This window comes from Humulus lupulus, chromosome 7 (assembly GCF_963169125.1).
Source record: "Humulus lupulus chromosome 7, drHumLupu1.1, whole genome shotgun sequence".
Classification (NCBI taxonomy): Eukaryota; Viridiplantae; Streptophyta; class Magnoliopsida; order Rosales; family Cannabaceae; genus Humulus; species Humulus lupulus.
In genome coordinates, this window is record NC_084799.1 from 154,674,635 (window position 1) to 154,746,723 (window position 72,089).

The window sequence follows — 72,089 nt, forward strand, 5'->3', positions numbered from 1 at the left end:
CGGGATGAGATTACCTCAGCCTGTGCAAAGGAAACACTTCTCTTTAGATTCTCCCTTATGTTTAGGTCGCCCTTTTTAAAATTACTTCTTTTGTTCGCTAGGCGACCAGATGGGACCCAAGAAGAACGCTCCTAAGAGGATCGCAGGCAGCTCGTCCTCCCAACAATCCAAAGGAAAGGAGGTGATGATAGACTCCCCAATCCTCGTCTTTGGGTCGGACGTGGAGCAGGAGCTCAAGGTGGCGCCCGATGATTTTTTCGAGGCCGAGAGGATCGTCTCGAAGATCACTGATCAGGGGAAAGTGAATAAAATATTCCTTTCCCACAACATAGAGCTGGGGAGGGGCGCCCTGATCGCCCGACCTCCCGTAGAAGGTGAGCGGAGCTGCGCGCCGCTCGATGAGGAGTATGAGGCTTGGAGTGACAAGCACTTCAAGGCTGGGGCCTTCCTCCTGCTGAACCAATACTTCGTCGACTTCCTTAATTACGTGAAGTTGGCTCCTTTCCAGCTCCCCCCCAAATCCTACCGTTTGTTGGCAGGGTTGAGATACCTATTCTTGAAACAAGAATGGGAGGTCCCCACTCCGGCGGATATCTTGTACTTTTTCTGCCTCAAGGCCAGCCCGGAGCAGCGGGGGCGAGGGGAAGGGTTCTATTACTTGACCCGATTTCAAAATAAGGCTGCGGTCATCGAGCTGCCCAGCCACCCCAACGACTTCAAAGACCAGTTCTTTATGTCCAAGGGGTTTCGCAACTGCGAACTGCACTACTTCAACCGTCCTTGCAAGTACCTTTTACTCTTAGCTCGTAAGTTAAGTTGTTAGCTCCCCCCTTTTATCCATTTCTGACTTAGAATAATTCTGCAGCCATTTTCGCGAGGACAGACAAGTATGTGATCCTCCGGAGTCAGTACGAGACACAGGCGGGCTTGCTCCCCAATGAAAAGGACTATCACCAGCTTGTGACAGACAAGACGATGTTGGTGTGCAAACCGATCTCTCCGGGCCAGACTTTGGCCCTGAGGAGACCCCGAGGGCTTCCCCCAGCCCGCGAGATGAGGCCCATCCCTGAGGAAGAGGCCGCGGGGGAAGGAAAGGATGAGGACAAGGAGGACGAGGTGCCCCTCATAAGGACGAGGAAGCGGGCGCTGGAGGTCGCCCAAAGAACGGACGAGGAGAGGATCCGGTCTTGAGCAGCCGCGGGTCCCTCTAGGCAAGGTAATCCTTATATGTTCAGGGGCTTAGATAGGGCCACCGCCGACCCTCGGTTAGCTAGGTTTAATCCCAACCAGCCTGTCCAATGGCATCGAAACAACCCCAGCCTCCACGTAACCCTACTCCAGTGTGTCAACTGGCTCGTGCTGGATTACGAGAGTAGCCACCCTAGGGGTACTGTAGTCGTAGACAACACCTTAGCCTTTAGGTCAGCCCTCTTTGAGTAGTATGGGACTAATTTCCGGTCGTGGCCCTTTCTTCGGAAAGGTACTGTAGCTCCGGGTCTTAGGCAGTGTGTAGAAGAGTCTAGTCCCGAACCAGATTCGGACTCAGAACCTGTTCCAGCTCGCGAAGTCATTGTCTTAGATTCCCCCGCAGGAGCTCCGGGGCCGATGGTCGTGACCATAGATTCCTCTTCTAGCTCGGGGGGTAGGATCCCTTTCAATATATATACTTGAGTTCTGCTTTTTTCCCCTTTATTTTTGTTCTTGCATAAATGCTTACTTGTATACTCATGTTGTCTTTGTTTTGCCAGAGGAAATGTCTCAGCCCGGGAACAAAGACCTGCGAGCTATGTTCACCGGAGGGAACTCTTCTGCTGGAGCCTCTAGGCCCAAAATGAAGAAGCTCCAAGTGGCGAAGAAAGCCGCTGGGACCCCAACCAAGTCCCCTGCAAAGGGGAAAGACCAGACCCCAGCTGGCCAGACCAAGTTACCTCCACCTCCTGCCGCAGTGGAGAAGATGCCCCTGCCCCCTCCACGAGCTCCGGCTTCTGTTCGGGATACGGGGGCGGAGCCCGGGACTTTGGAAACCGCATCCCCCGAGGTGCACATTCCGGTGGACTCCTCGGCCCTGGAGAAAATTCTCGACATCTTTCGGGGGATGGTGTATGAGACAGAGACCCACACCGTCGACCACTACTACGGTGCCACCGAAAGGGACCTGCGGGCGATCGAAACAAGGAGCCCAGAGAGCGTGATGGAGTCTTCACTAGGAATGGCTCTAACGGTAAGCTGGCTTTACATTTTATACCCTTCGGTTACCATGCATCGTACGTTCTTTTTTTTATTTCTAAGGCAGTTGCCTCTTTGCTTTGCAGGGTGCCTTGGCTCTTCACCGGAGCATATCCAGGTCCAAGGTTCGCCTCGAGGACATGAGGGGCGAGCATCAGGCTGTTTTGGTCGCCCAATAGACTACTTTGTCCGCCCTAAAGACTGCCGAAAAGCAGGAACAGGAGGCCAAGGAAGCCTTGGCGGCCGCGCGGGCTGAGCTGGATGCGTCCCGCCCCAAGCTGGAAGAGGCCGAGGCCAACAAGGCTGCCCTAGCTGCTGTAACGGCCGAACTCGAGGAGACCAGGACTGCCTGGGCCGCGCTGGAATCTATAAAAACCGAGGTCGAGGAGGCTAAGGCCGCCTTGGAAAAGGAGAAGGCGGCTTCCAGCTCCGCCATGGAGTACATGCTATACCACTACTAGGTCTTCAACCCGGACGGTGACTTTTCCTTCGTAGGAACGGAAGTCTGGGAACCCTTCCTGGAGGGGTTTAAAGCTCGGCTTCAGCAAGAGGCGCCCTCTGAGACCGGGGAGACCTCCACAGTGGCCGAGCAGGAGGGCAAGACGGCGACCTCAACGGAGCAACCCGGTGGGGCCTAGGGCATTTCTTTGTCGAACACTTTTATTATTTTTGTAACTCTTGTATGAGGTTTTTCCACCTCGAGACAATTGGCTTTATCCATTTTTGCTTCTATACACTTTTCTTTTTGTTGGTGCTATGATTGATGCTTTTATGCTTTTCTTAGAGAAAACATTAACCAATCTTGACCCAACTTCTAAGATAAGTCCCGGTTGCACCGGACATTGCATTAAAAACTTAGTTCGCGTTAACCTCTTATTGGTATCTCGTGCTTTTTAAGAAAAACAACGATCAATCAATTTGAATTAACTTCTAAGTTTTATGACCTGGTTATGTCCAGGACGTTAGTTTGAAAACTTAGTTTGTGTTAATTCTTGACTAATATCTCATGCTTTTTAAGAAAAACACCGATTAATCAATTTGAATCAACTTCTAAGTTTTGTGACCTGGTTATGTCCAGGACGTCAGTTTGAAAACTTAGTTCGTGTTAATTCTTGACTAATATCTCGTGCTTTTTAAGAAAAAACCGATTAATCAATTTGAATCAACTTCTAAGTTTTGTGACCTGGTTATGACCATGACGTTAGTTTGAAAACTTAGTTCGTGTTAATTCTTGACTAATATCTTGTGCTTTTTAAGAAAAACACCGATTAATCAATTTGAATCAACTTCTAAGTTTTGTGACCTGGTTATGACCATGACGTTAGTTTGAAAACTTAGTTCGTGTTAATTCTTGACTAATATCTTGTGCTTTTTAAGAAAAACACCGATTAATCAATTTGAATCAACTTCTAAGTTTTGAGCCGACCTGGTTATATCCAGGATAGGACTTAGTTCACGTTAATCCTTTATCAATATCTCGTGTTTTTTAAGAAAAACAACGATCAATCAATTTGGATCAACTTCTAAGCCTTTAAGGCGACCTGGTTATATCCAGGCACCATATGCCCCACAAGTAACTAGGAAAGGGTCTTTCGTGGTTACTTGATATTACACCCACAAATATACACAATAATAAACAAAGATTTAATTCTCATTGCTTAAAAAAAAAAAAGTGCCCTTTAAGCCTTACAAGAGTGCTACTGATAATATTTCTTCAAATGGATGGCGTTCCAAGTTCGTGGGACTGCCCCTCCATTGAGTCGAGCTATTTTATAAGTTCCTTCCTTAATGACCTCGGTGATTTGATATGGCCCTTCCCAGTTCGGTCCCAATACTCCATCTTTGGGTTCCTTACCGGCCAAGAAGACTCTTCTGAGGACCAGGTCGCCAATGCTAAAGGCGCATTTTTTGACCTTTGATTTGAAATAACGAGTGATATTTTTTTGGTAATGAGCGAGCTGAAGCTGTGAATCTTCTCATCTTTCATTAATCAGGTAGAGGGAGGCGCGAAGTAGTTCATGGTTGCGGTCCTGGTCATATGCCTGGACTCGATGCGAAGATACCTTAACCTCGACGGGGAGGACTGCCTCACTCCCAAAAGTCAAAGAGAAAGGAGTATGACCCGTAGGAGTCTAATGCGAGGTCTGGTATGCCCACAAAACCTGGGGGAGCTGTTCTGGCCAGACCCCTTGGCTTCGTCTAGTCTTTTCTTAAGGCTCGCCTTTAGCATTTTATTGACAGCCTCGACCTGGCCATTTTCCTGGGGATAGGCTACGGATGAGAAGCTTTTCACAATTCCGTACCTTTCACAAAATTCGGTGAAGAGGACGCTGTCGAACTGAGTCCCATTGTCGGATACGATTTTCTTCGGCAGCCCGAACTGGCAGATAATGCTCTTGACCACGAAGTCGAGGACTTTCTTGGAAGTGATTGCTGCCAAAGGTTCTGCCTCAGCCCACTTCATGAAGTAGTCGATGGCCACCACGGCATAGCGGACCCTGCCTTTTCCATTAGGGAGGCCACCAACCAAGTTGATTCCCCAGACTGCAAATGGCCATGGGGAGGAGATCATCTTCAGCTCGACTGGGGGAGCTCGGGCAACTGTGGCGAATCGCTGGCACTTGCCGCACTTCTTGACATACGAGATTGAGTCCTTTGACAGAGTGGGCCAGTAATACCCTTGCCTTAAGACTTTTAGGGCCAGGCTTTGCCCCCCAGTGTGATCCCCGCAAAAACCTTCGTGCACTTCCTGCAGGATGGACTTTGCTTCCCCTGGTGGAACACATCGTAGGAGAGGTAGGGAATTCCCATGTCAGTACAACATCCCATCTATCACTGTATACCTTGGGGCCTGGTACAGTACCCGCTGTGCGTTGTTACGTCCTTCAGGTAACTTTCCTTCGGTGAGCTACTCGAGGATGGGAGTCATCCAGGTCGGTCTAGCGTCAATCATCTCGACCTCCGCCCCGACCTCTTCTATACTTGGTTTTTCCAGGAATTCCACCGGTACTAACCCCAGCGTCTCCGTCTCCCCGAAGGTAGCGAGCTTGGCAAGGGCATCTGCGTAAGCATTATGTTATCGAGGTATCTGCTCGATTGTGTCTCATTCAAATGCGGACAGCTCGGCTTTTACCTTGGCCAGGTAAGCAGCCATCCTGGCTCCTCGTGCTTGATATTCACCTAGCACCTGGTTTACCACGAGCTGGGAATCGCTGAAGCATTGAACGGAACTGGCCTTCAGCTCCCTGGCTACCCTCAGTTCGGCCAGCAAATCTTCGTATTCGGCCTCGTTGTTGGAGGCCTTGAATCCGAATCTCAAAGCCGAGTGGAATCTATGCCCTTCAGGGGATATCAAAATGATTCCAGCCCCGAAGCCGTTCTCATTGGATGAGCCATCCACGAAGATCTTCCAAGACGTCTAGGCCAAGGTGACCTGGGGTGAGTCTTCCACAGGATCCTCCCTGAATCCTGTGCACTCTGCCACAAAATCGGCCAGGGCCTGAATTTTTATAGCAGTTCGTGGGGTGTACAAAATCTGGAACTGGCTGAGTTTGATAGCCGACTTTAACAGGCATCCCGATGCTTCAGGTTTTTGCAAAACCTGCCTTAAAGGCTGATCGATCATGACGTGTATTGAGTGGGATTGGAAATACGGCCTGAGCTTTCGAGAGGCCGTGATAAGACAGAACGCCAATTTTTCCATCAAGGGGTATTGGGATTCAGCCCCGAGAAGTCTCTTGCTAATGTTGTAGACCGGTTTCTGAACCCGGTCTTCTTCTCGGACCAATACGGCACTAGCTGCATCCTCTGTGATAGCTAGGTAGAGGAAAAGGGGCTCTCCTGCCTTTGGTTTGGACAATACGGGTGGCTCGGCCAGATGTGCCTTCAGGTCGAGGAAAGCACTCTTGCACTCCTCTGTCCATTCGAATTTCTTATTTCCTCGGAGCAGGTTGTAGAACGGCAGGCACTTGTCGGTGGATTTTGAGATAAACCGATTAAGGGCTGCCACCCTTCCTGTCAGGCCTTGAACGTCCTTACGCGACCTGGGTGAGGGAAGCTCGAGCAATGACCTGATCTTATCGGGGTTCACCTCGATTCCTCTAGTGTTGACAATGAAACCCAGGAATTTTCAAGACGCGACCCCGAAAGTGCACTTCTGAGGTTTAAGCCTCATGCCGTATTCTCTTAGTATCTTGAAGCATTCTTCCAGGTCAGAAACATGGTTATCGGCAGTCTTTGACTTGACCAGCATGTCATCAACGTACACTTCAATGTTCTTCCCGATCTGGTTGGCGAACATCCTATTCACTAATCTCTGGTATGTAGCACCGGCGTTCTTCAGCCCGAATGGCATGACCTTGTAACAATAGACGTTAGTCGGGGTCATGAAGCTGGTGTGCTCTTGGTCCGCCGGATTCATGGCGATCTGATTATAGCCTGAGTACGCATCCATAAAGGACATGAGCTCGTGCCCCACTGTGGCATCCACCAACTGATCAATCCTTGGCAAGGGAAAACAATCTTTGGGGTAGGCTTTATTCAGGTCAGAGAAGTCGATGCAGATCCGCCATTTCCCGCTAGGCTTCAAGACCAGCACAGGGTTGGCGACCCAAACTGAAAACTTGGCTTCACGGATAAAGCCACATTTCTTGAGCCGGGCTACTTCTTCTTCTAAGGCCTCAGCCCGAGTTGTTCCCAGGCGCCTCTGCTTTTGGGACTTTGTAGGAACACTCTTATCCAAATGAAGGGTGTGCATGATGACATTTGGAATGATTCCCACCATGTCCTCATGTGACCATGCAAACACATCCAGGTTATCCTGCAGAAACTTGATCAGCTCCGCTTTCCTCTTGCCACAGATGTTTACTTCCTCGAGCTCTTCAATAGCTTGGAGCTCGGACTTGTTCTCGCCTATTCGGGGGTCAATATCCTCACTTAGGATGATACTTTCCCCCTCGGCGCTCTGAGGTTTTTCAATCTCACGATTAGTCAAAGGTACCTGAGATTCCTCTCCTCCACCTTGGGTGGCCATCGTTAGCTGCCCGGGTTTCGATTTTCCCTTCATGGAAATGCTGTAGCATTCCTTGGCAGCGAGTTTATCACCACGCACCGTGAATATTCCCGTGGAAGCATGGAATTTCAGCGCGAGGTGGCGAACAGAGGTGATGGCCTCAAAAGCTATAAGTGTGGGTCGGCCCAAAATAGCATTGTATGCGGCGGGGCAGTCTATGACCACGAACTCGAGGAGTTTTGAGACGGTCCGAGGTCCCTCTCCTAAGGTGATCACCAGCTCGATCGTCCCTATAGCCGCTGATCCTTCTCTCGAAAAACCATACAGCATCATGGAGGTCGCCTTCAGTTCGGCGACAGTCAAACCTATCTTCTCCAGCGTGGACCGGAATAGTCAAACCTATCTTCTCCAGCGTGGACCGGAATAGAAGGTTTACCGAACTCCCATTATCGATCAACACTCTTTTAACCCTCCGATTAGCGAGCTGCACTGCTACGACCAGAGGGTCGTTATGAGGGAACTGAACATGGCCAGCATCTTCTTCCGTAAAAATGATTGGTTGCCTCTCCAACTACTGTTGCTTTGGCAGATGCTGCTCGGGGACGAACTCTACTCCATTATGCGCCTTGAGTTCGTTTACGTATTACTTTTGGGCACCCCTACTCGTGCCAGCCAAATGCAGACCTCCCGAGATTGTGGATATCTCTCCTCCTATCACTGGAGGAGGGACGTCTTGATCGACCCGAGACCCGGGCTGACTGACCGGGACTTCTGGAGCAGGTCGGCTTGTTGGAACCCTGTTCCGTGCATACTGAGCCAAGGGGCCGACTCTGATGAGAGTTTCAATCTCATCTTTCAAATGCCTACAATCATCAGTATTGTGGCCAACGTCGTTGTGGAAACAGCAAAACTTGGAGGTGTCTCTCTTCCCCTTCTGGTGCTTTAACGGCACCGGCTTCTTCCAGGGGAGGGGAGCAGAGTTCGCTAGGAAGATGTTCTCTCTAGAGTGGGTGAGCTCTGTATAAGTCGCATAGACTGGCTTAAATTTTTCTACAGACCTATTCTTCTTTGGGTCGTGCTGATTGCCCTCGCCGGTCCCCTTTCTTTTGCCTCCACCGAACTGGTTATTCTGCGTAATGTTCTGGGTCGTTGTCACGACCTCCGTTCCCACTCCAGCGGGCTGCTCAGGGACCTGGCTAGTTCCTGCAGTAGAGGGTTGGGCCTCCTCCAAGTTGATCCACCCTTGGGTCCTATTTAGGAATTCGTTTACTAAGCTGACTCCCTTCCTTTGTATTTCATTCCAGAGTCCCCCTCCGACGAGGATTCCAGTTCTCAAAGCCATGAGCTTGGAGCTATCATCTGTGTCTCTGGCCTGAGCAGCGACATTTGCGAACTTGCTCAGGTAAGCCTTCAAAGGCTCGTCGGGTTACTGCCTCACGTTAGCCAGGGAGTTGGCCTTGATGCGGGCAGCCTGGGAGGCTCGGAATGCCCTTTTGAAATCAGCAGAGAAAGTTTTCCAGGAATTGATTGATTGTTTCTTGCTTTGTTTGAACCACTGTCTGGCTGGCCCGGTCAGTGTGGAGGGAAATATCAGACACCTCAGCTTAGGGCCATCATCAGGTATGAACATCCCCAGATGATCCGACGGATCTCCATCTCCGTTGAATTTGGACAGGTGCGGCATACAGAAACTGGGTGGGTATGCCGTTGCTGCTATGCTGGGGGCGAAGAGCTCAAGCTCATCCCCTGAATCATATTCGTCTTTCTCTTTCTCCGACAGGAGCTTCCTCATTAGCTCCTCATTCTGAGCCAGGCGCTCAAGGGTTTTGTCCTGATTTACTTGGTTACTCCGGGGCTATTCAACAGCTCCGAATCCATTGTATACGTTTGGTGGGTTATTTCCCCTCCTATCTTGAGATAGGTTATTTGGGACATTCCCGCCGTTACGTACCTCGGACAGGTCTCCCCCTGAGCGAGCATGGCTGCCACCTCCTACCGGGTCCCCCTATGAGAGTTAAGCCGATCTCGTAGGTCGCCCCTCGGGGTGGCTCGAGGACTTTGCGCCGAGCTTAAGCGTTGACGCAGGTCTCCGCCAGAAAGGTCACTCCGGCGACTGCCGATCTAGTAGCTCCCGTTAGAGAAGCTCGAGTCCGCCTATGGGGGTGAGGATCCGGGCTCCCTCTAGGAGCCCTGCTACGACAGGAAGGTCCTGCGGATGGCGGGTTTCTCCTGCTGCTTCCATAAGCTGGAATATCTCGGATAGGCTGAGGAGGAGACGGATATCTTATTGGTGATGGAGGATGTCTGACCGGGGACGCGATCATGGTTCCGTCCAGGCGGATCAAGTAAGGTGGGGGCGTTTTAGCTCTGCCAACCTGCAGGCCCTATGCCTGATGATCTGAACGAGGCGCAGGACGTCTAGCGGGGATGGGCTGGTGCTGTGAGCCCTCCCCGGATCTCCTTCTAGAATTCTGTTGAGCCCTCCTGGGCACGCTCGAGGCTGGTAATGAGCTGGGAGTTGAAGTTCGGACCGAGCGGCTATACTGTTGTTCGGCTCTAGGTATTTCTTTGAAGTTTGCCTATCGACGGTGCGATGAGGGAGTAGAGTTGGACGTCGGAGGTCTGACTGAGCGGCTAGGCCTGGACCGATTACCCCGGTGGGACTTACGAGTCTCGCCTTGCCTTTTTCCGACTTTAGCGTCGGTTGTAAGAGGGGGCAATCGGGCCAACACCTCCTTAATCTGCTGACTATATTTCGCCAGTTGGCTCCTTAGCTGAGCGTTCTCCATCTCTACCGCCGTGTAAAAATCCGGGTTTGGATTAGGTGGCTGGGGTGCCGAACTTCCAGTGTCATCCTGGCCTATCAGCTGCTTGCCTGGCCGCTGTTGGACTTCAAGATTTTGCTCACCGGAGATGGCGGCATGATGAGCCTCCTGCCCATCATGTTGTTCCACCTCGTTACCGTGTCTTGATCGAGTGGTCACCATAATTGGATATTCACGATAGCACCAATCTGACAAGCTCTTAATGAAAGCACCAAACTGTTGACGCGGTTCTTCACCAACAGGTAATTAAGAAAATAAGAGAAAGAGATTAGTGCTTAATAATGAACCGAAATAGATGAATGGTCTTTTAAATGGACTGATGACACCATTACGTTTTTAGGTGGTTCAAAGGTTAAAAATCCTTCTACTCCACCAGCCAATATTATTGCTATTTTTCTGGTATTCTTTACAGGATACTTCGTTACATAATAAAATCCAACCCTTTGCAACTCCCAGGGTCTCCATATTTATAGGAGAGGGCACCTGGAAGTTGGTAAGGGGGGTCATCCCATGATCTTCTTACCCATCATGTCACTTCTGTGACATTCATGATTAATTCCTAAAACCTGACAAATGAAGTGTGGTCTAATCAACAGGTAAGGGGGATAATGGGCCGCACGGCCCAACCCAGTCGTGGGTGTTTGAATACGCACGTTCATGCTGCGTGTCCGAGAATTCAGGGATATATCAGACACATGATGTCTGATATATCCACATTTACATTGCGTGGTTGACTTTATAAAAGGTCATAGCCTCCAACTCCAGCTCGTATCCCGAGCTGGATGCCTTCATATTCCTGACTCGGCCCTTAAGTAATCTTGGCGAACCTTTGGCTACCTCGAGCTAAAGAGGCAGGACCTGACGACAGCAGCTCCGGTCATGGGGTATCCACGTGGCTGATATAATTAGGCCATATCTCAGCTCGCTAATAGCCCGTTGGAAAATCAGGGCGTACAGGATGCTTGACCCCTTCGTAGTCATAGCTCAAAACATGTATTTTGTTTTAGGGTTTCCTACAAAACCCTTGGGGGTTTCGGTCCCTATTTTCAAAAATCAACACACAAGCATCATAAAAATTATAATACAACTACCATAACCTTATTACATCAACAATAAGAAACTTTAAGCATGAACTATACAAAATAATGCTTAAAACTAAAAACCATACAATAACAACCATAAAAGTAAACTTTTTACCTCTTGTTGTTCTTGCTTAAGGTTTGGATCTTCCTATTAGCTTTGGCTCCTTCAAAACCCTAACCAACTCCCCCTAACAACATATATAATCAGCTATTGAAAAATCTATGGTTAAAACTTTACAAGAGTCTAGTTTTTTGAAACTTTACCTTAGGGAAACCCTTTCTAGACCAAGGCTTAGCTTCCAAGCCTTCTTAGTATTTTTGAGGTTGAAGATGGAGAGAAAACTGGTTAGAGATTTTTCAAATAAGATGAGAGTGATTGTGAGAGAGAGAGGGTTGGATTTGGGGGGGGGGGGGGGGGGGTAGAAGGGTTTAGACTACTCTAAAATATCCTAAAACACTTGAGTATTTTTACGATCCACTTGCCCGTATCCCTAATATTTGAAATGGGATTTAAAACTTAATTAATTTTGTTCACACCATTTAAAACCCCACATGGCTGGCCACTTTTTTTTTTTTTTTATAAAGGTGAATCAATATTTCCTAAGAAGAAAAATCCAAATTGACTTTCTATAACATTTTTCACTCTTATTAAGTTTTAAAAACAAAATTAACACATAATAATTAAATTAAATGTCTCTCACATTTAATTTAATTAATCACACATTTAACCTAAGGTCCATTCATTGAATAAAATTCCCCATTGAGGTAAAATTAAGCATTTAACACAAAATGCCCTAAAATTTCCATTTTCCCTTAGGTTTATTAGTTTTTACCAAACTTTAATTTTTATGAATGTATTTTATGCCCAAAATATATTTGCCATAATTTTTTATTTTATTTTCTGAGATTTTTACCCGATCAGGTTTTTGTATCGGTCCAAAACCGAATGTCTTATCTTGACTTTTAATCACAAAATTCATAATTTGGCTAGCAATAACTCATGGAAATAAATTCCAAACAAATATAATATTATTTAAAATAATATTCTTAACTCGAGGAAAAAAATCCCGACCCGAGTCATTTAAAGGTACTCAAAATGCAAGACGTTACAAATTGCATCCAATCTCAAAAAAATCCCAATTCTTTCGAACTTTATCTTTTTGGAATGGAATTTTTATAGAATCCCCATATATAGGATCAAACCTTATTCCAAGAGATTCCTCTTTCTTATTCTTAAACAAGTCCCCAAGAGGGCTTAGTTGATCCATGATTTATGTTTCATCTTTCGTTTATTTTTTATTTATTTCGAGAAATATATCGATCAATTTTGATTCTTTATTTTTCTATTGATTCTTTTCCTATCGAGATGTATGGTTCCATGGTACTATGTGTCTATATAGATCTTGTTCATGGGTTAACGAAAATGTGCAAAAGCTCTATTTTCCTCTGCCATTCTATGAGTCTCTTCCTTTTTGTGTATGGCATCACCACTCCCTTTGATAGCATCCACTAATTCATAATTTAATTTGCAAACCATATTTCTACTCGGACGTTTTTGGATGCCCCTAATAACCAACGAATGGCAAGTGTTTTTCCTTGTGGGAATCCTATTTCAATGGGAACCTGATGAGTCGATCCGCCTACACGTCTTGCTTTTACTGCTATATCGAGAGTTACTCCACGTATTGCTTGACATAAAACAGATAGTGGATTTGTTTCTATCTTTTGTTGAATCTTTTTCATGGCTCGATAGATAATTTGATAAGCTAATGATTTTTTTCCATGTTTCAGAATACGGTTAACCAACATGTTAACTAATCGATTACGATAAATTGGATCAGATTTTGCAGTTTTTTCTTCTGTTGTACCTCCACGTGACATGAGTGTGAAAGGGTTCAATAATTAGTTTTCTTTTTATAAGGGCTAAAATAATTTATTTTGGCTTTTTAACCCCATATTGTAGGGTGGATCTCAAAAGATATGGAAGGTCTCCCTCCACGACATACATAAGACTTTCATCGAATACGGATTTCAACAGAATCCTCTATGTATCTATGTGATCAGGTATGGAATTATGTTTACTCACTTTAAATTGAGTATCTGTTTCCCTCCTTTTCTTGCTAGGATTGGAAATCTTGTATTTTACATATCCATGCAATTGAGTCCTTTGGTTTCCGAAATAGTGTAAAAAATAAGTGCTTCATATCATTGCTATTTGACTCAGGCCTGTTCTAAAAAAGTCGAGGAATTTTGAATTGTTTGTTGACATGGACAAAGTAAAGGAAAACCTCTAAAATTATTTCAATATTGGACCTTGGACATGTGGTAGTTCCGAATTGAATCACATTAGAAAGAAAATCTTTTCTCTCATGGTAACCTGCTTTGGTTCCCTTACAAAACTTTCGTTATTGGGTTAGCAATAAATTTCACATGTTTCTAGTGATTCACATGGCATCATCAAATGATACAAGTCTTGGGTAAGAATCTACAATGCACTAGAATTCCCTTGTTAACGATATTTTACTCCGACAGCATCTAGGGTTTCTCGAACTATGTGATATCTCACACTGGGTAAATCCTTAACCCTTCCCCCTCTTACTAAGACTACAGAATGTTCTTGTAAATTATGGCCAATACCAGGTATATAGGCATTGATTTCAAATTTAGAGGTTAGGCATACTCTAGCAAATTTATGTGAGGAAAAGTTTGGTTTTTTGGGGGTGATATTGGAAAAGTTGACAGATAAGTCACCCTTACTACCACTCTATAGAACCGTACATAAGATTTTAATCTCATACGGCTCCTCGTTCAATTCTTTTGAATTCATTGGATCTTTTTCCTCGTTCGAGAACCTCTCCCTTCTTCCACTTCATTCTGAAGAGTAACAAGGACCAATTCAGTCACGTTTTCATTCATTTGGAATCTGGGCTCTTCTAGTTCATTTTTATTTACTTTAACTTTTTTTTATTATTTTTTCCTCTCTTTTCTTTTTTTATTTTCTTCTTTTCCATCATTCCTTAAGTGCCATAGGTTTGATCCTATAGAATCTGACTAATTTTCTCATTGAACGAAAGGTACGAAATAAATTAGATTGATTTTTCAATAAAAAAAAGTATTATTTGAATTCTTCAGATTTTTCCTCTTTCTCTATCCTTATCCCATAGGTACAGTGTTTGAACCAATAGAGAACCTTCTCTTATGTATCTATATAAATGTATATGTATAGATCGATATTATTCCATTCCAATTCCTTCTCGATACCTCTGAGGAAAATCCCAAATCGGAACCCAAATTGACAGGTTAGTGTGAGCTTATCCATGCGGTTATGCACTCTTCGAATAGGAATCCATTGTCTAAAATATTCTGGCTTTCGTGCTTTGGTGGGTCTCCAAGATCCTTTCGATGACCTACGTTGTGTTGAAGGGATATCTATATGATTTGATATGATTTGATCAATTGCGTAAAGCCTGCGGTAGCAACGGAACCGCGGAAAGTATATAGAAAAGACAGTTCTTTTCTATTATATTAGTATTAGTTAGTGATCTCGGCTCAATGAGTCCTTTCTTTCGTGATGAACTGTTGGCACCAGTACTACATTAGGACATGTATTTCTATTATTATGAAATTTATAAATGAAGTAGTTAATGTTGGGGCAACCATTATCCTTTTTGTACTAACGAATATTGTATGTATTCCTAAGAAAAGGAATTTTTCCATTTTTTGGGGTCTCGAAGGGGCGTGGAAACACATAAGAACTCTTGAATGGAGATGAAAAAGAGATGTAACTCCAGTTCCTTCGTAAATGGTAAGACCTTCGGCGCAAGAAGGAGTTGATCCATATCATCTTGACTTGGTTCTAAATTTCTCTATTTTTTTTACCGATTCAGGCTCTTCTCTTACCCTTATCGAATAAAACATGCTAAGAAAAATCTTCTTCATGTAAAACTTGCTTTATTTAGATCTGGAAAATCGTACAGTTTTTTTGAAACCATGTGCTATGACTCGAATCCGGAGTCCATCCTATTTCCGATAGGAATAGTTGAAAAATGAATCCAATTTTTACCATTATTTTTGTATCCGTAATAGTGCAAAAAGAAGGCCCAACTCCAAGTTGTTCAAGAATAGTGGCATTGAGTTTCTCGACCCTTTGCCGCGGCCACAACCCAAAACCTATTTTAAAATATTTTTTTGTGTAATTTTTCAACCCAAAAATGTTTTCTAAATAATTTTTATCATGTTTTACATCAAATAAAGCATTTATAAAAATTAATTGTATAGGAAACACAACAAAATAACCCAAATTTGCTAATGATCACATAAGAATCAATATGCGTCATAAAAAATATGAAATCTATCTGTGGATGCTCAATATTCAGCGCCCATAAAAGATCCAAGACGCGCCTTGGCGAGAGGCCCCGCCTCGCGCTCAGCAGGCCCATGCAAGGCCATGTCTGCATAGTCACCAACTCGGCGTCACGCCTCGGCCACGCGAGGCCATGCAGAGTCCTCACCTATTCCCAGGTGCGAGGCCCGTCTCGTGCTCAGCCTCGGCCACGCGAGACCCAGCGTCCCAGCGCCTCGTAGGCGAGGCCCGTGCCCAAGCACGAGGCCCGTCTCGCGCACAGCCTTGGCCATGCAAGGCCCAATGTCCCAGCGCCTCACAAGTGCGGCTCGTACCCAGGAACGAGGCCCATCTCGCACACAACCTTGGCCACGCGAGGCCCAACATCCCAGTGCCTCGGAAGCGCGGCCCGTATCAAGGCGCGAGGCCCGTCGTCGCCCAGCCTCGGCCATGCGAGGCCCAACGTCCCATCGACTCATAAGCGAGGTCTGTGCCCAGGCATGAGGCCCGTCGTCGCCCCACCTTGCACTCACCCACGGCCCCACGAGGCCCAGCAACCTTTAGGTGTAAGGCCACGCGCGCATGATGTTAGGGTTCAAGGTGGCCCATAAGAGACAAAAAGAATACGAACAAGGTACCTCTAAAGGGGTACGTACATGCCTACAAGAATCATGGGACAGGCCTGACACCTGTACCCGACAAATAGTGGTGGTTGGGAATAGTACGAGGAGTGGCTACACCACCATCACATCTCTGACACCCGTACAAGACAAGTAGTGGAGTCATGATCGGGGACAAAAGCTGAGGTGCTCCCACGAACTCTGACCATGTACCAGAGCCGACACCACTACCCCTGAAGCCACCCTCTTGTGTTGTGTACTCGTGTACCTTCTGGACCACCATGTACCAGGGCCATTAGAGCTCCCTATAAAATGAACTCTAATTCCACCTGAAGGGGGGTTGGAAAATTGACTGTAGCAAGGGCACCATAGTGAATGAAAAACTGATTTCACCATTGTTCTTCCGCAATTGTTCTGAGAGTTGATACTTAAATTTCTAAGGCTTTTTCTATTGATAATCTTTATCTTGCAATTCTTTCCAACTTAACTTAGTTGACTAGTTCTCACCATCAACAGTTTGGCACCGTCTGTGGGAACGTAAGTACTGAGCTACTGTTCCACCATTACTTCCGGCAAGAAGAAATGCCAAGACGTTCAAAGCGACTTAGGGAGCCACGAGAGGTGGGGGTCCACCTTAACAGAGTCCAGTTGAAGGCCTCCATGAAGGATCCCCCTCCACCTAGAGAGATGGAGCCCCCAAGGGACCCTGAGGTTCACGAGGGTGATAGAGAGGCCTCGTCACCGGCCGTTTCGCCTGGGGAGAATCCTCCAAGATCACCACCGAGAAATGCTAACGAGTTCCTACTCCCTAGACCACCCCAAGTACCGAACTCTGGCCGGCAGGACCCGGGCCCCTCTACGCGCAGGCACGATAAGCTTCCCCAGTTCCATTCCGTGAGCTCGAGTTCGAAATCTCAATTCTATGAAGAAGAAATACGTGAGCTCCACCGTAAGAACCAAAGGTTGGAGACCACCCTGGAGAATATGTAAGCGGTGCTGAATGGCCTATTGCAGGGTAAGTCAAGCGTGACCTTGCCCAAGAGAAAATAGAATGATCGTGAGGGGGCAGAGACCACAGTTCCAGTAGATGATGGAAGGACCCGACACTCCACCAGCAACACCTCCGAACAAAGCAACGCGAACATCCTGAGCCACCGAAGCAGGCCCAGAAGCCAGAGCCGAAGACCAATGCGGCCCATCACAACGAGGACGAGGTCACCTCTAAGAGAGCACCCTCAGATTTACGGGAGGAGCTCAACAAAACGAGGGCGGGTAAAAGGACCACGCTCCCTATGGCGCCTCGAGAGGGCAAGGGAAAGGCGGATCTTAACCCGTCCACTTTGAGGGACTCTCTAAGCAAGAGGAGGCAGGACCTGGACACAGAAATGCGGAGCCTGCGAAGCAAGATCGTCACCGCCTCTAGCGGTCAGGCTTTTGAGGAAGAGTTCGACCATGAGTCGCCCTTCGTGAGGGAGATTCAGGCCATCCGGCTTCCTGCCAACTTTAAAGATCCCCACATGACCCCCTACGAAGGTAGCACGGATCCAAAATACCATCTAGATACATTCAACGACTTGATGAAGCTGAGGGGAATTGGCAGCGGGGCGAGATGTCATTGCTTCACCGTCACCTTGAAAGGGCCCGCGTACAAGTGGTTCAAAAGACTTAGACCGGGGTCCATCAGATCTTGGCAACAACTTTCTGATGAGTTCCTCCAGCAGCACCACGCCGTGCGCGACTACATGATGCCAGGCACCAGCCTCGCAAATGTGAAGCAGGGAGAAAATGAGAGCCTAAAGAGCTATATTCATAGGTTCAATATGGAGGCAGCTAAAGTAGGGAGCCTGACCCGCTGATAGCTGAAAATGGCCATCACAGCATTTATGGGATAACATGCTCAAGAGGGAGGTCACAGACTTGGATGATTTCTACGAATGGGCACAAAAATACATTCGCGTGGAAGATGGTCACGAGTACCTCAAAGCCGGAAAGGGCCCATTGCCCTGGAAACCTTTAGCTCGAGGAGACCCGAGTTGTGCAAAGAAGAAGGGGGTTTATGAGGGAACAAGAGACGATCGACCACGGAAGCATCAATGCTCTGAGGAGCGCCTACAGGGCCCCTGCACCTTTTACACTGACCTCACCCATGCGAGGGAGAATATTTTCGTTGCGAACGAAAATCAGGTCCCATTCAAGAGGCCCCCGCCAATGAAAAAAGACTGGTCCAAAAGAGACCCCAGCAGGTACTGCCAGTATAACAAGGATTTCGGCCACACCACCGCAGAATGCAACCATTTGAAGGTGGAAATCGAGGAGCTCATTCGCAGAGGGCATTTGGACAGGTACGTGCGCAAGGGGAGCCAAAGGCCAGAAGAAGGAGTGTGCCCGCCGCGGGCGCGGGAGGTGGCCCCATAAATACAAGGAGAGGTCAGGACCATATTTGGAGGACCAGGATTCGGAGGCGATTCAAGGAAGGGACGAGACAAATACGCCTAGGAGGCCAGACGGAGTCCACCACCATGCGTTTTAAGTTTGGAGCAGCACCCCCCGAAGAGCTTCAAGGGCGAGAATGGCTCAATAACTTACACTGAAGAAGACGCGCAGGGGGTGCATTTCCCTCATAATGACCCCCTGGTGCTAACTGTCCAGCTTGCTAACATGAGGGTACGTCGGGTCTTGGTGGATAACGGTGGCTATCTGGACATCTTGTATCAACCAGCGCTGGAAAAGATGGGATTGAGCCTCCGTCACCTAAAGCCTTGCACTACGTCTTTGTATGGGTTTACGGGAGATTCGATACAGCCCCTAGGGGCAATCGAGTTAGCCCTTACCATGGGGGAGCAACCCAGGCAAACCACCGTAATGGCTAACTTTGTCGTGGTGGATTGCGCCTCAGCCTTCAATGCGGTATTAGGGAGACCCTCTCTAAGAGAATTGAAGGAGATAACTTATGTGTATCATCTAGCTATGAAGTTCCTGACCCCCGACGGAGTAGCATGCGTGAAAGGGGAGCAGAAGGAAGCGAGGGAATGCTATAACATGTCCCTTCACACAGCCACCAAACCATATGTACCGATGGCAATGGTTGTGTATGAAGGAGCGACCCACACCAATTAGACCCACACAAGTTGGACCCACGAGTTACGGATCATCTCGAGAAGTGCTACCAGCGAGGCTTCGGCACTCAGTGCAAAAAGAACATATGTTTAGTTTGTTCCTTGTTGTTTTAGCTTAAGTAAGTAAGAATCAAAGAGGCGCCTAGGTAACCTCCTAGTTAGATGTAACCCTTTTATTTACAAGGTTGGTTGTAAACCGCATGCTATGAATGAAACTATTTGCAACTTCATGTGTTACTTTTCTTCGCTACGCATGCATCAGCCAAAGTGCCTGCAGAAATAAATTTCACCAAACACTTGGGGGGCAGGACAGAAGGCAAAAACATGCAGCTAGCAAGGGGAACCTAAAAAGTGCTCCTAAAAAGGACCCTCTAACGGAGGATCATAAAAAGGACCCCTTGCCCTCCTAAAAAAGAGGATCCTAAAAAGGACCCTCTAACAGGGGATCTTCAAAAGAGCCCTCTATTAGGAAGACCCTAAAAACGACCCCCTATCAGGAGGACCCTAAAAAGGACCCTATGCACCAGGAGGATCCTAAAAAGGGCCCTCCATCAGGAGGAAGTGGCTCGTGAAGATAAAGCAAGCAACGAGCAGGAGAATCCAAAGAAGGACCCCTTGCACCAGGACCCTAAAAAGGACCCTATGCACCAGGAGGATCCTAAAAAGGGCCCTCCATCAGGAGGACCCAAAAGGGACCATGACCCTAAAAAGGACCCTTTAACGGGGGATCCCAGAGGGACCCCCTATATCAGGGCCTTAAGTGAAGTCCTTAAAAAGCATCCCCTGGGATCACAAGGATTAGCTACCCTTGTGAACATCAAGGAGGCCATAGGGACTTACAAAAAAAAAATGGTAACGACAATAATAAGTCTAGAGTGGCCACCAAGCCATCTAACCAAAAAGAGTCCTAAAAGAGACCCTTGCAAAAGTAGTACTATGAATAACAACGAGAAGGACGCTTCTCGCAAAAAATAATAAGTGCGCGCAAGAATATATAAAAGGATAGCTAGGACCCAAGGGGTCAAAATATCCTTATAAAAGTAATCAAGAGGCACCAAAAGAGGTCCCAGTGAACCCTTTCACATGGGCTCCAAAGGACCTCCAGCCTGGTAAATAAAAGAGGGGAACCAACCAAACCCCATCATACAGTCTCAAAAGGACCTCAAATGCAGTAGAATAAGAGATAAATAGCAACACATGTATATATACATTGAAAAAGAGAGTCTTGAGGACATTACAAAATTTTTAAAAAAAAAGAAAAGGAAAAGTAGTAATGACAATCTTATTACAAAGGCTCAAAATACAAGGTGAAGAGCGTACACCCCCAAATGGGCTGGCTGACAACTTCAGGGCCTCCTACCACGGGCGTTCCACATGGCTGCCCGAGCAACGGCATGCTCACCGAAAGAAGAGAAATCAAAATTAGGGTCCTGTCTCCATACGCCGTAAAGAGCGCGGTCTATGGACCGGTACTCATCAGTCGTCCTGTCCGCCTCCAAGGATGCAATTCTTTCCTGCGACGTGGCAATGACAGCTCTGGTAGCTTGGAGTTCGGCCCTGGTAGCCTTGACTTCGGCCTCCAACTAAGAAACTCTCTGCTGCGACGCGGCCGCGATGGCCTTGGCCACCTGGAGTTCGCTCTCCAAGCTGGTAACTTGGCCCTGTAGCTCCGTGGCCTTGGCAACCACTTTCTTCCTCTTTACAACGAGTTGGAAAATTTGGTCCGAACCCTTGACAATTTGCCCTTGGTTTCATTGAGATTTCTCTCAAGCTCCTGAGCCCGTGCTGCGAGATGGTCACTCTCGGTGCACGACGCAGAAAGATTGCCAGCCGAGTCGGCAAACCGTAGAGCCACAGTATAGGTCTGCACAAGAAAGTTAACAACAACAACAATAAGTGACAAAAACAAAAGATATATGCATAAACACCTATACATAATAGGGCCGACACGAGGTGCGGGAACTCACCCAAGTCATGGTACGCCTTAGGTTTTCCCCAAGGTCTGACTGAGCAACATTCCCAAGGCCATTCCAGTCAGATACGGGGACGCTCGAGGCAAGTTGGATGTATCGCTGCCTGTAAGACATCGCTATCCGAGTAACCCAGGGCTCCCCATCCGCACCAGGGGCACCTGGCTGGATGAGGACGGACGACCTGCTCGCCGAAACGGGAGGGGGCACAGTGAAAGTGGAAAAATGAGGCTCTGGTAGATCAGAGGGAGGCTCCGGAAGGTCAGCGAAATAAGTCCCCGATGGTCCAGGGTCGAGAGGAGCCTGAGTGTAGGCTTCGTAGCCCTCAGGGTCAGGGCAAACATAACACCCTATAACAACCTGCTGGTCTTGAGAATGAAGGGCTATGTCTGGATCGTAGGAGGCACATGGAGGGCATCCCCAGGAGATGGAGGCAGCTGGTGAGATCCCCCGCGGTCAAGGGGGGCTTCCTCCGGCTCCTCCTCATCCTCATAGTCATCTGGACAAGGCTCGACCAGGGCCCCCTTCGTTTTCGAGGACCCAGAGATGGTCCACAGCAACTTGGGTCCGAGACAGGGGACAATTTGTGGCGATTCAGATTCTTCACGGTGAATAGGCACACCGCCTTTTTCATAGCGAGGTCAGCGCTGAGGAACGTTCTCATGTCTCTCGCTTCCGACCCGACAACTGTGGGATCAGCGAATTACTCTGCATAATACACGCCATGGTCGATATGCACGTAAGTCATGAAACAATAAGTTGTAAGAAAGTAAAAGAGAGAAAGTGATGCTCAGGATACTTACTGAGAGTGGTTCGGAAGTCCTCGCGGACCGAGAGGGGGCCTTCCACGAAGAAAAAGCCCTGCTTCCAGGACCCCGGGTTGGACACTGAGCCCTCTATCAAAGAGGCCTCGTTGTTGGCTTTTTGTAAATAGTAAAAGCCCTTGGACTTGGGAAGGGGCATGAGGTTGTAGAGGAAATGCACCTCTATCGCCGTAGGAGCGCGTTTAAACAGCTTCGTAAATATAATGAAAAGGCAGCTTAAAGTCAGCCAGCCATTGGGAGCCAGCTGAAGCGGGGCAAGGTCGAAGTAGTTGAGGGCCGCGACAAAGAATGGGTGTAACGGGATGGTACCACCCACTTTCAAGATGTGCTCGCTGAGGGCCACGAAGCTTGGCCTAGGACTGTCAGCCCGACATGTCTCCTGAGGACCATATAACGCGTACTCCGGAGGGACGCGATAGTTATCCATGATGTCCCTAAATTTTCTTTCGGACACACGCGACAACAGTTCGGTTGCCAGTAACGGAGCATCGTCCAGTTCATTGGAAGCCACCTGTCGTTGTGCCCACGGCATATCTGCAAAATCAAAGGAAAAATGTGAGGAAGAGACAGAACACTTGACCCTCCATTTTTTCTTCCTAGCAAGAGCCTTCCATCGAGGGAGCGACTGTGGAAGTGCTGAGCTAGGAAAAACTGAGACTAGGGGCTGTGGAGAAGCGGAGACAGCCCCATGACAGTCATCAAGCGAGGATGGACTGGAGGGCTCAGGCGGAAGGTGTCCCTCCATAAACTCCAACTCCCTCTGCAACTCTAAGAGGGTCACCCTAAGGCTCAGTACATGGTCACTAAGGTCGGGGGGGAAAGGTGCTCCATCTCCTCTCGACACCGAGTCAATTTCGCTCTCCACCACCCAAATTTTACGCCTAAGTTCAGCCATGTACTCAATATGGCGGATACGGGCCTGCCTTAAGGAGTCATAGTCCTGGTGAGGGTTTTCCTCAGGGGACTCTGAGTCTGAGGACAAGTCAATAAACTCAACCCCCGGAGGTATGTCAGACGGGCCGTCACTGGCCATGAGACCTCGTCCCGAAAGCGAAAAGGGGTTCACGTATAAATGAGGGGATGGCTACAAAACACAAAGGAATAGGCTTAATATCTCTAGATGCAAACGTCCTAAATGGCCCACTACAAGGTATAAAAAAGAGGGGCGTGCAAATGGTCAAACTCACTACAAGCTCAGGCCAAGGTACCCCATCCCGAGTAATGCTAATTTGGACCCAATGAAAACTAGGGAAAAAGAAAATATACCTCAAGCAGATAAGATGGAGCGTTGTCGAGGTCCAAAGGAGGTCGAGGGCCAAATGCACCTGATGGTCAAATATACGCGTCTGCAAAAATAGACCAAAAGAATGTGTCAGCCTCCAAATAAACATACCAACAAATTAGCTCATTTGTAGAAAAAAAAAATGAATGAAATGAAAAAATAAAATAAAGAAAACTATGGCAAAAATGAGGGTGTGGGGGATTGAACCTCTTACCTCTTGAAAGAGGAAGGATTCTCAAAACCACTAAGCCAATGAAGTAAGGTGTAAATAATAAGCCTTGCATGAGGGCCTATTTATAAGAGTCAAGGAGAATAGTCTAAAAGAGCACCTAAAGGTCCTCTCCTAGACTGGGGGGTAAGTGTGGATGCTCAATATTCCGCGCCCATAAAAGATCCAAGATGAGCCTAGGCGCGAGGCTCCGCCTCGCACCCAGCACGCCCATGCAAGGCCATGTCGGCATAGTCACCAACTCAACGTCACGCCTCGGCCACGCAAGGCCATGCGGAGTCCTCGCCTATGCCCAGGTGCGAGGCCCGTCTCGTGCTCAGCCTCGGCCACGCGAGGCCTAGCATCGCAACGCCTCGCAAGCGAGGCCCGTGCCCAGGCGCGAGGCCTATCTCGTGCACAGCCTCGACCACGTGAGGCCCAACATCCCAGCGCCTCGCAAGTGCGGCCTGTGCCCAGGCACGAGGCCCGTCTCGCACACAGCCTCGGCCACACGAGGCTCAATGTCCCAGCGCCTCGCAAGCTCGGCCCGTGCCCAGGCGCGAGGTCCGTCGTCACCCCACCTTGCACTCACCCACGGCCCCGCGAGGCCCAGCAACCTTTAGGTGTAAGGCCACGCGCACATGATGTCAGGGTTCAAGGTGGCCCACAAGAGACAAAAAGAATACGAACAAGGTACCTCTAAAGGGGTACGTACATGCCTACAAGGATCATGGGACATGCCTGACACCTGTACCCGACAAATAGTGGCGGTTGGTAATAGTACGAGGAGTGGCTACACCACCACCACATCTCTGACACCCCGTACAAGACAAGTAGTGGAGTCATGATCGGGGAAAAAAGCTGAGGTGCTCCCACGAACTCTGACCATGTACCAGAGTCGACACCACTACCCCTAGAGCCACCCTCTTGTGTTGTGTACTCGTGTACCTTCTGAACCACCATGTACCCAGGGCCATTAGAGCCCCCTATAAAATGAACTCTAATTCCACCTGAAGGGGGGTTGGAAAATTGACTGTAGCAAGGGCACCATAGTGAATGAAAAACTGATTTCACCATTGTTCTTCAGCAATTGTTCTGAGAGTTGATACTTAAATTTCTAAGGTTTTTTCTATTGATAATCTTTATCTTGCAATTCTTTCCAACTTAACTTAGTTGACTAGTTCTCACCGTCAACACTATCCAATTACTCATTACATCAAATAATTCAATTTTTAACATGTTCATGCAAGAAAATAAAGATTACCAAAGGCTCTGAGGCCAGTTGTTGGGAAAACTTATACATGAACTTGTTTATATTCATGTAAATCTTATATTAAACAAATTAATATAAGACAACAAAACACTTACATTATATGCAACGAAATGTATTAGTCCTTCCTTCAATTTCTCTAACCCTTGAATCCTTTCTGTCGCAGGGTATCACCAAAAAACTGAACCGTTCTTCAAATTTCTTCACAGCCTTCCAAAGTATCCTTAGAATCACTTAGACTAGAGTGAACAATTCTCAACACATGAGATAGATACAAAGAGAAGGAGAAAATAGAATTTAGAGGCTTAGAAGAGGAATTTTTTTTTTTGTATAGAGAGTCTAAAACCCAAATGTAACGACCCAAATTCACTAATAAGGCTTAAGGGCCTTGATTAGTGTTCCAGGAGGGCATAATTGGATTAAATGTGATTTAATGATTAAAAGTATGTTATATGACTATTTGAATATCTGAGATGCATGACTATGTGTAATAGTATGCATGTAGGCCCTGATTAGGTTTGAAGGGCATAATCATAATTTTGGCCTGCTGAGGGCATAACTGTATATATATTTGTGATAAATTTTCGAGACCACGTTATTATGTGGATATATCTGTGACCTGTCATTTGAGACGATCCTAGTGAGCGGGTTAGCGAAAAAGTCACGGCGGGGATTTATACCCAGCTCAGGGTGAGCCTTGGGGTATAAATGGGAATTTAGAGAATATATTGGGGTCAATTTTGACATTGAGGAATATAATTGGTGATTAATTAGGTATCAGGAAGAAAGCAGAAAATATTAGAGACACTCAAGGAATTAGCAGGAATTGGGTGAAATGACCAAAATAACCCTAGGTGGATTAAAAGGCTTAGGAAACTATGGGAGGGTATTGTGGTCATTTTTCTTATAAAGGATAGGTATTACTCAGGCTTTATGCCTTAGGGGGAAGTGTAGAAAGGGCTATAAATTCTTAAGGAAAGAAAAGAAAGGAAAAGAAGGGAAAGAAAACAGGGCATTTCCAAGGTCGGTTTGGGATTTCTTCACTATTTCTTGGGGTCCTTTGGAGCTAGAGCTAGAGGTTAGGATCCCTGTTCTTGCTTGAGGAATTGGCAGAGCAATTCATCCACTTGAGGTAAGACTTTGAGGTTAATCTTCAATTTTTGGTGTTGGTGTTGGGCTAGTTTTTCTAAGCAAGGTTCTATGGGAATCTTAGGGAGTTGAAGCTGGGGATTTGAGGAGGTGAAGGCTAATCAAGAGTGGGAGATAACCTAAGCTAAGCTCATCCATCAGAGGTAAGGAACTTTAGTTTCAAGCTTTGTGATTTCTGTGGTTTTGCTGAGTTTTTGAGTTTTAGGTCCAGCTATGGTGAAATCTTGGATTAGGGGTCCATGTGCTTAAGTTTTGTGTGGTTGGGATGCTTGGGATGAGTTAGACATGTTGATAAGCTTGACTCTAAGTTTGGTAGAAGTTTTGAGAAGTTTTGGTAAGGTTTGGCTCGGGGAAAAACAACATTTGTTGTTCTGTGACTAGCGCTACAGCGCTAGCCTTTGGGCGTTGTAGCGCTAGGCCATTTACCCTGGGACGATTTTGGGCTCTGCTTGTAGTGCTATAGGGCCCTCCTTAGAGCGATGTAGCGCCCTCCTTAGAGCACTGTAGCGCTACCCTATTTCCAGAAAGGGGTTTTTGAGTTATTTTCAAGGGTTTTTGCCCGAGGGTTTGGGGTTCGATTCCACCACCCTGTTTGGTGGAATTGGGGCTTCCCGAAGGCTCAGTATTGGACCCGAGGTTAGAATTTGGACTTGAGGTTGGTGATGATTCTGATCTATGGTTGTGACTAGGTGTGCGCTAGGGCTCAAGGGGGATCGTGCTCAAGGATCAAAGTGAACGAAGCTAGCAAATTTAAAGGTAAGAAAACTGCACCCGGTTATGTGTTTGTGATGGTACTAAGTGCTCCCGATATCTGTATAATGTCATAGATGGTATTATGCCATGGGACATGTGATAAATGGCCTAAGGATGTCGTATACAATATTTGCGCACAGGGCGCGGCTTGGCCACTGGTAGCCGAGGACAGCTTAATATTCACTGAGCTCGTTTTAAGCGCCCCGGAGTCAGTGGGATAAACAGAGGGTGCGACCGAAGGGCGCTTACCCTAGTTATCATTTATGAATTGATTATTGATATGAAATAATATGTTTGACATGCTGAATACTTGGTTATCATGGATGCTTAGTCTGTTGAAAACATGTTTATGTGATATGAAATATTGGATTATCTGTTGATTGTTTATGCTCTTTTATTGTGTTTTCTTGCTGGGCCTTGGCTCACAGGTGCTACTTGGTGCAGGTAAAGGCAAAGGCAAGTTGGACCAATCTTGAGAGGGAGAGCTGCGGGGCTGAATCTACATAGTCAGTTGTTCGGCCGCCAAGGCCGAGGAGTGGATCAGGACAAGGAATGCTTAACAGTCTGATTTGCCTTAGAGTGGCTAATTACTGTACTTAGATCTTGAATCTTTTGTAAATGGTTTTAATTTTATTATTTTTGGGATCCCGTGTAAACATAAAATGTTTATTTATAAGAAATGCGGCTTTTGAGACCAAAATCTTTTAACCCTAGTTCCATTATAGTTTTAGTAACACATTTTTACTTAAATGACTTGATTAGCAAGTCCAGCACCTTTATAAACACACAGTGTAACGGTCTTGGCTATCCAGGGCGTTACACCTAAAGCATCAAAAATAGATCTTCTAATCTTCTATTCATCTGTCAAATCGTATGATTTCAACTCTCACTTAGCATTCCTTTTATAAGCTCAATTAGGTCATTTATTTGATTAAAAATAAATAAAATAATAGGTAATATCAGCATTAGGTAGAAATTATCATGGGCTTTAGGCCCGTGAAATTTCACATTAAATTATAAGCTTGTTGGACTTAAAATAAAGGCTTGTATTATATTTTATTTATTAATTAATTAAATAATTATTTAAATCATTTATCAAATTAATTATTTATAGTTTGAACCTTAATTTAAACTTATTTATTAATTTAGACACCAATTTGTCTTAATTAATAAATCTGTCATAAAATCTTTTTTCTTCTATAAATTGCATAACTCAGTGAAACTATCAAAAATTGACCTAGTCAACTTTAATAATTCTAATTGATAGTTAAATCAATTAATTGAGACTATCTAGATGATTTTGTCCAAGGTACGGTGGGGACCGTGGGCCTATGAAATCAAGCTCCAATAAGTTATCATAAATTTAACAAATAAATTTACTAACTTATTAATTCCTCGTGGCTCCACTAAAGACTCAAAATTGTACTCTTGATTTCATAGAACGATCTATAACCATTATAGATGTGTTATTAATTATCCATTGTTACGACCATAATTGTCACTCAATCCTCTATAGACGGTCTACAATGAGATGGGACTAAAATACTGTTTTATCCCTCATTGTATTTTATCCTTAAAACACTTAGTTCCTTGTAAATGATATTTCAGTAAACTAATATTAATTACTATCTTGAGATCGATCTCTATCATTTAGTACCTTGAACCAAACTAAAAGGAATCCATCGTTTTACCTCTTTATCAGAATCTATAGATGATCATATCTATGATTAACACTCCCACTCAATTATACTACCGAGTTCCCAAGATATATGTATGGGCTAGTCCGTAGGGTAAGCCGGTAACGAACAAGTCAAAGAACTCAAATAATACAATCAGTTAGAATACTAACCACTCAGAATTGAGATTGAATTGACCTATGGTCAACTGTATGATATGACTCGAAGAGATAATAATGGTATGTTTACTTATCCTATCTATTGTCAATATCGGTCCAATCTGATGTAACAAGTACGTCTGATCTTATCTACTTTGCTAATGTTCTAGAAAGAACATAACACTACAATGTGTAAGTAGATCATATCGTAGATTGGCAAGTCAGTGTGAATCCTGTGCACTGGCTTATGTTTGAACATATAATCATATTTATATTCCACTGTGATTACGTCACTATAAATGGGATTAGCTATATGCTCGGGATTTAATAGAAATTTATATTAAACAATGAATCATGAAAATAAAGATGATTTCTATCTTTTATTGATAATAAAATGAGATTACAAAGAAATTGGGTTTTAATTAGGACATAAAATCCCAACACTTGGAACCCCTAAGGCCCACCCTATCGAACCAGCCTCGAGCATGTATCGAATCACCATTAAACTCGCTCCTGGAACCCCTAAGTCCCACCCTATTGAACCAACCTCGAGCATGCATCAAACCCCCATCGAACATGCATCGAATCCCTGAATATTAAACCTAGAACCCCTAATGGGCCTACCCTGTCGAACCCTATCAAGCATGCATCAAACTCACAGAAGCATAAACCTGGAACCCCAAATGACCTAACCTATCAAACCCAATCAAGCATGCATTAAACCCCATCGAACCTAAACCTAGAACCCTTAACGACTTAACCAATCGAGCTTATCCAACATGCATCGAACCACCATCGAAACACCATCGAACAACCTTACAAAACCCATAAAAATCCCGAGAGTTCACTCTCAACATACCCATACTAATCCATAAATTAACCAACAAGATTCAAACCCAAAACCAGACACAAACACACAAACAATTTTAAAATCTAACACTCTAAACACAAATTGAATGAAAACAAAAAATAAGAGGTTACCTTTGTAATGTTAAACGAGAGGGACAGGATGAGCTCGTGGAGAAGGAGAAACTCAAACCCAGAGGCCCTAGGTTTTGGTAGAGATTGAGAGCAAAGAGAGAGGGACGAGCTGTGAGAGAAACTGAGGGGGAACTGCTCGACTTTAGCCTTGGTTTTTTTATGTGAGATTGAGAGACGAGGGACGACGAGAGGGAGAAATGGAGGCTTCGACGGAGGCAACACAGAGGCTTTGACAGCGAGGGCTATTTTCGTGAGCCGGGTGGGGGAGTTGAACCGAGAGAGTGAGAGAGAGAAAGGAGAATCAAAATTGGGGGGGGGGGGGGGGGGATTGTGTCAGGGGTATTTTGGATATTGTCAAAAGAATTGGCATTTTTTTGAAATGATTAAAATGCCTAGCATTTTTTTTAATTAGGACCCCTCATTAAGCATAAAAACTCAAATTTCCCTTTTTAAATGAAGTTAAAAGTATTATTAAGAATTGTTTATCGAGCAAGATTGCTCTTAAGAAATTGAAGAATTTTGGACTAATTAAATATTTGTGACATATTTTTTTGTTTCTTTTTTTCATTCTACGAAGTATGTTTTCATACTGGATAATTTTAGCCTTTACAAAATGGTTTTAACTAAAAATTGGCATCTTCTCTTATGTGAAGATAATGTACTATGTCTTCAATAAGATTAACGAAATAGTTTGTTTGATGTGTGCTGAAGAAGTTAAAACTACATACGAATTGAACATTTCCCAAGTTACACTCGTCTAGCAGCAAAGACATCAAACATTATCTAATTCAGATGGAAAGAAGTGCTCCCAAATTGAGAATTGAGATTAGCACTGCGACTTTTACGCTAATATCTATACTAAGAACATTATTATTAAAATTCATATGCATAGGCTGAGATAATTTTTGTCCTCTGTCAACAAGTAATTAATGAAGCAGTGATGCATTGTGAATAAAATACAAGCACAGATATCCTAAAAGCATATGCAAATATCTTAACAACAAACAAAGTAGACCTGAAAGAGAAAGTCACGTGTTTTTATTAAGAGAGAATACATGCACAAAGACAAGTTCTTATTAGCACCTTAAAAGTATTCACAAGAAAAATTAGATAGTGAAATGGCTGAAACCATACCGCATGACCAGATACGGCAATGACACGATCCTCAGAATTAGACATGCCTTCTTCTATGAGATTGACCTCACAACCATTGTCTTGCTGAATTTCCTTAACCTCGCATAACCCCTTACCTCATATGAAATGTGGTCTTCTAAATGTAATCTGATGGCGTCGATAAACTCCTTTGTTGGACTTTGGTTGTACGTCCGAATGCCATGCTGCCCTTGTTGGTCCTCCTACTGTCAAATGTTTGTTGCAACTATTTGATGAGGAAGAGGTTTCAAAATTACCAAAAGCATGGAAGAACCCTTCCCTCTTGATTTCAATACCTTCGCACATGCTACTGATAGACCTCCTCTAACCTACGTGTACACTCAGAGGGGTAAAGAAGGAAATGCAAGTGGCTGAGTTAGTTAGCGGAGAAGGTATTGTATGGGGAAGGTTACAGGGCTTATAGTGTACCGAGTGAGTATTAGAATAAGGCAGGGTGTCTAGAGAATTAATTACATTGTAGTGTTTGGAGAGAGGAAGGCTCTCAAACTCCTGACCAAATTTCAATACAAACAGATTATTATCTATCTCCTCTTTCTCTTGTTCTCTTTGATTTCTGTTGCGAATTAACCCAGGATTGCAGGAAGTGTCTATCAATTGGCATCAGAGCCATTGCCATGGCACCTAAGAAGGATGTGCCACTGGAAGCTATTGAAGACCGGTTGGAAAATTTACAGTTGGGTTTTTGATCGGAATTAATGGGTGTCCAATCTGATTTTCAGCACTTGCCGCAAGAAATGGATACGTTGAAGTCAGAATTTACATCGATGCAGAAGAAGATGGACTTCCTTGTTGGCCACATGACTCAGATGCTTCAGGCTTCAGGACATCCACGAACGGAGGCTACCACTGCCAGTAACGATCGGCAGAAGAAAGCAGTTGACGCGGAGAATTCGTCTACATCGGTACCACCTGCATTTGAACCACACTATACCCCTCAGCCACCGTTGCAGTCGGGCGAAGCTGGGAACTATTCCAACAACCATTATGGTTGTGATTACCGACCACCTCATATGGAGTTGCCACTATTTTCAGGAGATAACCTAGATGGCTGGATTGTTCGAGTGGAGCGTTACTTCTTGCTGAATCGTTTGTCTGAAGCTCACATGTTAGAAGCTGCGATAATTGGGTTGGAGGGGGATGCCTTGACCTTATTTTAGTGGGAAAACTAGAGGAGACCGATTAACTCTTGGATGGCCTTGAAGAAGTTGTTACTGTTAAGGTTTCGCACAGTTCCGGTGGGATCCACAGTGGAGGAGTGGCTGTCGGTGACTCAAGACTCCATCGTGAAAGAGTACCGTGTGAGGTGGGAGGCTTTGGCATCTCGGGTCACTGGTGTACCCGAGCATATACTGGAAGGGAGCTTCGTGAAGGGTTTGAAGGAAGAGATCAAGGGTTCTACAGCTCGTGGGCCTGGCCCAGATCATGGCGACAGCCCAAAGAATCGAGGAAGGCCACCTGTTAGTAGCAACGGGCACTCAACCAAAGTCATCTAGCCCAAAGTCGATACCAAGTCCTATCTCGATACCCTGTTTTCCCATATCATTGATTTCCTCCAAGTCGTCCTCCACATCGCCATCTACGACACCATATACGGTGGCTCCACTTAGCTCCACGGCGACAAAACTGTCTACCCAGCCCAAACAGCCACCTGTACGACGCCTTACTAAAGCAGAATACCAAGATAAACGAGCAAGAGGTGTTTGTTTCAAGTGTGACAAGAAATTTCATCGAGGCCATGAGTGTGAGCAGAACTTCCTTCAAGTAATGTTGATGATGGATGATGAGGAACCCACTCTCTCTTTTGAATCACCCCCACTTACCCCAAATTCTTCGTAGGAGGAGGCAACTGAGGAAACATTAGCTACACTGTCTTTGAACTCACTGGTGGGCATATCATTGGCGCATACCATGAAGTTGGCTAGCGCGATTGGACAACAACAAGTTACAGTCCTTATTGATAGCGGTGCTACACATAACTTTATTTCTACGGAGGTAGTTAAGGCTGCTCAGCTACCCCTCTCAGCCACAACGTGCTACGGAGTCTTGTTGGGAATAGGCAGCAAAATGATAACTGAAGGCATTTGTTCGCAGGTGAAGTTAGACTTGGGGACACTACAAGTTATTACTAATTTTTTGCCATTGGATTTGGGAGGGTCAAATGTAATTCTTGAAATCAAATGGCTAGAGACATTGGGAAATATGCAGGTTAATTGGCGGTCCATGATGATGCAATTTGAAGTAGCTGGTACTTGGATCACTCTGCAAGGCAACCGAACATTGTGTAAATCTTAATCTCCCTGAAAGTTATGATTAGAACAGTGCAGCAAGAGGGACAAGGATACTGGTTCATTTAAGCTCGTTAATGAGCAACCCAAAGGGTACCAAAGAATACGTTTCTGAAGTCGTTTCTGAGGCGCTGCAACAATATGATTCTGTATTTCATATGCCAGCGGAGTTACCACCACAACGGGCTTGGGAACACACTATCACACTTCGGGAAGGAGCGGGGCCAATTTTGGTTTGACCATACCGATATGCTTAGGTGCAAAAGGATGAGATTGAGAGGTTGATGGTCGAAATGTTGCAATCAGGTATTGTGCAACCGAGCACCAGCCCATTTTCGAGTCTGGTTCTCTTGGTTAAGAAAAAAGACGGGAGTTGGAGATTCTGCGTCGATTATCGAGCTCTAAACTGTGAAACAGTGGCTGACAAATTTCCCATCCCGATAATAGATGAGTTGTTGGATGAATTACATGAGGCTACTATTTTTTCAAAGTTGGATTTGAAGTCGGGTTATCATCAAATTAGAGTTTCGCCATTAGATGTCGCGAAGACTACTTTTAGGACTCACGAGGGGCACTACGGATTTCTCGTCATGCCATTTGGCCTCACTAATGCACCAGATACTTTCCAGCCCTCATGAATGAGGTATTTCGCGATTTTTTGCACAAGTTTGTGCTCGTTTTCTTTGATGACATACTCGTGTACAGCCCCTCAATGGAAGCACTTACGAAACACTTGGTGTTGGTACTTAGTAGGCTCCAATAACACCAGCTATATGCAAACAAAAAAATGTCTTTTTTCCCAACCGAGAGTTGAGTGTCTTGGTCATGTCATCTCGGCAGATTGTGTTTCATCAGATCCTACTACGCTTAACGCAATGGAAGAAATCCCTATACCAAAGTCCATAAAGGATTTGCGTGGATTTATGGGGCTCACAGGTTGCTACTGGAAGTTTGTCAAAGGTTATGGTGCTATTGCAAGACCTTTGACAGACCAATTATGCAAGGACGTGTTTGGTTGGAATGTAGAAGCTCACGCAGCTTTGGAGCGACTTAAGGCAGCCATGTGCTCGGTACCGATCCTAGCACTTCCAGATTTCTCTACCCCTTTTGTTTTGGAGGCTGATGCATCAAGGACGGGTTTGGGAGCCGTGTTGATGCAGCAGCGGCATCCCATTGCTTACTATAGTCAATTTTTATCCCCACGAGCCCATACTAAGTCAGTGTATGAGTGGGAGATGATGGCCATTGTGCTGGCAATACAAAAGTGGCATCCTTACTTACTTGGAAGGAAATTCTTAGTCAGGACAGACCAACGAAGTTTAAAATACTTACTCGAGCAGCGACTAGTGGCATCTGAACATCAAAAATGGCTCACCAAGCTTCTAGAATATGACTTTGATATCCAATATCGACCGAGGTTAGATAATAAAGCTGCTGATGCCCTCTCACGCATGCCTCCAGAAAGCGAGCTTGCTGCCATATCAGTCCCGACAATAATTTCCATTCTAGATTTGAAGGCTCATGTGTTGGCTTTGTTGGGGTTTTATGCCCTAATAAAAACCAAAATTCTATGTAATCTCATTTTATTACCAATAAAATAATAGAAATCATTTTTTGACTTGGTCAATCACTTTGCATACATGTTTTATTTTCATGATTATTTGTTTAATATAAACTTCTATTAAATCCCGAGCATATAGCTAATCGTATTTATAGTGACGTAATCACAGTGGAATATAAATATTGCAATGCCCTAGATAGCCAAGACCGTTACACTGTGTGTTTATAAAGGTGCTAGACTTGCTAATCAAGTCATTTAATTAAAAATGTGTTACTGAAACTATAGTGGAACTAGAGTTAAAAGATTTTGGTCTCAAAAGTCGCATTTCTTATAAATAACATTTTCTGTTTACACGGGATCCCAAAAATAATAAAATTAAAACCATTTACAAAGATTCAAGATTTAAATACAGTAATTAGCCATTCTAAGGCAAAACAGACTGTTAGATATTCCCTGTCCTGATCAACTCCTCGGCCATGGCAGCCGAACAGCTGGCTATGTACATTCAGCACCGCAACTCTCCATCTCAGGATTGGTCCAACTTGCCTATGCCTTTACATGCATCACGTAGCACCCGTGAGCCAAGGCCCAGGAAGAAAACACAACAACAGAGCATAATCAATCAACAGACAGTCAAATATCTCATATCACTTAAACATGTACTCCAAATCCAAAAATTCACCATAGTTGAATCTAGAGCTCAAAAGCTCAGCCAAACAACAAAACTTCAGAATTCAAGTGACCAAGTCCAAAGTTTCTTACCTTTAATTGGAAAGCTTGATGTTAGGATATCCTCTACACTTCCTTTGCTTCTTCCTCCTTAAACCCTTAGCTTTAATTCCCTAGAATTCCCATCAAATTCAGCTTAGAAATCTAGTTAACCAGCAAAACCAGAAACTGAAGAAAACCTTGAAATCTTACCTCAAATGGAGGAGTAACGTCTGCTAATCCTCAAGCTTAACTCAGGAACCAAATTGCTAAGATTGACCTAGCTCTCCTCTGAACCTCAGCTCCAAGAGACACCAAGAAATGGTGAAGAAATCCCTAAACCGAAAGAGAGAAAATAGACTTCCAATCCCTTTCCTTTCCTTTTCCTTCCTTTTCCTTCTTTTCTTTCTTTTATTCCCTTCAGGCTCTAGACTTTTCCCACTAAGGCATAAAGCAAGAGTTATACTTATCCCAACTTTTAACTCAAATGACCAAGATACCCTCCCTTTTATCCCTAAGCCTTTAAATTAACGTAGGGCATTTTGGTCATTTCACCCGATTCCCGCTAATTCCTCGAGTGTCTCTAATATTTACCACTTACTTCCCGTCACCTAACTAATCACCAATTATATTCCCCAATGTCAAAATGGATCCCAATATATTCTCCAAATTCCCAGAAATACCCCTAAGCTCGCCCCGAGCCGGGTATAAATCTCCACCGTGACTTTTTCGCTAAACCGCTCACTAGAATCGTCTCGAATCACAGATCAAAAATATATCCACATAATAATGTGGTCTCAACAATTTATCACATATATACACAATTACGCCCTCAACGGGCCCAAAATTACGATTATGCCCTTCTTACCTAATCAAGGCCTACATGCATACTAATACACATAATCATGCATCTCAGATATTCAAATAGTCATATAACATACTTTTAATCATTAAATCACGTATATTCCAATTATGCCCTCACGACACACTAATCAAGGCCCTGAAGCCTTATTAGTAAATTTGGGTTGTTAAAACTATCTCCTCCTAATGAGAATTTCGTCCTCAAAATTTACCTGAATAACTCAGGATATTGATCCCGCATCGCTGTCTCAAGCTCCCAGATGGCCTCCTCAACCCTACTATTTCTCCACAATACTTTAACAAGAGGAATCATTTTATTATGTAGTACTTTATCTTTTCGATCCAAGATCTAAACCGGTTGCTCTTCATAAGCCAAATCTATTTGCAACTCTAAGTCTTCATACCTCAACACATGAGTCACATCTGAGACATACTTCCGGAGCATAGAAACATGGAATACATCATGGACTCCAGACAATGATGGTGGCAAGGCTAACCTGTAAGCCACCTGACCGATCCTTTCCAGGATCTCAAAAGGTCCAATAAATCTAGGGCTTAGCTTGCCCTTCTTTCCAAACCTCCTCATCCCTCGCCAAGGCGAAACTCGAAGAAACACGTGGTCCCCAACCTAGAACTCCATGTCCCTTTGCTTAGGATCAGCGTAGCTTTTCTGTCTGCTCTGAGAGGCAAGCATCCTAGCTCGGATCTTCTCTATAGCTTCACTTGTCCTCTGAACCATATCTGGCCCCAAATACCTCCTCTCACCCATCTCATCCCAGTGAATGGGTGATCTACACTTCCTCCTGTACAACAACTCATAGGGAGCCATTCCAATCGTTGATTGGTAACTATTGTTATACGAAAATTCAATCAACGGGAGATACTTGTTATATTATTTTAAATAATATAATGTTAGATTAAATAATGTGACATAATGTGATTTGTCACACCTTGTAACATATTATTGAGAGTCACAAAATTGGACACATGTATGTGCCCAAATGTGACATATTTTGGAGTTACAAACTTGTAACTCCCAAATATTACCCAATAATGTGTAGATTTAATATTACACATTTTGATTTGAATTTCTTAAAGCCATATGTGAAATATGGCTTTTAGAGATGTGATTTTAACTCCCATAATGTGTATGGAAGTTAAAAAATCAAGTGGGAATGAATTTGGAACGTTTTCACAAAATTGGAAAATTGGTTGCTAAAAAAAGGACTTGGGCCACTACCTATGTTTTTCAGGCAGAGGCCCAAGAGGCAAAAAACATACCGTGGGCCACAGCTCGTGTTTTTCAGGCCGCGGCCTGAGCGGCTGACAGCATTTTCCAACTTTGGTTTTATCCAATTTTGAACGTTTCCAACAGCCAAGTAACTCCTAAATCTCTATTTTAATTCCATAATCCAATTAATCATTGGTAACAGCCATGGGGATTGGTAGAATTTGTAATTCAAAGGGTGTCTCAAAACTCTATAAATAGGAGTCTAATGGTCACTTGTAAGACACACCATTTTTCATCCACAAAGCACTTGGCTGAAAAATACACCTTGAGGCTTGATTATTCCAGAGTGCTATTTCCTTGAGAGATCCCTTAGTGCTCAGAGAATAGGGAGAAATAAGCTTTTGGACAAAGGTCTTGAACCTTGTTCAAGTTGGTGATCCCCACTACTCTACACTTTGGTTGTGTGAGAGTTTGTTGGTGTTTTCAATTTTTTGATCTTGTTGATATTATTTACTTGTATTATTATTGTTTTGAGTTTTTAATCTTCTTCTCCTATATCTTTCTAGTTACTTGTATTTTGAGCAATTGAGTTGTAATATTTATTTAATCAATTACCTTGTCTATTGTATTTTTGCATAGAGTTGTATATTGGTTTTTCCATATTTACATTGAGCAATAATATATTTTCCTAACAATACTTACTCCATGACCCTTCAAAGTCGATCACACATGCTCTGAGCATATCTTCCAATACCCGAATCGTCCTCTCAGACTGTCCATCAGTCTGAGGATGAAAGGTTGTGCTGAACTTCAATTGAGTTCCCATAGCCTTCTGCAAACCACCCCAAAACTTGGAAGTGAAGATGGGATCCTGGTCTGACACTATAGACTTAGGAACCCCATGGAGATGTACGATCTCCCTCACATACAACTCAACATACTGATCCACAGTATATGTCGACCTCACAAGAAGAAAATGGGCTGACTTGGTGTACCTGTCCACTATCACCCACACTGAGTCATGAAGCCCTACAGTTCTGGGTAAACCTCCCACAAAATCCGTTGTAATGTTCTCCCAATTCCACTCAGGAATACCCAAAGGCTGGAGCAACCCTGCTGGTCGCTGATGTTCAGCTTTCACCTGCTGACAGGTTAAGCATCTGGCTACGTACTCCACCACATCCATCTTCATCCCGGGCCACCAATATAACATTTGTAGATCCTGGTACATCTTCATGGTACCCGGATGAAGTGAGTACGGCGTCATATGAGACTAATCCAGTATCTCTCGTCTGATCCCCTCATCACCTGGCACACAAATTCGCCCCTGATACCAAAGCAAACCAACCTCAGAAATAGAATAGTCCTTAGCTACTCCCGCTAAGACATTCTCTCTAATCAACTGTAACTGAGCGTTTGCCAACTGTCCTTCTCTGATCCGCTCTAGCAGGGTCGACTGCAGAGTAATATTGGCCAGCCGGCCTACCACCAACTCTATCCCTGCTCTGACCATCTCATCAGCTAACTCTCTTGAGATCTGGGTGGAACTGTACAACTGACCTGGGCCTCTCCGGCTCAATGCATCTGCCACTACATTGGCTTTCCCCGGATGGTAAAGAATATCACAATCATAGTCCTTCACCAACTCTAGCCAACACCTTTGTCTCATGTTCAGGTCCTTCTATGTAAAGAAATACTTCAAACTCTTATGGTCAGTGTACACCTTGCACTTCTCCCCATACAAGTAGTGTCGCCAAATCTTCAGTGCGAATACCACTGCTGCTAGCTCCAAGTCATGGGTAGGATACCGCTGTTCATACTCCTTCAACTGTTTTGATGCATAAGATATAACCTTCTCACTCTGCATCAACGCACAGCCTAAACCCAACCTCAATGCATCGCAATAGACCACAAATTTCCCTTCCCCAGAAGGAAGACTCAACACAGGCGCAAAAATAAGTCGTCGCTTCAACTCTTGAAAACTGTCTTCACACTTGTTCGACCAGATAAACTTCAAATTCTTCCGTGTCAATTTTGTCATCGGTGTCACTATCTTCGAAAATCCCTCTACAAACCGTCTATAATAACCCGCCAAACCAAGAAAACTTCGCACCTTTGAGGCATTCCTTGGCCTCGGCCAATCCCTAACTGCCTTTACCTTAGATGGATCCACCTTAATCCCATCTGCACCCACGATATGTCCAAGTAATGTCACTTCTGGTAACCAAAATTCACATTTCATAAACTTGGCGTACAACTGGTGCTCCCTCAACCTCTGAAGAACCGTCAAAGATGAAGCTCGTGCTCTGCCTCTGAACTGGAATACACCAAGATGTCGTCGATGAAGACAATGACGAACTGATCCAGAAAGTCTTTGAACACCCTGTTCATTAGATCCCTAAAGGCTGCTGGGGCATTGGTCAAACCAAACGACATGACCAGAAACTCATAGTGCCCGTACCGCGTTCAGAAGGTCGTCTTCGGTATATCCTCATCCTTGATCCTCAGCTGGTGATAACCAGATCGAAGATCAATCTTTGAGAACACCGTCTTACCCTGCAGCTGATCAAACAAGTCATCAATCCTTGGTAGGGGATACTTTTTCTTGATAGTCAACTTGTTCAGTTCTCTGTAGTCTATGCACATTCTCAAAGTCCCGTCTTTCTTCTTCACAAATAAAACTGGAGCACCCCATGGCGAGTAACTAGGCCTGATGAATCCCAAATCCAGAAGCTCCTGCAACTGTATCTTCAATTCTTTCAGTTCTACCGGTGCCATCCTATATGGTGCCCTCGACACTGGCTCTGTCCCCGGCGCCAACTCAATGACAAAATGAATCTCTCTACGTGGCAACAATCCAGGAAAATCCTCAGGAAACACATCCAAGAACTCGCGAACCAATCTGGTCTCCTCCGGTCCTACTGGTGAAACCTTGGTGGTATCCACCACACTAGGCAGAAACCCTATGCACCCACCCTGTAACAAGTCTCTGGCTCTCAACGCTGATATCCTAGGTACGCGGGGTCCATGCACCGCTCCCACAAAAACAAAGGGATCCTCGCTCTCTGGCTCAAATGTCACCATCTTCAACCTGTAGTCAATGGTAGCTCCATATCTAGCCAGCCAATCCATACCTAGAATCATATCAAAGTCTTCCATACTCAACTCAATCAAGTCTACTGATAACTCCCTACCATCAACTATCACTGGCAGTGCTCTAATCCACCTCCTAGACACTACCAATTCCCCTATAGGAAAAATTGTCCCAAACCCTGAAACACAATACTCACTAGGTCTACACAGTCTATCAATCACCTTACTAGAAACAAACGAATGTGTAGCACCAAAGTCAATTAATACAGTAAAAGGGGAGCCAGCACTAGAAAGCTGACATGTCACTACCGAGGGACTAGCCTCGGCCTCTGCCTACGTTAGGGTGAACACTCGAGCTGGAGTCAAGTTGTCCACCTTCCCCACATCTCCCTTCTTCACTGTCGGGCAATCTTTCTTGAGGTGTCCCACCACCCCCACACACATAACAAACCTTTGCCCGACAATCGCCCGGATGGCGTCTTCTGCACCTTGTGCACTCAGGATAAGTCCTCCATGTATCACCGCCTCCCTGACGGCCACCCTGAGTACCCTCGACCTCTCCTATCAGGACCATGAGCGATCGAAACATCAGGAGTCTTTCTCTTTAGATCACTGGGGCCTCCACCCCTACTAGAACCAGAATATGGAGGCACCACCCTGCGGCCCTCCTGCCTCACTGCACTCTCTCTCCATATCTTATTTTCCGCTTCCTCGGTAGTAAGAGCCTTCTCTGCAGCCTGGGCATAAGATGTCCCTCCAGGAACTGTTGTAATCCTTACATCTTGGGCAATCATAGCATTAAGCCCTCTAAGAAACCTGTCCTGCCTAGCTGCATCTGTAGGCACAAGATTTGGTGCGAATTTCGCAAGTCTATCAAACTTCAGGGCATATTCTGTAACTGTCATACCACCATGAACCAGCCCCACGAACACATTTACTTTCGCTACCCTGATGGCAACGTTATAGTACTTCTAACTGAATAGGTCCTTAAATCCTTCCCAAGTCAAAGCAGTAACATCCCTGGTCTGTGATGCCACCTCCCACCAGATTCGGGCATCCTCTCTCAGCATATATGTGGCACAAGCCACTCTGTCATGTCCCTCTGTCCTCATAAAGTCCAAGATGGTAATGATCATAGTTATCCACTGTTCAGCCTTCAGTGGATCAGGTCCTCCCTCAAAGATCGGGGGTTGTTGTTTTCTGAACCGCTCATACATCGGTTCCCACTTGTTCCCAACCTCAACCGGCTGTACAACAGGTACCACTGCAGGTGGCACAATGGGGGCAACACTCCCTGGTGGAGCCTGTTTCCACTGAATTTGAATCTCTTCATCTTGGCTCTGTAGTGGAGCCTGCAAGTCTACCATAAGCTGCTACTAGTTCTCAGGGACTGGCGGAGGGGTCTGGCCCTGGTCATCATCTCTATTCCTAGACCTACCAGCTAGTCGCGTAGACTTTCTTAGATGCATAATTATCCAAGTCAATCTGCAATCAACGACTCGGCAATCAGACTATGATGACAAGGTAATAATCCTTTCATGATCCATTACCAGAACTCCAATCATTCACAAGCAATCAATTTATAGCAATTTATCCAAATATTCATTCACACGCATACCAATACTAGTAAGCACGCCCCAATAACATCATGCAATAGTCAAGGGCCAGGCCCTATCAGTATCTCATGCTCCCTATTAATGAAACATATATCAACAGTCATATCTCATTCAAATCATTTAAGCACATAGTCATGTGTACACAATTACCAAACCATGAGTCGAGCTTGTCTTTCACGGCGAATGTACATGTCCAGCCAGTCTTCAGGAACCCATAACCCTAGGACGCTCTGATACCAAGTAGTAACGCCCTGGATAGCCAAGACCGTTACACTGTGTGTTTATAAAGGTGCTAGACTTGCTAATCAAGTCATTTAATTAAAAATGTGTTACTAAAACTATAGTGGAACTAGGGTTAAAAGATTTTGGTCTCAAAAGTCGCATTTCTTATAAATACTGTTTACACGGGATCCCAAAAATAATAAGATTAAAACCATTTACAAAGATTCAAGATTTAAATACAGTAATTAGCCATTCTAAGGCAAAACAGACTGTTAGGTATTCCCTGTCCTGATCCACTCCTCGGCCATGGCAGCCGAACAGCTGGCTATGTACATTCATCCCCACAGCTCTCCATCTCAGGATTGGTCCAACTTGCCTTTGCCTTTACCTGCACCACGTAGCACCTGTGAGCCAAGGCCCAGCAAGAAAACACAACAACAGAGCATAATCAATCAACAGACAGTCAAATATCTCATATCGCTTAAACATGTACTCCAAAGCCCAAAATTCACCATAGTTGAATCTAGAGCTCAAAAACTCAGCCAAACAACAAAACTTCAGAATTCAAGTGACCAAGTCCAAAGTTTCTTACCATTAATTGGAAAACTTGATGTTAGGATATCCTCTACACTTCCTTGGCTTCTTCCTCCTCAAACCCTTAGCTTTAATTCCCTAGAATTCCCATCAAATTTAGCTTAGCAATCTAGTTCAACAGTAAAACCAGAAACTGAAGAAAACCTTGAAATCTTACCTCAAATGGAGGAGTAACCTCTGCTAATCCTCAAGCTTAACTCAGGAACCCAATTGCTAAGCTTGACCTAACTTTCCTCTAAACCACAGCTCCAAGAGACCCCAATAAATGGTGAAGAAATCCCTACACCGAAAGAGAGAAAATAGACTTCCAATCCCTTTCCTTTCCTTTTCCTTCCTTTCCCTTCTTTTCTTTCTTTTATTCCCTTCAGACTCTAGACTTTTCCCACTAAGGCATAAAGCAAGAGTTATACTTATCCCAGCTTTTAACTCAAATGACCAAGATACCCTCCCTTTTATCCCTAAGCCTTTAAATCAACCTAGGGCATTTTGGTCATTTCACCCGATTCCCGCTAATTCCTTGAGTGTCTCTAATATTTACCACTTACTTCCCGTCACCTAACTAATCACCAAGTGTATTCGCCAATGTCAAAATGGACCCCAATATACTCTCCAAATTCCCAAAAATACCCCGTAGCTCGCCCCGAGCCAGGTATAAATCCCCACCGTGACTTTTTTTCGCTAAACCGCTCACTAGGATCGTCTCGAATCACAGATCAAAAATATATCCACATAATAATGTGGTCTCGACAATTTATCACATATATACACAATTACGCCCTCAACGGGCCCAAAATTACGATTATGCCCTTCTAACCTAATCAGGGCCTACATGCATACTAATACACATAGTCATGCCTCTCAGATATTCAAATAGTCATATAACATACTTTTAATCATTAAATCACGTATATTCCAATTATGCCCTCCCGGCACACTAATCAAGGCCATGAAGCCTTATTAGTAAATTTGGGTCGTTACAAATATGATTATACGTTCAAAATAAGTTAGTCCTAAGATTAGTCAGTGCACAGGATTTACACTGGCTTGCCAATCTACGATATGATCTACTTATACATTGTAGTGTTATGTTCTTTCCAGAACATTAGCAAAGTAGATAAGATCGGATGTATTTGTTACATCGAACTGGACCGATATTGACATATGATAAGATAAGTAAACATTTGGTTACTATCTATTTTAGTCATATCATATAGTTGACCATAGGTCAATTCAATCTCAATTATGAGTGGTTAGTATTCTAACTGATTGTATTATTTGAGTTCTTTGACTTTACTAGCTTACCCTATGGACTAGCCTATATTTACATCTTGGCAACTCGGTAGTATAATTGAGTGGGAGTGTTAATCATAGATATGAACATTTATAGCTTCTGATGAAGAAGTGAAATGATGGTTTCCTTTTAGTTTGGTTCAAGGTGTTAAATGATAGGGATCTCATTTTTGTAATTAAATTAGTTTACTGAAATATCACTTACAAGGAACTAAGTCTTTTAAGGATAAAATACAATGAGGGGGAAAACGGTATTTTAGTCCTATCTCATTGTAGACCATCTATAGAGGATTGAGTGACAATTGTGGTTGTAACAATGGATAATTAATAGCTTATCTATATTTTTTATGGAGTGTTTTATGAATTCAAGAGTGCAATTCCAAGTCTATAGTGGAGTCACGAGGAATAAATAAGTTAGTAAATTTATTTGTTAGATTTATGATAACTTATTGGAGCTTGATTTCATAGGTCCATGGACCCCATTGTACCTTGGATAAAATAATCTAGATAGTCTCAATTAATTGATTTAATAATCAATTAGAATTATCAAAGTTGACCAGGTCAATTTTGGATAGTTTCACAGAGCTATGTAATTTTGAGAAGAAAAGATAAAGTAGGGCAGATTTATTAATTAAGATAAATTGATATCTAAATTAATAAATAAGTTTAAATCAATGTTCAAATTATAAATAATTATTTTGATAAAGGATTTAAATAATTATTTAATTAATTAAATCAATAGAAAATAATACAGACCTTGATTTTAAGACCAATGGGCTTATAATCAAATGGGAAAAAATTTCAACCTAGGGCTTCAAATTGGCTATTATTTTATTGATTGTATAATTAAATTAAATGGCCTAATTGAGTCTATAAAAGGAGTGCTTAGAGAGAGTTGAAAACACAAGTTCTGACAAGTTCAGAAGTCAGATTTTCTGATAGGTTTTAGATTCTCTCTAAACACAAGTCCTTTTCTAAGCCTCTTTGTTATTTTCTCTTCTTCTCTCTGTATCTATCTCATGTGTTGAGAACTTCCCACAGTATTCTAGGTGATTCTAAGGATACATTGGAAGACTGTGAATAAATTAGAAGAACGGTTCAGTTTCTTGATAATACTCTGCGACAGAAATGATACAAGAGATGGAGAAACTAAAGGAATGACTCTTTCATTCTGCTGCGTATACTGTAAGTATTCTTATCTTTGTTTCTCTTTGAATTCAATTTTAGAAAAATTTTCTAGGTTATCTCATATTAATTTGTTTAATATTAGACTCATTTTGAGGCCACCAAGAAATATGCCAATCCTCAACAGTCTCTCTCCAGCTTTCCTGCCATTCACCACCAACTATGTGTTGAATAAACTCAACTATGGTCTGATGCAGCTCATGAACAAGCTTCAGACTTTTGAGTCTATCGTGGGTGGACCAAGTAAGGGAGGATAAAATAAGACAACTACTACTATTGCTGCTGATCCAGCTAAGGCTGGAGCTAACCATGCTTCGTCTTCGAAAGCTAGAAACAAGAGAAAAGGTGGGCAAAACAACAACCCCAAGCCTGCAAAGGCTGCAAAGACGAGTGCACAACCAAGTGCACAAACGCCTAAGGGGAAGAACAAGAAAAACAAGAAAGGTAAAGGTAAGTGTTTTCACCGCAAAGAGAAAGGGCGTTGGAAACAGGATTGCCCCAAGTTTATAGTAGCTAAAAACAAAAGTAATGATTATAGTTCATTTATCTTGGAAACATGTGTTTTAGAGAATGATACTAACCATGTTTGTAACTCTTTACAGCTTCTTGAATCATGGGAGGATGTGGACGAAGGCGGCTTAAAGCTTAGAGTTGGGAACGGAGCGTTCGTTGCGGTCCAAGCTTGAGGAAAAGCTCGTCTGAAGTTCGGAAATAAATTTTTAATTTTAAATGATGTATTTTTTATTCCGGAGTCTAGTAGAAATTTAATTTCAGTTTCCATGTTGCAATTAGATAAATTTGTTATGACTTTCACAAGTTCTAATATATCTATTTCTTTCAATGGATCACAATTGTGTATTGCATGTTTGGAAAACGGGCTTTATATTCTGCGACCTAACAAACCCCTCGCTCTTAACAATGATTTATTCAAAGTAGCTAAACCTAGGACCAATAAACGTCACAAGACCAATAACGATAATATGACATATTTATGGCACTTGAGACTAGTTCACACTGGCTATGATAGGATTCAAAGACTTACAAAGGATGGGCCTTTGAGGGAACTCACCTTAGGTGAATTACCTGTCCGTGAATCTTTTCTAGAAGGAAAACTAACCATGCCTCCATTCTCTGCAAAGGGTGATAGTGCCAAAGAACCACTTGGACTTGTTCATTCAGATGTTTGTGGACCTTTGAATGTACAAGCTAGGGGTGGTTTTGAGTATTTCATCACTTTCATTGACGATTAATCTAGATACTCATGTCTTTACCTAATGCATAGGAAATCAGAAACATTTTCATTTTCAAAGTTTTAGGAATTCCTAGCAATGGCTCACAACCAATTAGGTAAAACGTTAAAGATCTTGCGATCTGATAGGGGTGGAGAATATTTGGATATGCAGTTCCAAGATCATTTAACTGAACTTGGGATTTTATCACAACTTACTACCCCAGGTACTCCGCAACAAAATAATGTAGCGAAACACTGGAACAAAACTTTATTGGAAATGGTTAGATGCGTGCTTAGTTACTCAACTCTACCAACTTTGTTCTAGGGACATGCAATTGAACCTGCGAATGACATTCTCAATGTCATTTTGTCAAAATTAATCCCCAAAACACCTTTAGAATGTTGGAATGGTCGTGAACCTAGTTTACGCCATTATAGAATCTGGTGGTGTCCCGCCCACGTCCTGAAGAAAAAGGAGGGAAATCTAGAATTGCGAACTAAAGTTTGCATGTTTGTTGGCTATCCTAAAGGTACTCGGGGTGGAATTTTCTATAGTTATTCAGAAAAGAAAGAGTTTACTTCTACAAATGCTACTTTTCTAGAAAATGACTATGTCCTAAACTTCAAACCTCGCAGCAAAGTAGTTTTAGAGGAGATGGTTAAAGGATTGACTCCAACCAATGTTCCATCGTCATCAACACAAGTTGATGATGAAATTACCACTCTTCATGTCCAACCGACGCAAGTCGATTCAAATGAAGAAAGTACAACTATTTCTAAGAAAACTGTCACAGAGCCTCGTCGTAGTGGGAGGGTTTCTAGGAATCCAGTTCGCTATGGTTTGGATGGTGAAACCAATATGGTTGTTGGTGACACTAGTGGTGATGATCCGTTGTCTTTCAAACAGACAATGGCTAGCCCTGAAAAGGAACTATGGCTCGAAGCCATGAAACAGGAAATGGAGTCCATGTACTCAAATTTCTTCTGGGATCCTGTGGAAGCACCTAGTGACTTTAGGGTCATTGGGTGCAAGTGGATCTACAAAAAGAAATGAGGTGTTGATGGAATTATCGAGACTTATAAAGCTCGATTAGTGGCAAAGGGTTATACCCAAAGAGAAGGCGTGGACTATGAGGAAACTTTTAGTCTGGTAGCCATGCTCAAGTCCATTCGCATCCTTCTATCCATAGCAGCCGCTCTCGACTATGAGATCTGGCAAATGTATGTCACGACAACTTTTCTTAATGGAAAGCTTGACGAAGTCATTTATATGGATCAACCAGAAGGATTTAAAGTAGCTGGACAAGAAGGAAAAGTTTGCAAGTTGAATAGGTCCATCTATCGACTTAAGCAAGCTTCTCGTTCCTGGAATCTTAGGTTTGATGAAATAATCAAAACCAATGGCTTTGAACAAAATATTGATGAGCCTTGTGTTTACCAACCGAAGGCAAATAAAATAGTGGTATTCCTGGTTCTTTATGTAGATGATATCTTACTCATTGGAAACAATGTTAAGAAATTATCAAATGTGAAGAATTAGTTGAGCACTCAATTCCAGATGAAGGATTTGGGTGAGGCCAGCTATGTTCTAGGTATCCAGATCATTAGGGATAGAAAGAAATAGACTCTTAGCTCTATCTCAAGGAGCTTACATAGATAAAGTGCTTGAATGGTTCTCAATGACAAATTCCAAGAAAGGGAGTCTACCGTCTCGCCATGGAATTCATCTTTCAAAGAAGCAGTCTCCCCAGACTCCTGAAGAGGAGGATGCAATGAGAAAAGTTCCTTACGCATCTACAGTTGGAAGTCTAATGTATGCTATGTTGTGTACTAGACCAGATATCTGCTATGCAGTGGGAGTAGTGAGCAGACATCTGTCAAACCCAGGACCGGAACATTGGATAGCAGTTAATCATATCTTGAAGTATTTGAGACGTACTATGGATTATATGTTAGTCTACAAGGGTGGTCTTCTGAACTCTGTAGGCTACACTAATTTAGATTTTCATACTGATGTCGATGACAGGAAGTCTACTTCTGGAATGGTGTTTACTCTTGGGGGTGGAGCTGTGATTTGGAGAAGCGTAAAGCAGTCTGCAATCTCAAATTCCACCATGGAGGCTGAGTGCATAGCCGTGTCAGAAGTAGCTAAGGAAATAGTCTAGCTAAAGAAGTTCTATTCGGATCTCCGAGTTATTCCATAAATGGATAAACTGCTTGTGTTGTTTCGTGACAATACAGGAGCGATCGCCAACTCAAAAGAACCTTGAAGTCACAAGAGGAGTAAGCATATAGAAAGGAAGTATCACACTATTCGAGAATATGTGGCCAGGGGAGATGTGAAGGTTATGAAGATTGCAACTGAAGACAATCTTGCAGATCCGTTTACAAAGACACTACCAGAAGCTACATTTGATAAGCATATCAAGGAAATGAGATTAGTAGAATTAAGGCATTAGTTTCAATTAGTGCAAGTGGGAGTTTGTTGGGGTTTTATGCCCTAATTAAAACCCAAATTCTTTGTAATCTCATTTTATTATCAATAAAATAATAGAAATTAGTTTTTGACTTGGTCAATCACTTTGGTTACATGTTTTATTTTCATGATTATTTGTTTAATATAAACTTATATTAAATCCCGAGCATATAGCTAATCCTATTTATAGGGACGTAATCACAGTGGAATATAAATATGATTATATGTTCAAAATAAGTTAGTCCTAAGATTAGTCAGTGCACAGGATTTACACTGACTTGCCAATCATCGATATGATCTACTTACACATTGTAGTGTTATGTTCTTTCCAGAACATTAGCAAAGTAGATAAGATCAGATGTATTTGTTACATCGGACTGGACCGATATTGACAATTGATAAGATAAGTAAACATACCGTTATTATCTATTCTAGTCTTATCATATAGTTGACCATAGGTCAATTCAATCTCAATTTTGAGTGGTTAGTATTCTAACTGACTATATTATTTGAGTTCTTTGACTTTTTCGTTACCAGCTTACCCTACAGACTAGCCCATACTTACATCTTGGGAACTCGGTAGTATAATTGAGTGGGAGTGTTAATCATCGATATGAATATCTATAGCTTCTGATGAAGAAGTGAAATGATGGTTTCCTTTTAGTTTGGTTCAAGGTGTTAAATGATAGAGATCTCATTTCAGTAATTAAATTAGTTTACTGAAATATCATTTACAAGGAACTAAGTCTTTTAAGGATAAAATACAATGAGGGGTAAAAGAGTATTTTAGTCCTATTTCATTGTAGAGCATCTATAGTGGATTGAGTGACAATTGTGGTTGTAAAAATGGATAATTAATAGCATATCTATATTTGTTATAGAGTGTTCTATGAACCCAAGAATGCAATTCCGAGTCTATAGTGGAGTCACGAGGAATTAATAAGTTAGTAAATTTATTTGTTAGATTTATGATAACTTATTGGAGCTTGATTTCATAGGTCCATGGTCCTCATTGTACCTTGGATAAAATATTCTAGATAGTCTCAATTAATTGATTTAATTATCAATTAGAATTATCAAAGTTGACCATGTCAATTTTGGATAGTTTCATAGAGTTATGTAATTTTGAGAAAAAAAGATAAATTAGGGCAGATTTATTAATTAAGATAAATTGGTATCTAAATTAATAAATAAGTTTAAATCAAGGTTCAAATTATAAATAATTAATTTGATAAATAATTTAAATAATTATTTAATTAATTAAATCAATAAAAAATAATGCAGGCCTTGATTTTAAGTCTAATGGGCTTATAATCAAATGGGAAATTTCACGGGCCTAAAGCCCATGATAATTTCGACCTAGGGCTTCAAATTGGCTATTATTTTATTGATTTTTTCATTAAATTAAATGGCCTAATTGAGTCTATAAAAGGAGTGCTTAGAGAGAGAAGAAAACACAAGTTCTGACAAGTTCAGAAGTCAGATTTTCTGATAGGTTTTAGATTCTCTCTAAACACAAGTCTTTTTCTAAGCCTCTTTGTTATTTTCTCTTCTTCTCTCTGTATCTATCTCATGTGTTGGGAATTGCCCACACTAGTCTAGGTGATTCTAAGGATGCATTGGAAGACTGTGAAGAAATTAGAAGAACAGTTCAGTTTCTTAATAATACTCTGCAACAGAAAGAATACAAGAGTTAGAGAAACTGAAGGAAGGACTCTTTCATTCCGCTGTGTATACTGTAAGTATTCTTATCTTTGTTTCTCTTTGAATTCAATTTTATAAACATGTTCTAGGTTATCTCATATTAATTTGTTTAATATTAGATCTACATGAAAATAAATAAAGGTCCTGTATAAGTTTTCCCAACAGGCTGAGCCTCATCTGTAAAATATTATAAAGGATTTGCAATTGGGACAAGCTAGAGAGGGTACTTGTAACGACCTAAATTCGCTAATAAGGTTTAAGGGCCTTGATTAGCGTGCCAGGAGGGCATGATGGGATTTATGTGTGACTTTGATGAGTTAAATGCATGATTATGATTTAAAGCATGTTATATGACTATTTGTTTATCTGAGATGCATGACTATGTATATTAGTATGCATGTAGGCCCGGATCGTGTTAGAAGGGCATAACTGTAATTTTGGCCATGTTGGGCATAACTTCATTGATATGTGATAATTGTATTATGTGAATTGTACCACGTGTGTGTGGTGTTATTATTGTGATGCACGTGCCGAGACGGTCCTAGAGAGCTAGTTTACTCAAAAGTCACAACGGGATTTTATACCCGGCTCGGGAGGAGCCTAGGGGTACTTTGAGAATTTTGTGGTTAAGTAGAGAATTAGCAGTTAATGGTTATTGGTGATTTAGTAACCTGGGTAACCATTAGTTACTGCTGAGAGTAACAAGTTTAGGTGAAAGAAATGGTAGAATTGCAATATAGGAGAAAGGACTAGAGTGCCCTTGAGGTTTAGTTAGAAAAGGGTTTTGATGAAGGGGTAAAATGGTCATTTGGCTGGGAATTAGATATGTTGCAGCTGGGTAATAAGGGGTACACGGTTTGGGGCTTGGTCATATATGTTGGTTTTGATATAATTGGAAGAGAAGAAAAGCTAGAAGGAAAGCTAGGGCAATGAGAAGAAGAAGAAGAAGAAGAAGAGGAGGAGTGATGGAGCTGAAATTGGAGACTTAGGAGATGAAGGAAGCTTTGGGTTGGATTCTTCATTCAAGGTAAGGATTCTAGGTGATTTAAGGCTTGTTTCTGTTATGGTTTGAGGAATTTAAGCATGGTTTAAGTTTGAGTTTTGGGTTTTTTATTTTCTGAAGTTGAAATCAAAGATGTGGATTTTTGGGGATTTGATTGTGAATTTGGGTTTCTTTGATGATGTTTCTGAGTTGTTAGATGGTCTAAGTGGGGTTTTGAACTGTTTTTGGGGCTTGGGTACCTGCTTGGGATGATTTGGAGTGGTGTTAGCTCGGGGAAAATACAGGGAAAAACCTAGAAATCTGGGTTTCGTGAAGGAGCGCCGCGGCCCTGTTCTTGGGCGCCGCGGCGCGAGGCTGTTTCCAGGAAGGGTGGGGCTTCTGACTTGCTGGGCGCCGCGGCACTAGGCTATTTTCAGAATGGGAAATTTCGCAATTTTGAGCCTTTGCTCCGGGGGTTCGGGGGATGTTTCCGATGAATTGTTTTAGGAATTTGGGAGTCCCGAGAGTGGGATTGGTCCCGGGAAGTGGTTTTGAGTTGATTAGTATTAAAGGATGTTTTATGTGTGTTGTGACTAGGCTATTGGAGAGGCTCGTGCTAGAGGACCGTGCTTGTGACTTTGGTGCATTGTGAAGCTCGGGATGCAGGTAAGAAAACTATAACACCCGTAGGATAGGGCATGGGCCCATAGTGTGATTGCGGGGCACGGCCCTATATTGCATGATGAGATGATTGCAGGGCACGGCCCTAGATTTTGCATTACATGTTAGGGTGTAGACTTAAATGAATTGATATTTGTTTGAATGTTGTTTGAGTCATACTATATGTGGTTATAGTGGAATGATACGGCGCGGAGCCGAGAACGGCAATGGAGCCGAGGACGGCGAAAGGCCGAGAACGGCAGTGGGGCCGGTAGTAACACTTAGCACATGGGATGCTTATGGCCAGGGTAGGACCCAGTGGATACGTGTGATATCCTTACGGTGAGGACCGAGACCCCAGGCTTTGGTAAGGCTTCTGGGGCGGCATGGCCGTGTTTGCTTAGTCTAATGGTTGACTTGTTTATCTGTGGACTATCTGATATGATTAACTGTATATTTTGCATATGTTATGAACTGCATGAGTTTTCTTGCTGGGCTTCGGCTCACGGGTGCTCTGTGTTGCAGGTAAGGGCAAAGACTGAGTCAACCAACCATTAGTACGGAGAGGGTGAAGCGACGCGTACATGTTTGGCCTGCCCGATTGCTTTGGTTGGGGGTTTATACGAGAAATGGCTGTAATAACCTATGATTTTTTATAACTAGTCAACTGTAAACTTATTTTAAGATGTAAATAGTTTTCAAACCTTATTGTGGGATCCCAAATGTTTAATACTAGAAGTTTTAATGAAACGACGCATTTTCAAAGATTACAGGCTTAACTTTTTTTATTAGTCACACTTTTGTTTTAAAAGCCTCAGTTAGCGAGTTCATTGCACTGTTTTGTCTTAAAACTCACTTGGTAACGTCGCTAAGGTAGTAGGGCGTTACAACTTGGTATCAGAGCGAGCCAAGGTTTATTGGTTCTGGAGATTGACCGAACATGTACGCTCGCTGTCAGTGACAAGCTCGACTCAGGGTTGGTTGGTATGATTGATTGATATGCTGAACATATGTTTGAATGCCCTGTTTGCCTGCTTATCTATATGGAGCATGAGAAATGAGTTGATATATGCATGAGATACTGTTGGGGCTGGGCCCTTGACTGTTGCATGTTGAGATTAATGTGTGCTGAATAACATTATTATGCATGTGGATGAATATTGGCATGATGGTTCGCATATTGAGTTTATGTGGTTGATTGTTTAAATTGAATTCATATGTAATATCCGTTTATTTGCTTGTATGAAGCATGTTGAGACCTGGGTATACTTGGCGATGTTAAAATCTGGTAGCTAAATGTTTATCATTGTGGATTTGACCTAGTATATGCTTGTGTGTGCATTATACCTGTGGATATTTGGATCTAGTTGTGGGTTGGTTCAGGGTATGAACCTCAGAGTTCAGGAGTTGGTCAGTTTTGACAGATGAACTCGAGTTGTTTGTTCCTAGAAGGGTTGTGGACCTGATATTGGGTTAAAAAGGGGGATTCTAGATATAAGTTGGAGTTGAGATCTCCAGTTATCCCTGAAAGCAACAGCAGAGGGTCACTAGTGTATGAGTAAGCTGTGGAGTTTGTTAGTTGAGATGGGATAGAAGAACAGCGGATTTCTCTGGGGAAATAGCTGATTTCGATGTTTTAACAGTAAGGTTACCGGTGTTTGTTTACTGTGAGGTATGGACAGAAAAGGGTATTAAATGAAAGGCTTAAAGGGTGTTATCCTCGGGTTTTGAGGAGAGTTCGGACTGACAAGGAATTTATCAATAGACGAGCAGAGTTAATTCCACCCTTGGTTAAGAGGATGAGAGATCCTGATTAGAGGGTTGTATTAAATGTTGAGGCAGAGAGATGCCTGGAAATGGTACTCGGGCTGAGGTACTGGCTTAATGGGTTGGGAAGAACCTAGATGATGAATGGTTAGAAGAGATTTTAAAGACATGATTTGAACCGTGGAGACTGGTGGGCTTATAAGTTTGGTTTGGACTCTTGGGGGTAACAACAGTGTAAATCAATGGGTTTGGTGAATTGGATAATTCATTTCGGGAATTTTTACTGGCGGATGTATCCGTAATTGATGGTGACCTATTTAAGGATTTGAGATCTGGAATAGTCTAAGGTATTTGGGCCGCTCTGATGTAAGAATTTATCGTCTGTATGTGGATGGCGGAGAGGGCCATGTTGTTCGAGGAACTGATGGTTGATGATTAGAGCATGAGTGCTAGAGCCGCAAGGGCGGTGCTTCCTTTGATGGAGTTAGCAAAGAGAGAATTGTGATAATCAAGTTGAAGGGACCCCGGATAGTGTTGTGGCCTCTGGATTCGCCAAGAAAGGGGAAAAGTCTGATTGATAAGATGGTACTTTTGTGATAGAACGTAGCGAGGTCGGATTCTCAAATTGAGGCTGGAAAGAAGCTTGATTGAAAAGGTAACTATCAAAATGGTGATAGGAACCGGGGAGGTTATTTGGTATGCTCATAAGGGAGAGGATGCCACCTGAGAGGAGGTCAGGTGAGGGCATGACTTCTACATAGAATGACTCGAGATGTTAGGATGGATTTCCCATGGTGAGGGAGCGGAGAACTAGAATGCATCGATACATTCAAGGTTCGAGGCTGATTCCTTGAGGATGAGTATTTAACTGACTGGTTGATGCTTTGGTCATGTAACGAACTGGAAGAACTCGGTGTTGAGAATGTTCCGAGAGGGAGATGGACATGGAGAGGTAGCCTCAAGGGTGCTATTCGAGAGGCTGACAATAGTAATACTTATTGAGAAGGAAATTGAAACTCGAGTAGATGGATTGCAGAGGATATCATCTGGAGTATGTAAATGAGACTGAGTGGAAACTGGGCTGACCAGTGGGAGAATTATGTGGGTATGAAAAGAAAGATTCAGGAGTACTTCAAGATTAGACTACAGATAGGATTGGTATAAAGAATGTTGTAAAAAGTTGGCCGACAGAAAGTCTGTTGAAGCAATCGAAGGAATTTGACCCTGGAGTAGCCAGAGTGTTATACTGCGGGGATTGTTAGCATCATGGAATTAGAACGAAAAGTACAATGTTGGATACAAGAAAGGACGATGTCTCCAAGAGTTGATCTATGACCTGGTTATTACCAGTTGGAAACCAAGGATAGAGACATTTCGTGAATTGTCTAGTTTGCACCGGGTAGGGTGTGAGGAGTTGGTAACAAAGATTCTGGAATGGTTCAAGCTACAGCAGCACAGGTAAATTCTTTAGGCAGAGAATGCATGAACGGTATGGACAGATCCCCTTCAAGCTCACGAGCAGTGCATGCGAATTACTCCCAGACAGAAATGGTGAGCAATGATTATGCTGAAGACGTTGTACCCAGAAGGCAGAGTCGCAGGTAAGGTTCTACAGAGAATCAATTTGGGTTTCGTTAGGAGTACTCAGAATAGAACTACAAGAAGAAAGGACAGGTAAGGAGAATTGATCTGAAGCCACGAAGAAGCTGATAAAGAATATCTGAAGAGTAGAAAGCGTAACAGGATTGATAAGTGCATCACCTATTGCATAAGTATCTCCGGGGACAACTACATCAGAGATGAGGAGAACAGAAAAACTTGAGGTTGGACGGACTGAGTGGTGTCAAATCAGAAAAAAATTCAGAAGACAAGGTAAGAATTGATTAGTATCTGGTAATGCTGGAATATGTGCGTGTTATGGTTAAGTAAAGAGTGATTACATAAAGGACCTGATCTATGGTAAGGACATGGAAGTGGGGGAGTGCATCACGATTTGGGCACGCCCAGGAATAATTGACGCGAGGATGGATTGAACCTTGCGGGAGGTGGCTGAATGGATCATGGTTGATACACTTGGAACGTTAAGTCGACTGTTGTGCATGGCATAAGGTACTTGAGTGTTGGGTATTAGTAAGAAGATAACGTTGAGACCCAGATGCGGTGAAAAGTAACAGACGGATGATCAGTGTTTGAAATCCTCGATTGAAAGAGGGGAGATATAATTGGAGGTGGAACTCCTAACTGAGAGGCGTGTTTTAGTCAAGGAATAACGCCATAGACTGTAATGGAGTGGACAAGGCAACGACTGAGATTGGCGTAACGTTAGTAGGTATGATTAGCTGGTGAGGGTCACTGAGCTATGGAATCCGAAGTGTCGGCTTTGGTTGAAGCAGGGAAGAACCCTGCTAAGGTTGTACAAGTTAGGATACCAGGAATGGATGAAGGATCCAATTAGATTTGGTTTATGAATGAGAATTCTGAATGGATATCATTCCACCTCCTAGGGTACGTCGTACCGGGAGGGTCGAGCGGGTGACAGAATCTAGTGTTTTCCTTTTGACCCTGAGGGGTTAGGTGATGTGGTGGTGTATTGTGGGAATAGACCACAATAGACCTTAAGTAAGGCGTTTGGACATGAAAAGTTTTAACTCGGTTGTTTGAGTTAATGTTGTTGGGTCAAGTGAACTGGTTTCAGGGTAAAATGTCAATGATACTGAATTGAGACCCTATAGTATTTTAAATTTTGGAATGGATTTAGAGAACGAAAAGAACAGAGTGGGAACCTGGAATTATCAGTTGATTGCAAGTGGAATAGCAGTCTGAAAGTTTATCAGATATCTTAAAGAATTAAGCGCTGAGTAGGCGAATACTTGAGGTATTTTAAGGGAAGTGTAATCCCTGATGAATTGCTCATGGTGGCAGTTGCTGGTGTCTTGTTAATGTAACGTGACATAGGGCTTGGTAAGAGGTGAAGGATAGTGAATACTACAGTTTGGCTTTAGTTCAGAGAGAAAGCCAAAGAGGTCGTTGAAACTTCTTAAGGCAGGAGTGTCTGCCTATTTGAAAGAATAAAGAGCTGGTAAACTGCTAAGTTATGAGGAAATAAAGTTCCGGGAAGAATGAGTTGCGTCTCTGCGTAATAACAGACGAGGATCTGTAAGGTGTTCAAAGAAAGAAGGGAGAGTTCTGACTCTTAATTCAACATAAAATTATGAAGTTTTACCAAGGGTAAGGCCAGCGGGGCCTACCAATTGATCCCACCTAGTAGAGGTGATGACTTTTGAGTATCTCTGGAATCAGGAATAAGACAATGAATTGGTCATTGTAATCTAGGCAGACCCTGAGGCTTCGGCAGGGTTGCGGTGTAAACGAGGGGCTATCGAGAGTATGGCTATTAGACAAGATCTTGTGGGGCAAGATTGTTACGCTTGAAAGAGTGTTGTTGGGAACCAAAGTGAGGCGGTGGACCTTGGAAATCATGGTCAGAGTGCAGGTTTTCTGACTGATGTGTTTGGATAAATTTCGAGGACGAAATTTTTATGAGGAGGGGATAGTTGTAACGACCCAAATTCGCTAATAAGGCTTAAGGGCCTTGATTAGCGTGCCAGGAGGGCATGATGGGATTTATGTGTGACTTTGATGAGTTAAATGCATGATTATGATTTAAAGCATGTTATATGACTATTTGTTTATCTGAGATGCATGACTATGTATATTAGTATGCATGTAGGCCCGGATCGTGTTAGAAGGGCATAACTGTAATTTTGGCCATGTTGGGCATAACTTCATTGATATGTGATAATTGTATTATGTGAATTGTACCACGTGTGTGTGGTGTTATTATTGTGATGCACGTGCCGAGACGGTCCTAGAGAGCTAGTTTACTCAAAAGTCACAACGGGATTTTATACCCGGCTCGGGAGGAGCCTAGGGGTACTTTGAGAATTTTGTGGTTAAGTAGAGAATTAGCAGTTAATGGTTATTGGTGATTTAGTAACCTGGGTAACCATTAGTTACTGCTGAGAGTAACAAGTTTAGGTGAAAGAAATGGTAGAATTGCAATATAGGAGAAAGGACTAGAGTGCCCTTGAGGTTTAGTTAGCAAAGGGTTTTGATGAAGGGGTAAAATGGTCATTTGGCTGGGAATTAGATATGTTGCAGCTGGGTAATAAGGGGTACACGGTTTGGGGCTTGGTCATATATGTTGGTTTTGATATAATTGGAAGAGAAGAAAAGCTAGAAGGAAAGCTAGGGCAATGAGAAGAAGAAGAAGAAGATAAAGAAGAAGAAGAAGAAGAGGAGGAGTGATGGAGCTGAAATTGGAGACTTAGGAGATGAAGGAAGCTTTGGGTTGGATTCTTCATTCAAGGTAAGGATTCTAGGTGATTTAAGGCTTGTTTCTGTTATGGCTTGAGGAATTTAAGCATGGTTTAAGTTTGAGTTTTGGGTTTTTTATTTTCTGAAGTTGAAATCAAAGATGTGGATTTTTGGGGATTTGATTGTGTGTTTGGGTTTCTTTGATGATGTTTCTGAGTTGTTAGATGGTCTAAGTGGGGTTTTGAACTGGTTTTGGGGCTTGGGTACCTGCTTGGGATGATTTGGAGTGGTGTTAGCTCGGGGAAAATGCAGGGAAAAACCCAGAAATCTGGGTTTCGCGAAGGAGCGCCGCGGCGCTAGGCTATTTTCAGAATGGGAAATTTCGCAATTTTGAGACTTTGCTCCGGGGGTTCGGGGGATGTTTCCGATGAATTGTTTTAGGAATTTGGGAGTCCCGAGAGTGGGATTGGTCCCGGGAAGTGGTTTTGAGTTGATTAGTATTAAAGGATGTTTTATGTGTGTTGTGACTAGGCTATTGGAGAGGCTCGTGCTAGAGGACCGTGCTTGTGACTTTGGTGCATTGTGAAGCTCGGGATGCAGGTAAGAAAACTATAACACCCGTAGGATAGGGCATGGGCCCATAGTGTGATTGCGGGGCACGGCCCTATATTGCATGATGAGATGATTGCAGGGCACAGCCCTATATTTTGCATTACATGTTAGGGTGTAGACTTAAATGAATTGATATTTGTTTGAATGTTGTTTGAGTCATACTATATGTGGTTATAGTGGAATGATACGGCGCGGAGCCGAGAACGGCAATGGAGCCGAGGACGGCGAAAGGCCGAGAACGGCAGTGGGGCCGGTAGTAACACTTAGCACATGGGATGCTTATGGTCAGGGTAGGACCCAGTGGATACGTGTGATATCCTTACGGTGAGGACCGAGATCCCAGGCTTTGGTAAGGCTTCTGGGGCGGCATGGCCGTGTTTGCTTAGTCTAATGGTTGACTTGTTTATCTGTGGACTATCTGATATGATTAACTGTATATTTTGCATATGTTATGAACTGCATGAGTTTTCTTGCTGGGCTTCGGCTCACGGGTGCTCTGTGTTGCAGGTAAGGGCAAAGACTAAGTCAACCAACCATGAGTACGGAGAGCGTGAAGCGACGCGTACATGTTTGGCCTGCCCGACTGCTTTGGTTGGGGGTTTATACGAGAAATGGCTGTAATAACCTATGATTTTTTATAACTAGTCAACTGTAAACTTATTTTAAGATGTAAATAGTTTTCAAACCTTATTGTGGGATCCCAAATGTTTAATACTAGAAGTTTTAATGAAACGACGCATTTTCAAAGATTACAGCCTTAACTTTTTTTATTAGTCACACTTTTGTTTTAAAAACCTCGGTTAGCGAGTTCATTGCACTGTTTTGTCTTAAAACTCACTTGGTAACGGCTCTAAGGTAGTAGGGCGTTACAGTACTCTTACAATTAGGACTGTTTGAAGTATCGTGGCAAATTGGTATTACCATCATCATCTCCATTTATTCCCATGATACTCCAAGAGTACCACTGTAGTATAGGGGGGCACTCTGGCGTGTTTAAGACTCTCCAAATATTGGCTGGCGACCTTTATTGGCAAGGAATGCAAAGGGATGTTCAAAAGTGCGTGGCAGAGAGTGCCATTTGTCAACAAAGTAAGTACTTGGCTCAATCACCAGCTGGATTACTACAACCATTGCCGATTCTAAGCCAAGTATGGGAAGATATTTCTATGGATTTCATTAAGGGTCTACCGCAATCTAATGGGTTTGATTCGATATTTTTCGTGGTTGATCGCCTCACCAAGTATGGGCATTTTATTGCGCTTCGTCATCCTTTTTTAGCAACCACAGTAACGACCACATTTGTTCGGGAGGTAGTGAGACTTCATGGGACTCCCCACTCCATTGTCTCGGATCGTGATAAGATTTTTCTCAACTTGTTTTGGAAGGAGCTTTTCCGTCTGCAGGGCACACATTTAAAACATAGTACTTCCTACCACCAACAATTTGATGGTCAGACAGAGGTGGTGAACTGCTGCCTTGAAACTTATTTACGTTGCTTTGTGAGTTCCAAACGAGCGCAATGGGCAAAGTGGCAGCCTTGGGCTGAATATTGGTATAACACCTCTCATTATTCAGCAGCGAGAATGACTCCTTTTAAGGCATTGTAAAACCGTGATCCACCTCCATTAATTGGATTTGAACCAGCAAGCACTAGGGTGTCGCCCGTGGAGCAAACACTTCAGTCTCGGGATGAAGTGCTTGAATTGCTTAAGGTCAACCTCCAGCGAGCTCAACAGAAGATGAAGGTGTAGGCAGACCGTAAGAGAAGGGAGGTGAATTTTGCAGTGGACGATTTGGTTTATGTGAAGCTTCATCCTTATTGGCAGCGGTCCCTTGCTAAACGAAAGAATGAGAAGCTTGCTCCTCTATTTTTTGGACCGTTTAAGGTGCTAGCTCGTGTTGGATCAGCAAAAGCCATCTGCCTCACGAATACATCCGGTGTTCCATGTCTCGGTGTTAAAGGCAGCTCTTGGACCACAACAGGTGGCTATAGACCTTCCGCATGATTTGACCCTTGATTTGGAGTGGATGTTGGAGTCGGAACAGGTGCTAGATGTTCGCCCAAGAATGCACAAGCAGCAGCCACAAGCTTTGATTAAGTGGGTGAATTTGCCAATTTTTGAAGCAACTTGGGAGAATTTTGATGTCATTCAGCAGCAGTTTCCTCACTTTCACCTTGAGGACAAGGTGAGACTTTGGGCAGGGGAGAGGGTATTGTATGGGGAAGGGTACAAGGCTTATAGTGTACTGAGTGAGTATTAGAATAAGGCAGGGTGTTGAGTTGGAGGGTGTGTAGAGAATTAATTACATTGTAGTGTTTGGAGAGAGGCAGGCTATCGAACTCCTGACCAAATTTCAATACAAACAGATTATTATCTATCTCCTCTCTCTCTTGTTCTCTTTGATTTCAGTTGTGAATTAACCCAGAGGATTGCAGGAAGTGTCTATCAGCTACATGATCTTTACGTGTTCAATTTTTTTTTTTTTTTAAATATTTGCATGGCCAAATTAAGTTTGCTTCAATGGAGATACAAATGTTTTCTGCCTGTGCAAATGTCAACAAGTTAAATTCAATGCACTTCCCCTCTATTTTTTTAAAAACAAAATATTCATTTACTTCAGCTTTGTATACATGGCATCTTAAATTTAATTCATCAAATGAAAAAAAAAAAAGGAACATACATATCTTTCACAATGGAAAGCAAATAAATTTTGAACAACGAATCCTATTCAAACTCACCACCACCTTAACATGCAAGGGGGCGTGATATAAGGATTCTTTGCCCCTGCAGCAAAGAATAACATATTTCCACAACTCCAACTCCAGATAATCATTATGCAGCGTTCAATTCCATCCTAACATATACACAGTAGAACAATGAAGGAAAAAAATGAAACATAATTCAAAAGCATACCAATTTAGTAAACAAGAAAAGAAAGAATGACATCAATGAGTAGTTTCAATTTGATTCCTGGGGAAAAATTGCCACTTTCCATCAACAGAAATACATAATTTCAACTTAAACTTAAACTTAATGATGGAAATTCATTAGAGAAATCATGAAACAACCGATTTTCAACCTACTACAATATTCAATTTTATACCACATTTAATGAAAATATACCAGAATAATAATTAGCTCATACTCGAAAATGTGGTTAGAAACCGATTGCCCCTTTCTCAATTGATCTACTCTTTTATCATATAAGATTCTCATCTACTCTTCTATCATATAACATAATAATGCTTCTCATTTCATGTTTCATAAAAAAACTTGGCAATATATTGAGCTGCTGTTTAAACCATATCACATATAAACTCACTGACCAGTTCATCAACAAGTAAATCATTTACAAATTGAAATAAAATAGCAACTTTTTGTGAAGAATCAAATTTATTGAGTCACCTTAAAGAAAAATCTGGCTTAAAACGCAATGGAAGAAAATATCCATTCTCAGAGACAAGGTAATTTGGCTATCCAATTTAACAAGCGAAGATCCGCAGTTGAAAAAAAATACAACCAATAGGCAATTGTCAGTTAAGAAAAGGCTCATCGTAGCAACCATATACATATGCCACATAGACCATCGTTTACAAAATGAATGGTTAGTAAAACGTGTGCACCGGTGCGGGGTGATCCGTGCCCCGCACCGAAGAATAACCCTAAAATTATATTTTATAGCTTTTTACGAATGGCGTTCAGTTCAATTACAGCGCAGATGTACCACTACAATGCATCGGGTCCGTACATTCTGCTGGTAAATCTGGGCTACGAACATGCGGAGGCAACCTTGAGCCCTTCAAAACCTCGCTACTCGCCCCCTCCTCTTTTTCCCTAACTATAATATTGTTCTTTGTGTCTATTTATAAATATATAAATAATACCCACTTTTACCACTCGCTCTCACGTGCCTCTCTTGCGATTTAGGACCCTCCTAGACCCACCGACAAGGTGGCGCTTGAAGTGAAGTAAGTCGTTGCGGTGGTGGTAATTGGGCTTCGGGAATGAAGCTTGTTTCTGCACAAAGTAAACTCCTAAAGACCTGAACCTAAGAAAATCCTTTTCAGTGCTCAGACTACGAAAGACCTGAACCTAAGAAGAGTAAAAGAAGACCTAGGAGTGCAACGATTAAAGTGCCGACTTCTTACACGTGGCATTATTTGTGTGGCCCTGAACGATGTTTCCTCGCATTTTTATTTTTTCTGCAATTCTGAATGATTAAAATTACTATATGTTTACCACATTCTTCTTAAAATGTGCACCCGTTCCATCATCAATGAATTATGTAAATTAAATTTATTTAACATTTGTGTAGTAATTTTTTTTAGAAATACTAAATATACCTAAGTTACATTTTTTTACTTTCTTAAATAAATGAATAAAACGTGTATTCTACAAATAATTTTTAAAAAATTTATAATATTCACATATCATGCATGCATGATTGAGAGTGTAAAAGAAAGTCCAATAAAGAGTTTTCTTAACATTCAATTTCCTTTTTATATAAGTATTTTTCTTTTCAACTATTAATAGGAAGTTTGACTAATTATGTGTAAGGAGCGAATGTCAGAAATAGCTAGGTCACTTTCTCGCTAGTTCTTCATTGATATCTCTAGTATAGATCGTACTTACTCTAGGCTTGCCTTATTTTGTCAAAGTTAACATATATGTATAAGCAAACTATTATTAATTTTAGGATAATTGACAAAACTATTTAAATGTTAAGTAAATTTTTTTTACTTTTGACTATGTTTGGAAGAAAGAATAACAATGGATGGAGAGAGATGCATGTAAATGACTCAGGCATCGGGATGGTTCTTCCACCTTTGAAATGTCCTCCCATCTCCACCCTCATCCTCACAAAATGGAGTCGGAGATTCTAACGCATATCTATTTAATATAAAGGTTTGGAAAATTTGCAGCAAAGCTCCTTATGTAGAAATATTTGTAAGACTTAAGTTCTCAAGTATAAATCTTGGCGGTGAAACTCCTCGCCAATAGTGTTTTGGTGTGAATATTAGTTTTTTCTCGTTAATTGTGTTCCAAGGGCTAGAAAAATTGTGGCAACACTTCCTTAGTAGTTTTTTGTTGCAATTTAATACTTATGTAAAAAATGGGTAAATACTCATTTTATATTATGTATTTTATTGAAATACAAACTTGATACTCTTTGTTCTCAATAATGATCATCGAGTGTCCTGTAATTTGAAATCGCGTATACTTTCGTACCATGTACTCAATTTTGGTGAATATATTTTTTCAGGATGACCAAATTATCATTAGTTATATAATTATGTAATTAAAATTAATTAAAAAAATATTCTGCCACGTGTCATATTTTTATTAAATGATTTTAAAATTATAAATAAGTAACAATAATATGTTCTAATTAATAAAAAATATTGACTAGTTTTTTCATCAACTTACACAAAGTAATAAATAAAGAGTTGTTTTGTATGTAAAATCCAAAGTGGAATCTCTGATGTGAATAGTGAACCAAGGAAAGAGAAATAAATGCGGTAATAAATGAAAGAGACAAATGTTTATAGTGGTTCGGCCCAAAAAATATGACCTACGTTCACTTTAGTAAGTAATATTTATGATGAACTTTGAACCCTTAAGAACAAGCACACTGAGTTTGATCTTGTTCTTGGGGCAGTTACAGTAATTGAGAGTAGGAGCTGTCTATGAAAATAAACAATTAGTGACTTGTTTTTCAACCCTTATTATATTTTGATTTGCACTATTGTTGACGGTGAGAACTCGTCAACGAATTTATGGTCGGAAAATCGAAAGATTTGTAAGATCACTATCAACATAGAAGAACTTAGATAAACTCATAGAAAAATTGTAGAACAACAATGGAGAAAACACACTTATATTGCTCAATAGTTTCTGGTTACGATGAAAATTTCCAACCTTTTTCCTTGGAGAAGTGAGATTCCTTTTATAGGTGAGCACTAGTGGCTCTTAATACATAATGGTCCCAAGGGGACAAAAGGGATGTTACACGCCAACCATAGTCCTGAGCCTGTAGTTGGCATGTACTACAGTAACATATCAAGATTGGATTTCGATATTTTTCTTTTATTTAATTATTTATTTAATAATAGAATTATAGTTTAAATTTTAAATGTTGAATTTAAGTAATTCTTTTATGAATCTATCATAAATATAGTTTTAAAGAACATATACGTAATATTTTTAAGAATATTCAAGAGAAAAATAAAAGATTTATCGAAAAAATTTCTTATCCCTAAAATCTGTCTCCGACCTAATATTCCAAGATCTCATGTGTTGATAATATCTTGTGAATGAGAAATATTCCTACCATTACTCTACTTGTTCACACACCTCTTAAGGTGTAGAGATACGTCTTGGAAGATCTTGTCTGAGTATTTCAAAGACTGCTTTGGATTGGATGTTCGTTGGAGATACAAAAAGATAGCGAGGATTCTTGATAGTTCTGTAAATCCTCAACTTTTTATTTCTTTGTGATTAATGTTTTGCATGTTAATGGATCCGATTATTTAAAGTTTGTTTAAATAATTTTTTTTTTTAAATCTCTAGGCCCAACATCCCATGCTTTCCGTGACGCATATGGCAAACCAGATACCAACAATTGGTACCAGAGCAGTCATTAATCTTTGAATGCATTAATTACTCTGTGGGTATAATATGTATTCTTATATTATTTTAATATATGATGAATGGATGGATCTTCATTTTGATGAATGTTTGCTCTTAAGAGTCGTTAATTATATGGTGTTTTCAGTTTAATTTCTCTTCAAAAGGGACAAATAAGAAGAAAAAGAAATCCCATGACAAGGACAATGTCAAACAGGAAGGAAGCCTAAGAAGTCATCCAAGGGCAAGGAGAACAAAGATAACAAAGCTTCCACGGAAAAGCAACCCAAAGGGACATGCTTTCATTGTGGAGCTGAGGATCATTGGAAGAGAAACTTTCTTAAGTATTTCTCAAACCTAAAAGAAAAGAAGAAAGGTAGATATGATTTAATTGTTTTAGAAGCCTGTTTAGTGGAAGATTATACATCATCCTTGATTGTTGATTCTGATGCCAGTAACCATGTTTGCTTTTCTTTACATATTCTTAGTTCTACAAGGGAGCTTGCTGATGAGGAGGTGACTATGAGGGTTGGCAGTGGTCAGGTCGTCTCTGCCAAAGCAGTTGGAATAGCCCGTTCGGAATTTGACAAAAATAAATTTCTTGTTTTGGACAATGTTTATTTTATTCCTGGGTTTACTAGAAACTTAATTTTAGTTTCAATGCTGCATGAATAAGGTTTTTATATTTCTTTCAATAATAATTCGATTGTTATCTTAAGATCTGGTATTGAAATATGTCATGGAAAATCTGATGGTGGGTGTTTACCCAAAAAAGGACTACCTGATGACATGGCAGAATTAACATACATGTGGGATACACGTGACTGTTTAAGTGAGTATGATTTGTTCGACCATCGACCAGAAGAAAAATCCACTCAGCATATATCATATTTTATGGGTGACCAGTCTGGTCGAAACATTTTATTTATTTCTGTCAGATATGTAATTTTACATTTATGTAATAGTTGCAATTTCTATTATTATTTAGATACACTTATATTAAATATAATTAAGGCCCATCGGCCCATGTAAAACTCCTTAAGCCTATAAATAAGAATGAAAGGGCCCAAGAGAAGGGACTTTTTTCTGGAGACTTTCTAAACTTCAGAATTCTAAGAGAGAATCAGAGTGTTTTTATCCCCCATACTTGTATTCATCTTGAAACTAGCGAAACTCGTGAACCCTAGTTCATTGATCACAGTTCTTGGGATTTTACATCAATAAGAACACTAAGTGGACGTAGGTTATTACCATTTTATTGGGGCCGAACCACTATAAATCTTTTTGTGTCGTTTATCTTTTCGTCTTGATTTCATCTCATTTCTATCGTTTTATTTGACTATGTGTCGTTGACCAATTCAAGGGTAAACATTTTGGTGCTTTCATTGAGAGCTGAACTCAAGACCTCCAAAAAGATCAAATGGCGAAAACGGCTAGAAAGACTGGACAAACCTCTGGTGCCGCACCAACCCAGCCTCCGTCGCAAAATGTGGCTAAGGATGAGCCACAAGTGGAATTCGAAGAGCAAGAAATGGATTTTGAGACCTTGAGGACAACACTAATTGTGTTGTAGGAAGAATTAGCCAATCTAAGGGCTAATAAGGAAAATGTGGCTGAAACGATGGCATTGCAGCAAAGAGAAATTGATAGGCAACACCAAGAATTGAATGAGTGACAGACCGATATGGACCGCCGACAGAGGGACGCCACTGCCGCTTTGGAGGCAGCCATTCAGTTGGCCCGAGGACAGCCTGCACCAGCCTCCCAATTGGATCAGCCACCCAGTGTAACACCACAACAAGGTCCATGTAGCGACCCAAATTTGCTAATAAGGCTTGGAGCCTTGATTAGTGTGCCTGGAGGGCAATAATTGTTATACTGTATTAATTTATGTGAAATTAATGAATATATGGTTAGAATGCATGTTTAGGTGATTAAATATGCATGTGAGCCCCATTTGGTAATTAGGGGCGAATTGGTAATTTTAGCCCGTTGAGGGCATAAATGTAATATATGTGATATTTTCGATATAATGGTGATATATTTGTGATGCACGTTCCGAGACGGTCCTAGAGAGCTATTCCGCTTAAAGTCACAACAGGATTAAATACTCGGCTCAGGAGAAGCCTAGGGGTATTTTGGGATTACTATAAATTTAGTTGGGGATTTTTAATTAATGGTTAATGGTATTTTAGTAGCTTGGGTAACCATAGGTAATCATTGAGGATAGTTACTCTAAGTGAGAAAATGGTATATTTGTAAGAGGATAGGAAAGGTCTAAGTTGCCCTTGAGGATTAGTTAGAATAAGAGTTAGATGGAAGGGAAAATGGGTCTTTTGGCTTGGATATAGATAACCTTGGCTAAGGGGAAAGGCTGTAACGTTCTCATCCTTGTGTTTATGCAAGAGCTTGGCTTTGGGAGCTCTAGAGAAAACTAGGGAAAAACAGAAAGGAAGGAGAGGAATCTCTGAATTTTTGTGGGATCAAGAAGGGAATTAAGGCCAGAAAACTTAGAGGATTGCTCTACATATTGAGTTAAGGGAATTCTAAGTAATTATATTGTAGAATTCAGCTAAGAATGTCATGGTTTGAGAATTGAAATTGGGTGTTTTGCTTGGTAGATTCTTGGGGTGAATTATGGTTAGGTTCAGCTTGGATTTGTTGAACTAAGCTTGGAATTTGATTGGGAAAGCAGCTCAAGGTCGAATTCTTGTTTGAGGTAAGAATTCTATGCATTTCTGAAGTTTATATCTGGTATGGTTTAAGATTTTTAAAGGGAGGTTTAAGTTTTGAAAGGCTTCGTTTAAGTTTCTGAAGTTTTAAACCAAATTATGAATTGTAGGTTTGATTGTGTGTTTGAGCTTGTTGTTGATGTTTTTGAGTTGATAGATGGTTTATTTGGGGTTTTGAATTGAATTTGGGACTTAGATATGCCTTGGTATTGATTTGGGAGTGTTTTGGCTCGGGGAAAATGTTTGGAGAAACCCAGATTTCTGGGTATGCAAAGGGGCACCGCGGCCCTGTTCTTCTGCGCCGCGGCACTAGGCTGCATCAGTGGATGGGGGCCCTTTTGGGCGCCATGGCTCTCATAGGGTGGTGCCGCGGCACTAGGCCATTTCTAGGCAGGGGGAAATTTCAGTTTTTAGGTTTTTGCCCAGGGGGCTCGGGGGACGCTTCCGCCACCTTGTGTGGGGATCTAGGAGGTCTCGAGAGCTCGGGTTTGGTTCCGGGAGATGTTTTTGAATTGGTTATTAATGGGAGTGCTATGTATGTGTTGTGACTAGGTTCTCGGTGAGGCTCGGATGAGAGGACCGTGCTCGAGGGTTCAGTGCTCAAGAAGCTCAGGACACAAGTAAGAAAGTTGCTGTATCATAGAGCAGGGCGAGGCCCCATAGTTGTGTTGCAGGGCACGGCCCTATGTGATTATGTGTTGGGTGTAGCCCGTTGATTATGTTAGTATATGTTTTGATTATACTGTGTATGCATATATGTGAATGATCGACAAGGGCCGGTGAAGGCTGGGAACGGCGAAGGCTGGGAACGGCGAAGGCCGAGAACGGCAAAGGTCGAGAATGGCAAGGAGCTAGGAGCAACGTTTAGCACGTGGAGTGCGAGTTTCCAGGGTAAGACCCTAAAGGATACTTGGGATATCCTTACGGTGTAGGCCGCAACTCAGGGCCTGGTAAAGCGCCTGAGACGGCATGGCCGTATGTGTTTAGCTTGTCGACAAGTTGGTTATATGCTCAATGATTCATATGCATATGTTATTAGTTTATGTGGAGTTTTCTTGCTGGGCTTCGGCTCATGGGTGCTTTGTGGTGCAGGTAAGGGTAAGGAGAAAGTCAACCGACCATGAGTATGGAGAGCGTGACGCGACGCGTACATGTCTGGTCTGCCTGGCTGCCACGACCAGGGGTATTTTTGGAAGTTGTTTGTAAAGAACCCTATTTTGTCGTTTAGTCGACTTAAAGTATATATTTTGAGTTGTAATTATTTATAAACAGTCTTTTGGGATCCCAAATGTTAAATGTCTTATGAATTTTAGTAAATGGAATTATTTTCTAAGTTTATGTCTCTGTTTATGATTTAATTACATGTTTACCTTAAAACCTCGATTAGCGAGTTAAAAGCACGTTTTAAACTCACTTAGTAATGGCTCTAAGGAAGTAGGGTGTTACAATCCACATTCAGGTCATCCACAACATCACCACATTCCGCCTCAAATGGCAAGTCCTCAGAGGCCGGAGCAACCCCTTCCTGGTCAATAGGATATTCCATTTTAGGAAACTGAGCAGCAGCAACCTTCTCGCACTGGTCGAGGCAATCCTCAGAAGAAAAGACAAAATAGGGCTGGGAAGCCTCCCTGAAGCCCTAGACCCCAGATTGCTGAGGAGCCAAACCCACCGAGCAGGGGACAACGCCCTTCTGCTAGCAGAAGGAAAGTTGAATCAGGCTCTGCGGTCAGGGGCCCCCCACGGCATAATAATTCCTGGGGACCTACTAACCAACGCAGGCCTCCACCTGACGGTCGAGACATGCCATCAAAGGGACGCGGAACAGTATGATCACCAGGTCGCACCATAGTCGGTCACACTTTAGGGATGGCCATGACTACAATGAGGCGGATTCTGGCAGAGGAAATGTTGGTCGAAGGCAAGGAGATAGGGGTGGAGAGCGGAACCCCCCACCAAGAGAGAACTGGACGACATGCCAGAATGCTGGGGGGTAGGCAACCTAACGTCTTTGATTGATTGGCCACCACTGAACAAAGGCGTAGGGATGAGGATTTGAGGGATATTCTCAATGACAGACAAGAAAAACATGATGAGTATGACCCTCCAGCACCAGTCATCCCAACAATACTAGACGCTGTACAGGCCCAACTCAATGCATTGAATCAGGTCGTCCAACAGCTAGTGGGGAGCCGGAGATCCCACATTGAATACGACCGGTGAAGAGGCACTCCGTTTGTACAAAGAAAAGCAATGACTGAGACCCCAAGCAAATTTAAGATGTCGGTCTTACAAAACTTCACCGGATTAGAAGAGCCAGTATCTCACGTAAATAAATTCGAGATACAAATGGACATCCAGAAGGTGTCAGATGACGCTTGATGCAGAATCTTCCGAGCCACCTTGTTCGATACTGCTCAAGAGTAGTTTTTCAAATTCCCTCCCGCCAACATAGTGTCTTGGGAAATGTTCATGAAGGAATTTTACACTGGTCGTGTACATCCTACTGAGGCTTACCAACTAGTCGTGACACGCCAGAAGGAGGGATAAACCTTGAAGGGGTATGTCCAACATTTTATGCGAGCCGCTGCTGGGGCTAAGACAGTTGGTGATGAAGGGAAGATGATGGCACTTACTGCTGGAGTGCAATGCCATTCATCCTTCTGGAACAGTTTGCAGAAGAATGGGGTAAAGAGCACCCATTAATTTCTGGATTGAGTAGATAGGTACATCAAGCTCGAAGAGGCCATTGCCAACGAAGGGAAGGCGCCTGTAGACGACCAGGGGCCAAAAGAAGATCCCACCAAAGCCGCCAGTGGGTCTGGGAAACCCAATGGAAATGAAAAAAATAATGGGAAAAAGGGCAAACCACGAGCCATCAACAATTGAGAACAAGTTCCCTAAAAGTAACAGATATGGCCGAGGTTCACCAATTACACGACCCTAGTCGATAGCAGAGTAGAAGTGTACCAGGCCACTAACACCATTATTCCCTTCAGGCGACCAGCCCCAATCAGAAAAGATATCTCCAAAAGAGATATGACCAAGTTTTGTTTTTTTCATAACGACTATGGTCATGACACCAACGAATGCAACTAGCTTAAAGATGAGCTTGAGTTCCTTTTCAGACAAGGACACCTGAGAAGATATGTATGAGCCCCTGGAGGATCTCAATGAGAGGCTCAAGGAGGCAATGAGTAGGCACATGTACGGCAACGCTCGTCCCCTTTACAGCCAGCTCCAGTTGCTAGTACATTGCTGACCATCTACGGTGGCCCACACATAGTAGGAGATAGTGGGAAGGCAAGGGAAAGGTATGCCCGAACCTTACGTCACGACTAGGACATTGAAATGCTGAACATAGAGGACCGAAGTCCCAAAAAAGCTCGAACAGAGGAAGAACCGATAACTTTCTCTGAGCTTGACACTCAGTATGTCTGATTCCCCCATTCGGATCCTCTGGTCGTAAATGTCCACATTGCTAATATGATGGTTAAACGAGTATTGGTGGATAAAGGGAGCTCAGGGAACATTCTATACAAATCTTTGCTGGAAAGAATGAAGTTATCAGTACAAGATTTGGGGCCATGCAACCAAACCATTTATGGTTTCTTTGGCGAAGGGCTCGCGCCAACAGCGTCGATTAGGCTTCCAGTCACAGCAAGAA